The sequence below is a fragment of the Pangasianodon hypophthalmus genome, chromosome 27, assembly GCF_027358585.1.
Source record: "Pangasianodon hypophthalmus isolate fPanHyp1 chromosome 27, fPanHyp1.pri, whole genome shotgun sequence".
Classification (NCBI taxonomy): domain Eukaryota; kingdom Metazoa; phylum Chordata; class Actinopteri; order Siluriformes; family Pangasiidae; genus Pangasianodon; species Pangasianodon hypophthalmus.
Genome location: NC_069736.1, coordinates 8,196,347 through 8,259,291, shown reverse-complemented (window position 1 = coordinate 8,259,291; position 62,945 = coordinate 8,196,347). Strand labels below are relative to the sequence as shown.

Here is a 62,945-nt window from a genome sequence, read left to right as displayed (position 1 = left end):
GTTGGGGAGGGTTGCATCAGGAAGGGCATTCGGTGCCAAATCATATATGCAGACCAAAGATCCGTGGTGGCAACACCTAATGGGAGCAGCCAAAAGAAGAAGAAGAAGAAGAACAGTCTCTTAAATACTTGAGTTGGACATTGTGTTTTGGCATTGCTTTCGACATAAACGCCATGAAGCCACTCATGTGTAAAAAAATGGAAAGAACAGCTACGGTGTGCTACACTGTGGTTAACTCTCCGCTGGACATCACAGGCTAGCGTATCCCAGCTGCTTGGACTGCAGCCTGTGCGTATTACACAGCAGCCTCGCTGGGCAACAGACGTTTGACTGCTGAGTTAAAGTTTAAAGGAAATTTGTGTCAGGCTCACATCCAAAGTTCAGCAGTATTACCCCAACACAGGCCATAGTTTGCATGAGATAATCGACCTTACACTACAATCTGTCTGATATATATGTTTGGATAGATTATTGATTATTCTGTTAGACAGATTAAAGCGCAGCAGAGCTACATGCTCTTGTACACATTCCCATTTCTTTCAGGAAGAAAAGCTCTAAAGGGGTCTAAAGACCTGGCTACACTTATTTTATTTTGTATGCTGGCGTTCTAGTGTTGGTTTTTTATACTCATCCACAACTTCACTAATTGATCAGTCGTATCTAAATTGTGTCATTTTGTAATTAAGATTTTAAAAAGTAAATATTTGACATAGCAAAAGTTATAATCAGCATGTTCTCGTGTCGCATTTTGGGATTCAAACTTGTCTTTATGAAAGAAAAGTAATCATCTTCAGCACTCTGGACAGTTCATGATTAATATCATTCAGATCCTTTATTATTTACCTTTAATAAAAACCACGAATACAATTCAATGAACACTGACAATACATATTATAGCTTAACTTATTATACTAGTGGATAATCGTCATCCTTCATATTTAGTTTATTCTTTCACAATCTTTGCAGCGACATGACTGCATTGGCTTGAATGAACATTCAACATAACGTAGCATATTTACAACCACATGCTATTTTTTTGACCCTTAGCATTTTTTATTCTACTACTTTTACCAAATTAGTCTAGCCTGGCTAGTGTGAGATCAATTCATCTTCTTAAACAAAAGGCTCTGTTAATCCTCACCTTCAGCGAAACCCATTCATTATGGAAGATCAACTCAAGCATTCATATCAGTTAACACATCTTTTGTTTTGTACCGTTCCTTTGTTTTTAAGCTTGTAACATCATGTCTGAATGGAAGAACATGAACAGACAGAAGTGGAATGAAGACTGTGAAGCAATGTTGTGTGCAAAAAAGAAAACATTAAAATGTTTATTCATTTGATTACATGTAAATATAAGGAAATGAAGGGATTTTAATCCATCTGTTTTGAAATGAACTGCGTAAGACTGCTAATTTAAGAATAACTACACAGGTATAAACATTACAGGTATAACTACACTCTCATTTAAAAAAAGGGTACTCGATTGTACTGGTCCTTGTCACTGAGGTGCCCTAAAGTATCCACCTTTTGTACCTTTAAGCACCTAGAAAGGAGTACATTAGTGTATTTTTATAGCTTTACTTTCAAAAGTAATTACAGTCCAGTTACGTACCTTAAATCTCTTCTCGTCAGGTTAAAAATAAACCTTAAAGATGCAAAAGATAAGGGTAAGACAAGGAAAGGTACGGTTTATTACCCTTTTATTTGTGAGTGCATGTTAACATTAGTTTGTTTTAATGATTAACATATTGTCCCTGTTTCATTTCTCTTTAAAGGACTTAAATAAATCTCATTCCCAATGCTTGTCAGATTTCTAAGCTGTTTTCCCACTGAGACAATGTTGACACACCAGATATGGTGTGGCCTAAAACTGCATTTTAAAAAGTCATTAGTATGATGTTCGTGAATGTTATTTTTTTTCCCCTTCAGTGAGAGTTACTGGTTTAGGACAGATAATATGTTTCATTAGAAAAACATCATGTTTTCACTGAACGATATAGCAAACGATAAAAGTGAAAGGATTTTATGAAAATTAAGATTAATCTTGACAGCAAGGCTGTGTTGTAGGAAGTACACGGCTCAACTCCAGGAAACAGGAAGAGACATTAGACACATCATTTTGGGACAAGAGACAAGTAGTTTGACTCCTGTTAACTAGTAGTTCATAGCAATTTCCTTGACACAGCCTGTTTATCATGATTACATCTTAAACGTGAGTCAACAAGCTATTAACAAGATGGTATGAAGGATTGAAGTGACATTTTCCATTTTGCTTACGTCAGATGGATAGATTTGGTCTATATCTGTTCAGCTAAGGGCTGGATTTCTTACACTCTATCAGTATATCAGTATATCAGTGGCATATGCAGATGGGTCTGATCATACTTTATGAACTCCTGTCCAATCCACGGTACTTAGACACTATAGCCTTCACAAAAATGAAAATGACTCACATGACCTGTGATTGGGGAGGAAAATAGACAAGTAAAACATGACAAATTAGACAGTGTGGCCTTTTGACCTTTAACCCCTTTGTTCTACGAGCACGTTTCTAGCCCACGTGCCTCCCTGCTGGCCTCATGCGGCTCAACCAGTAGCTTGTGGGTATTTTATGTATACGCCATAACTGATAAGCCAAAGAAACAAGCCTCTGGGAAGATCAAAGGTTATGTTTGCATGTGTGCGTGTGTGTGCGGGTGTGTGTATGTGTGTGTGTGTGTGTGTCTGTGTTTGCTGTTTTGGATAACACAGCATAGTTATTATCTAAGAAGGAAGCCTCTGTTTTGTTTCCTAAGAAGTGATAAGTGTCATTAACAAGGAAGTGACCAGTCCAGTTTGATTAAACTCGACATTCTTTACTCTCACTGAAGCATAATTCCTCTGGACTAAAAATCATCTTGAACACAACTTCGATATCAAAAGTAAATGCACATGCAAATCTATATCCTAGATTAGAAGTTTATATACGTATGTATACTCTTGTCTTTACAATACCTGTATTTTAAATAATACTACAGTGTAGTTGAATCAGAAGGTGTTGACTACTTTTTTATAACAGCAGCTCTGACAATAGTTCTGGCTATAACCTAAATCAAGTATAAATAAATGTGCTATTGTTAATATGTTATTGTTTCTATAGTAACAGCTGATATACAGGAACTTGTATGGTGGACGTGCCACATAATCTACGCAAAAAAACACTGTTGTAAAAAAGAAAAACATACAATCATTGGTGTGGAGAAATCTTCTGTTAGGAGATGTTTATGTAACATTTATGCAAGGAGTCTCCACTTTCAGTGCTTTGTAACAGACAGTACATTTCCTGAGATAGGAGAGACTCTCAGTCTTTCCGTCTCATTTACATCAAAGTATAGAAGTAAAGAGCCTGGTGAGTGAACAACTGTTTATAGCTGCTATAACGTAAGCAATAACAGGAACTAACTTGTCTCGTGGACTTTCTACAACATTACATATAATTATAAGCTGTTAAACAATTAAACGTGATGTCATTCATTAATAAATTAAACATTTTTATCATTGGCAAATCACTTTGGTAAAAGAGGACTAAAATACTTTAAGCCTTGCTGTTATATATATGAAAATAATCCACTTTTTGTATAACAGCAAGGTTCATTGTCTGTTATTCTTTACATAAAGTTGACTGTACTTGATTTACCAAATTCTCCACCATCCTAACTAACAGCCTAAGGGTTTAATCTGATCTCTACTTTAAACACATTTTGTAAGGGTCAGTAAAATAGTGCTGGTTTAACCATGTAAAAGGAGCCTCCAAACTTCAATCCATGACCAAAAACTGTTTAAAACAAATTTAAGTAAAATGAAAAGCCTATAAAATTTTGTCAAGTTATATTTCAAGGTTCAGGGTTCTTTATTTGTCACATACATTACATACATGTGATGTATTAATGTAGTGAAATGTTTTTCCTTAGTGCCTCGTCCTACAGTGCAACAGTGATACATAATAAAACAGAAAAACAAGGTAAAATACACAAAAGTTGCAGTGTGTGTTGCGAGCACTAACGTAGGCAGCCTTCCTTCCAAGATGGCGCCGCTAAGCAAGGCTGCCTACGTTAGTGCTCACAGCCCACACTGTGGTGTTGTCTATTTCTTAGAAAAAGCTTAATCTTTAACTAAAAAAAAATCACATTGATCATACCAACTGACTGTCCAATAACATCATTAACTGTTACTCAGAAATATTAGTTAACATTGTGTTAGGAGTGGTATATGTTACCATGTGAAAATATATGGTATATGGTGTAATAAACCCTTTTTTATTTAAGTAAATAGTGTGTATACAGGATAGTAAGATATATTTCATCTTCCAAGTATCCAGAAACGACTGATTTCTCAGCTTTTTGAACAATGCACAGCTGTATTTTTGATAAATGATTAAAGAAATACTCCTGCATTTTCCTACTAAATTACTACCTACCACATCTATAGCATAGTACGATTTCCCGGACTGGATTTCAACACGTTTCTCTGTACAGTGTAAAGAACATACAACATCAAACTCACTAAAACTAAGGGCAGGTGTTAAACTCGAAAAACGTTTTTGCTAAATACGTATTGTAGAACTCTGTACCTGTCAAAATGATTTGTTAATTAAACCCTTTACTTTCAAAGATGGAATTACAGTGTAATAACGGTACCTTTCCATATCACTAGGGTGTTACCCTCAAGGGTACACCTTTTGTACTTTTAATGTGTATCTTTTACCTAGAACAATGCATGTAGTGTATATTTACTGTAAAGCATGACTTCAAAAGCTAATTAAAGGTATAAGAATGGACCTTATTGTTCAATCATGCAATCATTTTTAAAATTATGATACACTCCCATGACCATGTAAAAGCCTAAAAGGTGTACAAAAGATGTACTTTTTTAAAAAATGTACCTTTACAGAAAGAAGAACCAGAATTACTGTTACTGTAGTGCTCCAGTGTCGAAAAGTTGGAAAACTCCATAAGAACAAATTAGATAAGACTTTCTAACATGTCTTAAATCCTTTACTGTTAAGAATCTTTGAGGTATAGTTTTGAATTTCTTTGGTATCTATTGCATGTTAGAATATAATTGACAGAATTCAACAACTGCCCTTAGACATGGATTATCACTGAGTTTGGAATAAGGAGGTTATTGGTTCTTTTCTCAGTACAGGGAAATATGTCAAAATTCATGTCCAGGGTACTCACATGTACACTACAGACGCAATACATAGGGATTAGGTTTAAAAAAGCTGGAGTATTCCTTTAAATTGAAACAAGTTGGGGTAATAGACCTAGCTTATGAGAATGAGACAAGGAAAATGGCTACAGCTGGAAAGACATGGAGCACTAACTACACGGTCCTATTGATCATGTGTTTCACTAAAGCCATATCTGAAATGGATACTTTGAAGTGTCAACCTTTGAGTCTTGTAGCTCTGGAGTGTAATCTTGTAGACTGTAAAGCAGCTCTGTAATGTACGTGGATTACTATTCAATTTCAGACAAATTGCACGCATGCCATTCCACAGAGAAGCAAAAGCTTTCGTTCCTATTCATCTGATCTTTTCCATGTGCTCATCATGGCCTGCACATGATTTGTGACTGACTTGGAAGTGCCTTGGCTGAAACCCAACCTGCTGCTTCATACAGGACCACGCTGAGTAGCAGGTGTATATGATAATCATTACATCCATAAATTTACAGTGATGATAATAGATCATGACAACACTGTTAACATCAGTGCATTCCGCTGTAAGATCTCTCTGAAGCTGAGCCAACATCGTTCTGCCAATTTCTAACAAATTCTTGCAATCTGAGAGGGAAAGAGGGTTAAAGTGGAATCTTTATGATTAGTTTTGATAAAAAAGTATCTGGATGAAGGTCTTAGATGCAGGGAATTAATCTCAGAAAGTAGAGAAAAGGTGTTGTTGTTATTATTATTATTATTACTATTATTATTATTATTATTATTATTATTGGTATCTACATCATAATGAACTTCAAGGAATACTCAGGGTTGTTTTTTTTTTCAATCGAATGTCTCTCTGTAGCATATTTGCGAATACCATGGACAAGAATTTCAATGTTTCCCTGTACTGAAAAAAGAACAGAAGACCAGAAACCCAAACTCACTTACTGTAGGTGTAAACTAAATCAAACATGTTCTATAAGAAAGAATAACTGCATTCAAATTTTTATAGAATTTGCCATATGCAGCTGCGTACACAAACATCACTGGATGGCATTGGATTACTTTCATAATTTACACTGATCCTCCTTATCAAATGCTAATAATAAACACCAGTAATTTCATCTCAATCTGTTTTGCGTCATTCTCCATCTTTCCCGGAATAAAACACCGGAAAATCTTATATAACACTGGTTTTAAATGTTAATAATTAATAGCGTTTGCTAAATGAATAAATGTTACTGTATTAATTTCACCCTTGTGATCATAGGAGCAGTGCCCTGAGCCCTAGCCACCCAGAGCATGTACAAGTACAACAGAGAATTGAAGAGAAATGGATGGAGAATGACACAAAATGGGTTGAGATGATGTTATTGGTGTTTAGTATTAGTGTGTCTTTCTACGTTCGATAATGAGGATCAATGTAAATTATGAGAAGATAATCCAGCGCTATCCAATGATGTTTGTGTAGTTTACCTCTGTGTGTTTATTAATACATTAACTTACAAACATGTACTAACTTGTACTAACATGGCAAGGTGGTCATTATTCATGCATGAATTCATAAGAGTTGAGTCATAGTTAAGGTTAGCTCTTCATTAGTTCATGATTAGTACATGATTAGTACATTAGAACTCATCATTAGTTCATATTTAAGTAAGTATTAATTCAGGTATTAGTGCATGATTTTTCATGTACTGTAATTGTAAAGTGTTACTTAAAGGTCTTTATCAATTGTGCTGTAAGTCTGTATAATTTCTTATTTCAGAGATGGACGTACTTCTTCAGTAGTACATTACCAATGTAATGATCATAGATTTTGGTGGGGAAGGACGACAATAATAACAACTTTGGCTACTATCTAGTTAATTTTGGCGTAACCTCCTATTAGGCAGCCGACAACAGCTTGTTTTGAGCCACTTTAGATATACCAACTGTGTATGACACAGCAGGTGCGCTTCCTGTGTAAAGTTGCACACAGAAGAGCTAATATAATTAACTATGGTTGCCAAGTTTCAGCAAAATTTCCAGCCCAACTACATGTCAAAAACAACACAAAATACCTAGCCCAAAAACTTCAGGTATTAGAAAAGCATTTGCATGTATCTGTTCATCATAAATACACTGTCTGCACTTACACTTGGCCTGTGTTTGTGTAAATTTTTTAGATTTAACTTATTTTTTAACCCTTTTATTTTAGTTTTTCCCCTACAGGGAATACATGAACAATAGTGGTGCCAACAACATCAATTTACATTAATAACAAACAGGATGGTATAATACACCTGCTGCAAACATTCTGTATACCTTCAAATAAACATCAAGAGAATAAACCATGCAATGAAATGTAGTTAACTGTATCAATGATACTTCTCATAAAATACACAAATATTAACTTAACACCGCTTATTAGAACTTTACACATCACTGCTTACTTATATAATACCTGAAAAACTTATTAACAGTTACATACATTCCTTTAAACTACTCAACATTATATGGAAAGCTTTCTACACAGCTGAACATAAGTAGTATATTGAATATGCTCTAAATGAAAAATTACAGAAATAACAATACTTAATGTTTATACACAGTTAGCAGCCATTACAAAAATATTAAAAAAAAAAAAAAACATATTACTTATTCTTGACTCCTGCAGATCAAATACCAAGATATTTATTAGCCCTTAAACCTTTCTTGCCAAGTGTGATCTAATTTTTTCCAAATATTATTGAAAGTGCTTAATTTGTCCCTTATTGCAAATCTTATTTCTTCCAGATATAACAAATTTCCCAGCTCTCTTGCCCACTTCCAAAAAGTAGGAACAGATTCTGATATCCATAGTTGTAATACTAGCTTTTTTTGATAATATCATATGAAATAAAATGGTATGTTTTTGAAAATTATTAGAATTTTGCGTCACCACTCGCAGAATTCCCAGGATGGGATCAAGCTCCATCTTAATAGAATACACCTCGGAGAGAAATCTAAATATTTGTTCCCAAAATGCCTGGATCGTATAACATAACCAAAGAGAATGAAACAAAGTGCCTTCTGATGTAACTGAGATTATTTGCTATTAAATTTTTTTAAAAACTTTCCCAGTTTGGCTACCCTTTCATTAACTGTCCTGTCGGCTGCTTCTCCTCTACTAAAAATGTTCAGCGCGAGCATGGGGCAGTGTCATTCCTGCCCCAGTGGGCTTCTATTAGTGCTGGTGCAGTTCCCATTTTGACCACTAGGTGCAATTATAACTCTATGGGGCAGTGAGCATGCTGCTCCATAATTACTCTACATAGGCAAAAAAAAAAAATCAGTGGAACATTGGCTTATATCTGTCAAATAGCAACATTTTTAAAATTGTTGGTACCTCAAAGGAGGTAATTAGCTTTTCAGCAGAATGTAAAATGCATGATGTTATGAATAAGGAGTTTATAAAGATTTTCTGAATAGCTGGTACAATATATATGGTTGGACACTGCCACCACTGTAATTTGTGTTATATATTTTATACATATATTTTATGTATTTTATGTATATTTATATTTTTATATTGATCTGTACAGGGACACATTTTCAAAATAAAATCTTATCTAGTAATGGAAATGTCTAAAGCAGCATAACGTGCTTTTTAATTATTAAAAAAAACTGACTTGAGTCAGTGTACCAACACAAACACTTGACTAACCTAATTAAAGATGGAAAAAAATGTGCACAAATAGTTGTTTTTCAGTTTGAGTACTGGCCATTTTCCTGTGACTAAACCTGGTCAGTATTTTGGGCGAGCTCCTCAGGAAAATCGTTTTTAAAAACGTGGCTTGTGCAGACCTACAGTATAATGACGCACGTGGTGGTTGAGGCCACAGTGAGAGTTGGATACGTGAATACGAGACGCTCAGGCAGGCTGGACACTCCAAGCTTTTTAGTTGTCAAAGGATGTCAGGGCTTTGAATAGTAAATAGCCTCTGACTCAGCTGAAATGGGCTGTGCATTAGAAATTGGAGGGAGAGAAAGAGAGAGAAAGGTGAAGTCTGTATAAGTGCAAGAGCTAATAATTTAATATTATCATGATCATTATTTAATATTATCATTAAATGTTGCCAGAAATCAATTCCCTTCTTTTCTCTCTATATATTGCTGTTCTAATCGTTATTATCTGCTCTGTTTTTTTTTACGCTCTCTCTTTCTCTGTCTCTCTCCCTCTTTAGCATGCCGGTCAGCTTCTCTTCTCTTAAATCCAGTCAGCCCTCTTGGATCAAAGCAGGAGGCCTCAGGCTGACACCCTCAGTGCCCTGTTGCTTTCTTTTTTATGCCCTGTCCTCCTGCTGGCCTCCTTTTTTCACCTCTAATCTGAGTCTTTGCATAAATGAAGCAGACATCCACAAACTGGAGGCATTTTGTGCCTCTGAAGCACAGTGATACATCTATTGCTCTATTAGTTTTGGCACATGGCTTAATATTACTCTCTGTATTACTTTCACTCTATTATATATAAGGCTCTTTTATTCAGCTTCAGAAACATTTTAGACATAAATGTATTGAAATTTCAAATATTCCTACACCTGAAATTCTACAAATTACCAGGACGAAGTGTTTTATCTTTACCTCTTGCTTTTTGTCTCCAATTTTTTTTCTCTCTGTCTATCTCCCGCCCTCTCTCTGGCTGTGATGTGTCTCTGTGTGAGTCTGTCCCCGACCCTGTTGGCCCCTTTCCACTGCTGCTTTCCTTCCTGTGTAGTACAGCCCCAGTGCAGAATGGCAGATAATACATTATCATTTCTTTTCCGCCTGTTATGCCATTGGCTGATAAGAGCGGGCCCCTTTGAACTCATGTACAAGCGACAATTTAAATGCCCTCTCAATTTAAATGCCCTCTCATATTCAGTAATTACTTTATTGTATATATGTATGAAATGTAAATATTTGAAATCATCCTGTCATAGTTACGCCAAAACCGGTACATGACTACGATTCCCATCAGCCACTACACCTCACCAGATCATGGCACATGAATGTTTGCACCTGAGTCACGTTTTGGTTTAATGAGCAGAAGTATTTAAGTCATGTCTTGCACCGCACTCATTGGTTAGCTTTTGTCTTTCGTTGTCATATTGTACTTTCTAATCCAAGCAAGTCTTTTTGCCTTGAGACCATAGCTCACAGTTTGGTGTCTAAGGTTTACGTTTTTGTATTGTTCGTGCTTTATTAAATTAGTAAATCTGCCTCCTCTACAGCTACCTGACACATCATATGCTCATAGTTTTTTTTTTTGTGAACAAAACAAGATTTTACAGCCACCCAATTAGGCTTGCACATTTATCCTAAACACATTCAAGACAGCACATGCATGGACTAGATATTGGAAGTGGAAACAGCTGAAAACAACCAGAATTTAAAGATTTGTTTTTCCATAATCAAATTTAGACACTGAAACATAAACACCACCAAGTAGTGGACAGTCTCACCCTGTCCCCAGGACGAGTCATCTCTTGGCCAGGAGTTAAATAGAACAAAACTGGCCTTAATCTCAGGCTGGGAGGGACAGCATACTCTCTCTCCCCTGTCAATCACAGTGAATGGCCAATCATGAGCATCTGTGAACTCATATGCGGAAGAGGAGAGATAACACATGGCTATGAGTATGTTACGCTGCCCTGTGATGCAGCATGAGCAGCAGTTTGAAAAGATTTGCTTGGCTGGTTTCACATGCCTTTGAGGAAGCATATGTTAGCCTTCACCCTCTCAAGTTGGAAGATGTCATATGATAGGGTTGGGCATGAATTAGCCAAGACCAAATTAGGGAGAAAATAGAGAAAAAAGTGCAGTATGTTATCTCATAGCTCCAGAGTCCCCGGTTTGATCCTGAACTTGGGTTACTGTCTGTGCAGAGTTCCTGTCCGGGTTCTACTGCTTCCTCCAACCCCCAGAAAACATGGCAGTATGCAGACTGGCTGTGCATACAGTATTTATAACCCTTTAATGCATAAATTATTTTATTTTTTTTTTTTAAATTGCGTGTCATATGAATTTTTACTTTTTCTAAGTATCACTTATATTAAAAAAGTAAATGGATTGTCCATGTGTAGAAATACCATGAATAAAAAAAGAGAAAATATTATACCTGAAATTTAAAAAAATATATATTAATAAACAAAATGGTTAACATTCAGGTCTAAAATATTTAATGTTGATGACCAAAATGAAAGAAAATATCATTTTTGAACAAAATATAGCCAAATTCTTTGACATGTACACAATTCACTCAGTTATACTCAGTATGATACTGCTGATTTTGGAAGTAAAAAAAAAATCAATCTTCAATTAAAAAAAATAGTTTAAAAAATAAGCTAAGGCATTTATTGGAGTCTGACTTATAGTACGTTAAATTGCAGTAATGGTCTCAAGTGATTTGGAAATGATTTATGTTATATTTTCCTAAAACAACCCTAAAATGACTGTCCATAAATGTGGACACTATATATGAAAGGCTCCGGATCCACCACCACCCTGAGAAAACTGATAAATGCTTAATGAAAATGAATAAGAGACAAAGTATCTAAATATATAAATAATGACAAATATGGCATCAGGTTTTCTACAAGATTATGAGCAGCACTTTGTGCGGTTCGTAGTTATGTTTTTCAGTCATGATACAGTATATTCAATTACACATTAAGCAAATTTGTCTCATCTTCATCCCATCTGGAACTGGTTCAGCAGTTGAATTGTAAATCATTTCCACAGGGAATGGTGAAACTTTTTAGCAAATGGTTAACTGACCTAGCAAGGTTTTTCTCAAATACCATTCTTGCTATGACCTAAAAGAAGAAAGGTAATATTATCATGGCAGGGTTAAAATTTCTTATTAGTCAGGATGTAAAAAATTTAAAAACAAACTGCAGGACAATTTTATGAACCGGATTACCTCTTAAAAGATGTTTAAATGTATACATGAGACTAAATGGTAACTAAATGCTGTATTTACTGTAGATCTCTGTAGAGATTTGGTTTGTGTGTGTGTGTGTGTGGGTGTGTGTGTGTGTGTGTGTGTGTGTGTGTGTGTGTTAACTTTTGGTAAAAGTACATTTACCAACTTGAACTTGGCCCCATATTTCTATACATCTGGTATGTATAGTATTTTTCATTATTTCTCCTAAATCCAGAAAGAGAGCCTGTTTCCTGCACTTTATGTTTGATTTTACAAACCGTTTTACAAACCAGGAACAATAATTTTAAGGATCTGGTACCCTACTGTCTGAAAATAACAATAAAACTTTGAATGAAAAAAAAAAAGAAAAGCAAATTGCAGTAAGTTAGCGAGCCTGTTAATCTATTTACGATACATATTAGACATGTTTTAAAATTCTAAATGCAAATTTACTAAAAAATGAACTTTTACTGATTAATGATGTCTATTCTAATGATGGTATTTTTTCACACCTTTTAAGCTCAGTGATTTGAGAGAAGCGCAGTGTTTGTGTTGCCATTGTTGAAGTCTTTCGATAATAGACATCCTAAGTGATAAACGTGATATATTAATCCAAAGGAAATTGGAAAAGGGTGTGTAGTTTTATACAAGGAGTGATTTTTGCCGTTTTCTTTAACTGAGGAAAGCGAGCCACTTGTAAACCCAACACACCCCCCCACCCCACACACACACACACACACACACACACACACACACACACACACACACACAAAACCTTAATCTTGTTTCCAAAGAGTTACTTTCAGACACCCCAGTCAGCTCATTAGTTTGCCCATTGTTCCCGAAGCTTCCAGAGTCCATGAGCTGTATAAGAACATATTTCAAGACGAGACGGTCCGGCCGCATGCAGTAGTTATCTCTGTCTACAGCACATGCTCTCAGTTCCTGTTTAAAGACAGCCAGTCTGACCCACTGTACCTTTGCTCCATTCTGTTTCTGATTGCTTTCAGTGGGACAGATAAAAAAATGTGCACACTCTATGTTAGATTAGCTGAATGAATCTGTGTGTAAGGGCTTTACACAGTAAAGCATGTGTGTTCTAAGACTAGACTTCATCTGGGTCTGAAAATTCCACCTACAGAGTTTTGCACTTTATCTGGGATGATCTTTATCAAGTGATCTGATGTTAGTCTTGTGTCTTTTATTGTGAAACGGTCAGAATTCTGCAACATATGATACACGAAATGAGTTAATTGTCCAGTATTGGTCAACAGAGTTACCTATAGTTGATAATGTCAAGGCACTGGTACATTTCTACAAAACAGCACTTAATATTGGGATTTGCAAAAACACAGCAAGGCTTTGTTCAGTGATAATGCGCAAGCAAAGCTCTGCATGTTCCATCCCCTTTCTCTGCGGTGGCCTTGTCAACACGCGCTTCCTGTTTATCATTTTCAAACCTGGGTGTTTTCATAGCCCATAAATTTGAAAAAGTGTCACCTTTCACTTCAAACGCTTTTCTATTTTGACGTGTTTTGGAACAGGATGGAGTTATTCTTACCCTGGGATTGTGGTTTAGACTGGGCACACAGATCAGAGATTATGTTACATTTTAGTTTAGATGCTAAGCCACTCATTTTCAGACCACAAGCACTAGAATGGCTTTGCGAAATGGAACGTTTGCTGGAAGGACTTCGCGTTGACAATGCTTACTGGATATATTCTGCTGATATGGGGTCAAAGCCACTTTCTGTCCTTCTGTTATTGCTTACTTTGTACTGTTTGTCTTTGTCTTTCTCTTTTTTCTCTCCCTTTGTCATTTCAGCACCACAGGAAACCAGTGATGCAGCAAATACAACTAACAGTGCTTCTGTAAGTGGAAATCTAGAAGTATTCATGGCTAAATGTGTATGTGGGTGTCTTTTTCACCTATATTCAATTGTTTGGATTAATACTCTTAACAATAGCAAGTGATTTGTTTATATTGTGGAATATTTCAAATATTTTATGGGGTGAATGCATTCACGTAACAGGGCTGAGTGAATGTCAAGGGACTAAAATGTACATGATTTAATAACTAATAATGGAGTCATGGAAAAGGATGTTTCAAGCATTGATGTTTCAGCAAATTCAGAGATTAATGCAGAGCTACAATAATTTCTGCAGTACTTTGATGTTTATATTTCAAAGTAAAGTGTAGTTATAGCCAAAATGCGGTTTTCTAAGTTAGCTAACTGCTAATAATATAGGTCAATATAGGTTTTATAGTATTATCTATTATGTGACCTAATGCAAGTAAATAATTAAGATAAACTTAGTAATAAATTTATATCACAGTACTGTTGAATTCTCTATTCTGATTTGCCAGTAGGTGTTGATTAATTTTCTATAAGATCAGCTCTGACAGTGGTTCATCTGTAAATTCAAATTACCTTCTAATATGTTATCGTTTCTATAGTAATAATCTAGACAGGGACTTGTATATCTGACACTCTACATAATCTAAGACTAATAATAAACAGAATTTAAAAAAAAATTGTTGTTATTTAACAGAGAAAAACTTATATCAGTGATATGGTGAAGAAGATTTTACTTAATATTTATGGAAGGAGTCTCCAGTGTCAGCACTTTGTAACAGTCAGTAATTTTTTTCCAGTAAGTTCTGCTGTTTCTCTGTAACATGACAAGCTTTATTACATTTATTTTTGTCGTATTAATTTCAAAACAATAAGATAGAGGCTGGTGAGGTAGCAGCTGTTTAGCTGTTATTGTATAAGTGAAGACTATAAATGTAACTATAAATGGTTAAAAGTATAATGTTCTTTATTAATAACTAAATTGTTGGGAAATTGTTTAGGTATAAGAGGAATCAAATACTGTGTGATGTGCTGTTATAGGAATTTTTTATTATTATAAGCCTTATAGAATGTAATATACGCATATGCTTGTGGCATCTGTGTATTTAATTTTTTTTTTACTTCAGCAATTTCATAATAAAAACAAACAATTTCTAATGCAAACTGGCCTAATGGTTCCCATTAACCAGGTTCCCATCTCTACCTAATGACTTCAACAGCTAATTAGACTAATCACTGTTAAGCCAAAACTGTTAAGTTCTCAATCTTTGAAAAGCTGTACACTCACACATACATTCAGAGTGTTATTTTAGTTGCCGTTGTTGGACCCAAGAGGTGTCTGAACTGTGCAGTAGCATTGCAACTCTTATGACCTCTTTCCCTGGCCTCCCACTTCGCTCTTATTTTAGCTTGGAAGTCATGCCGTCTGAGCACAGTGCCAGTGAGTGCTGGACTACTTCCTCATTTCAGAACACAGCATGCTTCCATACAAGAAGAGTCAGCACACATTCACACATTTGTTTGTTGGGTTTTTACATTACTCATACATTAGGCCAAATATCCAGGATCTTTTGGTCTGCTTCGGCATGTCTGGCTGACTCAAGATCACTGCATGCGCTCAACTGATGTTCCAACATCCAAACAGGCAGTAAACACCAAACTACAATTACAGACACACAAGCAGGAATGTCATGGTTGGTGTTTTGTGGTTGAACGGCCATGAATCGAAAGTGACATCTTTCTGCTTTCCTTAAAAAAACATGGTCAGGAAGATTCAAGCCACAAAAACATGAGTGAGATATGTGTCTTTATATGGAACAGTGTGTGAACTAAGCTAACTAGAAATTTGATTTTTTAAAAAAGTCTACATTTTTTGATACTAGCTATCGATATGTACAGTCATGAGAAAAAGAAAGTACACCCTACACAAAGAAAGTACAGTCCTTCTCACTGTAGAATTGTGAATTTGAAATTGTTTGGAGATGGCCTTATAACCCTTCGCAAATTGATGAGCTGCAACAATTTCTTCTCTGAGGTCATGGCTGATGTCCTTTCTTCTTGGCATGACATAGACACACCCCTAAGTGCTCCAGAACACCAAACTACAAAAAATTCTGCTTTTATTGAGGTAGTCACACATCTTGATGATTAACTAATCTTGTACATCTCATTAGTAACACCTGGCTGCTAATTTCTCTCTTAATGATTCTGGAATTCAGAAGGGTGTACTTATTTTTTTTCCAACTGGTTTGTGAATGTTGGTGTAGGAGTAAATTTGGTGTTTTGTGAAATGTGCTGTGGTTTTTTGTTGTCACCTGAGGGTATTTGTTTACAGAAGCTGATGAGAACCACACAATTGTTATTTAGGCCCTGGCAAATGAAAACATAGAATTGAAGAAGGGTGTATTTTCTCTTTCCCATGACTGTAGTAGCATTTTTTATTCCTTTTGAGTGAAATGTGTATTCTTTACAACCACTGAGCTGTTTCATGTTGCCATAAGAAACAAAAACACACTTAAGTCAGCAAAAAAGTGTGAATAACTGGGTCATCTCTACTGGATGAAAGAACCAGACAGCCTAAATATAGCCAGGAGAGACAGAGGGAGAGAGAGATGATATACAGGTAAAGACAGTCCCAGAGAGAGACACCATTTTTTCTATTAATTTAATTATTAATGTTACTTTCCTGAAGTGATTTCCTCATACAGTGACTGCTTTAAAAACCTCAACCAACCCCAAACCTGAGTTCCTTCTTCAGAATTGAGATTCTCACGCTGATTTTCTTTTGGTCTTCCTCTTTTCTCTCCGCAGTAACATAACCTCCAGACAATGCAGTACAATACTGCTTTCTTTAATTAATTATATTCAAAAACAGGCATATCGGTTGTTTTATTTTAAAATATGCATGGTGATGTGCCTTGTCTATCTCATAGGGCTCCTACTGAGTTCCAGAGTTAGTGGAAATAATATTGAGTGCAATTTTTTTTAGAGGGCTCCAATTAGATTTTTTTTTTAATTAAATGTTGGCCGTCTTACTCCCAAGTAGCACAAGTCAAATTATTGACACTTTTGCTAATAAACCTCTTCCAAACTTCCAAACCTCTAACTCTTTGCCAAATAGTGTGTTGTACTTCCTTAACATAATTTGGAACCAGTAAAATCTTTTTCCTCACAGCATTCTAACTAACTATATCCAATATCCAATTAAATATATCCAATATCCAATTAAAATGGGTTGCAATACTAAGTGAAAGCAGTTGAAGTTTGGGTAAATGGTGGAGTACAGTGTAATGTAATGTTAACATAAATTAGCCTGACCCAACAACTTGTGTAAATGTTAATTTAGCCATTTGTAAAACAAAGTTTAACCACATTGTAAGAGGCAAAACTGTGGACATAAGTATTTTCAAGCTACGTTTTAGACATTTCATTTAAGGTGACATTAATAGACTTCTTTACGCTACAGGGGAAACCTGAATAAATTTGCTATACTCTTAGCATTGCTTGCTAAGAGGTTGAAGTTAAATGAGTCTGAAGTAAAAATGAAGTAAAGGAGTGTGTGCTAGTCACCATCTCGAACAGTAGGAAACTTGTACACTTGATGTCTAGTTAGTAATTCATGTTACCCTAGGCACTGACCTGTGTAAAGTACTTCTACTGTACTAACAATTCACTTATTATAAGTGAAAGTGAAAGTAGTGATCAAGAAAATTACTCAAGTAAGACTAAATAAGTCATGTGGTGAAAAATGACTTGAGTAACTACTTTACAAATTGCTGTTTTGCAAGTCTACAGTTGACAACTAATCAGAAAATGTTCTATAGTGAGCTAAGCTGAAGTGAACACCACCTCCATTAACAACAGCATATAGACACTGGTAATGTTAGCCAAATACTGTTGGGGTTTCAGTAGCTTGTTAGGATTTTTATCTTGCTAGCTAGCATTTTAATTCATACATGTTTCTAGCTACATTGTTAGCTGAGTGTTACCTATAGGCTGTAGATGCACTTAGATACAGTATGTTTAACACAACAGACAATCACTATCGAAGACTGAAATGACAATTTAACTTGAATTTAATACAGAGCCTTCATACCATAAAACGTCAAACGATCGCTAAGCTAATGGCTTAACTGTACATGTTTCCGCAGGTTGGACGTTGAGCTGTGTAGTGCTGATGTCTCCACAGGTTTTGGCTCACATAATTTGCAGATCATTATCACACGGTTTCGTTTAAAACATTAAAACTGAAGATACCTGAGAAATCGGGTCAGGGATGCTCATCTGTCTCCACTGTCTCAGACATTGCTGCAGCATTTGGCACCTGAAGTGTAGACCTTCAGCAGGAAGCACGAAATGTAATTATTTAAAAATGTACACATACGACAATCTTCTAGGCTTAAATGCATGATTATTTTTTTACTCTGTAACTGTGCTCAAAAATAAATGTAACAAAGTTGACTATTTCGTTTTTAAAAACTGAAGTAAAAGTAAAGAAGTATGATCTAATTTGACTCCAAAAGTACCGTTAATGTGACCTTTTGCACTCAAGTTCTGTAACAAGAGTACATGTACTTCATTACTTTCCAGATCTGCCTAGGCACAAGTATAGTATACGCCCAAGCATTGGAATTGTGTCACATATTTTCATATTGTGCAGTGTTGATTCTTTTTTATTATATGCTCTCTCAGAAATACCTGTAAAACTCTAGTGTACATTTTTTAAATCTTTTAAAGGAAATGTTATACCAATATTTTTCCCATTCTGGGCTAAAAGAGGGCTTACGGATAGAATCCTTGGTCTTTAATGTTTATGTCATGTTGGAATTACTTTGCCATAAATATCAGTAGAATATAACAAAAGCAAGCTAGCAGTCATCATTTATGTCAGCTAAAGAGCACATACCTCTCCAAAGCCCTTTCTGGAAGGCTGGTGTAATCGGATCATTGTGTTTCTTTATGGTAGAGAGTATTTTTAGGCATTGGGATCTTTGTAATTACACCTCTGTGGCTGTTTGCCTGCATTCTGGTCTATGGCTACCAGAGAGAGAGAGAATGATTGGGTACTGGAATGATAAACAAATCATATACCCTACACATATTCGGTGGGATTGGAAAGTTGACCTCAGCTCAACGTTTCCCACTTCTATAAAACAAAATATGGAAAAATGTCAGAGCAAAACAACTGAGTTGAGGCCAAACGTTTGGCAGGACATTAAACAAAAATATGTGCTCATTTGCTATTTTGTCACTACATTTTTTTTTTCAACTTCAACAGAGCACAAGTCAACCAGCTAACTACAATGTTCATGATTTAAGCTTGTGGGCTCCAGAATTTGGTGAAACCTTTGGTTTGGTGGTTAGAGAAAAGAAGCCCAGTACTGTTTTTAACATGCCCTTGCTGCCCTTGTTGACTTGACCTCACTTCTCTTTGGGGAATCTCTATCACAAACTGTGTTTTTCTTTCCACCCCTTTTCTCCAAATTTTAATCATGGCCAATTCCTACCCATTACAGTGGTTAGTTTTGCCTTATTACAAGTGAAGGTGAAGACTACCATGTGCTCTGTCCAAAAGTATGTTGTAATAACTCCAGGAAATTCATTAACAGAGCTATTGGCCTTAAATATTTTGGTCAAAATCTTGTCAGTTTTGTGGCAGGCCTACGTATTATACAATGCCGTCCAGAATTATTGACACCCTTCATAAAAAATGAGCAAACATAATTGTATAAAATAGACATTACACTCAAATTGTCCACTCATACAATAAGAGAAACTATTTCTCTATGTTCTAATAAAAACATTTTTTTAAAAACATAAATAACAAGTACACTGTATGGTCAAAAGTATGTGGACACCTGACCATCACACCCATACTATGTGGTTCTTCCCCAAACTGTTTCCTGGAAGCACACAATTGTATAGGATGTCTTTGTATTCTGTAGCATTACAATTTCCCTTCAGTGGAACTAAGAGGCCCAAACCTGTTCCAGCATGACAATGACATGACAGTGCACAAAGCGAGCTCCATGAAGACATGGTGTGCCAAGTGGACGAACTTGAGTGGCCTGCACAGAGCCCTGACCTCAACTCCACTGAACAGCTTTGGGATGAATTGAATTGAAATGAATTAAATAAATTGACTGTGCCCCAGCCCTTTTCGCCAAACATCAGTGTCCAACCTCACTAATGCTCTTATGGCCGAATGAGCACAAATCCCCAGAGCCACGCTCTAAAATCAAGTGGAAAGCCTTCCCGGAAGAGTAGAGGTTATTATAACAGCAAAGGAATAAATCTGGAATGGGATGTTCAAAAAGCACCTATGGGCAGGTGTCCACTTTTGGCCATATATTGTAGTTAATAAATAATAAGTATTTTTTTCAAAATATATGTGCAAAAATAAGGAATATTTAAAATAAGTGAAAAACTTGTTAGATATTATGGGAAAAGACTCAGTGTTGTTATTCTCTCCAGGCCAGGCATCACAAAATAATTAATTCGAAGGGTGCCAATAATTTTGAAAGCAGTGGGTTTTTTTTAGGGAAAAAAAAACATTTTAGGTTTGAAAGACATTTCTATTTAAATCAAATGTCCCAATATGCCTGAGCCCCCAGTATCACTTACTACATGTGTTATTCTTTTTATATATTATTTTTAGCTCATTTTCATGAAGGGTGCCAATAATTCTAGAAGGCACTGTATATGGTAGCACACAGTGGCTAGTGTCGCTCTGATCGAGGGTCAGCGACATACCATCCTTCACACCCAGAGAACAGAGACAGATATACTCTCTGAGATTCGAAACCACAGATAGATATGGCATCGTCGGGATTCAAAATCGTGATCACCATCTTGAGGGTGGTTCAGTTACGTTATTAGCTCGAGTGACGTTTATTAAATGAGCACTTGCAGGGTTGAGGTATTGAACTGAGACGACCGGACTTGAGTAGAACCTGTCCGGAAGGCACTGCTAGAATGGTATACTGTATGGTATAACGTGGTATAGTCAATATGCAAATTTCAACATGAATATCCCTAAAGATGTTTAAATGTACTGAATTTTTACACTTATTGAAAAGCTTTTTTGAAAAAAAAAAGATTAAATCTAGAACCCAAAAGGACTTGTAGTATGTTTCATTGTTAAAACTCTTAAAGGTTTTATGTAGAATGCCACAACTGAGGGTTTTCCTTTCACCGAAGGTTCCAAATAGGATCATTAACCATTAACCATTTTGACAATTTTATCTTTATACTACTGTCCTACTGTTCCTTTCTTTGCTTTTTCCACTGCTTGTTATAATTACTCACAAGAGCAGTTATTGATTTGAAAAAAAAAAAGAAAAGCACAGATAGTCTATAACGTTTCCAACAAACGAATACAATTTCTACCTAATAACTGAAAAAAGTGAAGACTTTCTCACAGGAGACCCATAGCCTCCAGGGCTTCCATAACGAATGTTGGCCTATGACCATATGTTGTCAATGACGTTTACAAATTACATTTTCTGAGGGAAGACAAATTATATTTATGGCATTTGGCAGACACCCTTATCCAGAGCGACTTACATTTATCTCATTTAGACAACAGAGCAGTTAAGGGTTAAGGGCCTTGCTCAAGGGCCCATCGCTGGCAGATTGGCAGTGCTGGGATTTGAATTTACTACCTTCTGAGCAGTAGCCCAACAGCATAACCACTGAGCTACCACTGTTATGCATTGGTGTCTGTAACATTATGTTGTTTGTTCTTTCACACCCTTGTTTTGGTAGTTATTGCTATTAGTTAGTCTAATATTCTTGGCAGCACCCAGCTCAGAGAACACAGCAGACCCTGGGTAAGTTGCTCATTGGGCCTGTGGTCCATCACAGGACACGTTGTGGGCTCCCGAGTGACCCAACACAAAAGCGTTTGTCCGATCATTGGGATATATCACGAGTTAGAATGTCGATGATGATTCAGCCATGCTTGGCCCGAAGTCTACAGAGCAAAATTGACCACGATCTGTGGGTGAGAGGGACAGCATTACACTCTCACCCCGGGTCAACCTCAGCAACACTAGACAATCGTGGATCTGTATGAGCTCATGTATGTAGAAGAGGGCGAACAGCCCTTTCGGCGTGTTACGTTACCCCGTGATGCAGCATGAGCAGCGGTTTGAAAAGATGCCATGGCTGGCTTCTTGGAGGAGGCACACGTTAGCCTTCACCCTCCCTGGTTAGTAGCTGTCGTATGATAGGGGAGAGCTGGCTGGTGGGTGGGAAATTGACCAAACTGGGGAGAAAAGGGGGGGGGGGGGGGGGGGGGGGGGTAGATTGGATGACACTGGTGTGACATGATGTTATCTTTGACTCTGAGCTTTGTCTTGAAAAACAAATTAGCTCAGTTGTTAAAAACAGTTATTATCAGCTGAGAATCATCTCCAGACTTCGCTTTCCTTTCACGATCTGGAAAAAGTCAGTCATGCTTTTATCACATCACGCCTTGATTATTGTAATTCGTTATATATTGGTCTTCCTCAAACGTCTTTGGCACGGCTGCAGATGGTTCAGAATGCGGCGGCTAGACTGTTAACCGGCACCAAAAAACTGCGATCCTATTTCACTAGTTTTAGCGTCCCTTCATTGGCTTCCTGTATTTTTTAGAATTCAGTTTAAGATTTTACTTATTGTTTTCAAAGCTCTGAATGGACAAGCCCCATCTTATGTTTCTGATCTTATTCATTTGCATTCAATGCCCAGGTCCCTCAGGTCGGCTAATAAAGCTCTATTACGTGTGCCTCGGTCTCGACTTAAATCGAAAGGGGACAGAGCCTTTGCAGTCGCTGCTCCACATCTGTGGAATCAGTTGCCACCTGACATCAGGAGTGCCTCTTCTCTTACTATTTTCAAGTCTAGACTTCAGACACATTTGTATTCTCTTGCTTTTCTGGGCTTTTAATTTATTGTGTACTGTTGTTGTTGATTTTATTGTTTTATTATTATTGTTGTTGTTTTTTATTCTATTTTAGAATTTGTTGTATTGGTTTTGTTCAGCACTTTGGTCAGTGTAATGCTGAATCTAAATGTGCTTTATAAATAAAACTTACTTACTAACTTACTTACTTACATAAAGACTTGATCAGGTTATCCTTCTTCTACAGTTTAAAATGAAGCTCTTCAAGGGCAAGTATTTTAAACTATTTGGTTCAAGTGCATAGTGTAGTGCTACTGAGTTGAGTATCTAAAACCGTTGCGCGCTTCATACCTTAGGGCAAAATGAAGAAGGAAAAGTTAGTATTTTTCTGTTGATTTTGTTGATTTTGCCCTATTTGTGTGGATTAGCTCTTCTTTCAGGATATACCTGTTAAACTAATTTTACTATTTTGTAGATAAACTGTAAAATAGAAGTAGCCTATTTCCTGTTTCCTACCCAGAGATCACAGGGTTGCAAACATTTGTACTCATTATTATTGTACGAATATGTTAAATAATCAATGGAAAATATTTGATAAACCTGGGGGGATCCTATTACATGTAAATAATCAAATAGTAAAATACTAATAATCACATACTTATTTGTAGTATACACATTTAATGTGTACATACTGTATGTTCATACTGTTACAGTAGTTATAAGAGTTGTGTTGTGTTTATTGTCTTGTACTTTGTTGTCCATTGCACTGATACATTTCTAATTTTGCATTACATGTTGTCAGTGTGTTACACTGTTGTCACTTCTGTAGTGTCACCCCAAGCCCTTGGAGAACACTTTTTCTTCTTCTGTATGATTGTATACTTGAAAGAGGGATTTATGTTTAGTGAATGTAAAATTTGGAGCTTAACTTTCCAAAAAGATAGCGCAGAAATATATATTCATTATTTTATCCTGTTCATATATCACAGAAAAATCCAGTTTTTTTATCCTGCCACCATCTGAATGTTGTGTCGAGCCAAAATGAATCATCCTGGTGGGAAAGCCTCGGTTGAAATCTTGCTTAGAGCCTACAAAAGGCTAGAGCCAACCCTGATGACGGCTCTAAATGTTGCATGCTGAACTGGTTTATTTCTGTCTGCACATTCTGATTAGGTGGATCCTAACATGTTAGTTCTACACTTAATTAACAAAGGTGAAAATGTCTAATCAACACAGCAGGTCTGGAAGCAGTGCCAGAGAAAAGTAACACATATGTCAAGTGCCGCTGCGCAATAAATAACGCTCCATACATTATTACACACTTAACGGACTGGGGTGTGAACCATATTTAATTTAGGAGCATTGCAACTTAGGATGAATGTGGGAACCTCAAGCATGATCCCAGTCTTGCCTTATTCATTGTAGAATTGGCTAAATGTTTTAAAAATATCCAATATGAGACTGGTTGTATTTTTGTACACAATTCTCAAGCCATATTTAAATGAAAATATAGGTGTCAGATGATACACCCTCACTCTCTTTACTCCCCTGTGGCCTTCTAACCCACATACAAGCCCAAGCTCCGGCTGTATATATAGATCTTGAAGTTGGCATTGGCACGATTCCACCTTTGCCCTTTGTGGTGTAAATAGACGAGCAGCATGATGTCATAGCCCTCCGTGTGTGTCTGCGGCCTCTCTGTTGGCAACGGGTGATGTCACGTCCCACCAGAGCTGAGGGCAGATAAGGGAGGGAGTGTCTCCTTCCTCCCTTAGAGAGAGGACACTGATAACAATGCTATCATGGAGGCCTGTCTGATCATCATTTGGCCAAATATGGGCTATAATAGTGGAAAAATTACAATAAAGTATTGTAATCCCAGATGAAATACAGGTGAACAAACAGGGACAGGCTTTATTTTTATTTTTATTTTTATTTATTCTACCAAGATGGCGCCGCGGATGGCTGCCTCAGTGTGTTGGTGTGTTTTGTTTTGTCTTGTTTTGTTTTGTTTACCTTATTGATATTATTTTTATTTCTTGTATTTTAATGTTATTATTAAGCACCAGTACACCAAGACAAATTCCTTGTACATGTAAACCCACCGTACTTGGCAGTAAAGGTGATTCTGATTTATAATTTGAATTATTTTATTCATTAAGCAAGGAAACCTGAGACCTGAGACCAGTGTCTTATTAATGAATGGACTCTGCAAATTGACAATAAAACAATTCCATAAGGAAATGATGCTAATACAACAAAATATAGTATATCAGAATATCAGAATGGAAAAAGTGTTTTAAAAAAAAAAGCATAGCAAAGGCATAAAAAGAGGTATGCAACACGCATAAAAGTCAAAAACATTCATGAAATACTAAATAAGCCTAAATAAAACTAATACAGCTATTTAAATGTACATAAACAAATCAAAATACAACAAACTAAAGTACAGAAATCATTCTTTAAAAAGCAATGCTTCTGTCTAAACACATTATTTAAAAAATAACTTAAAGAAATGCTTCAGTGTTGTTCAACTTAATCTGTTGTATGTGGAGTGGAGTGTAAGAATTTCAATTTCAAGAATTTCAACATATGTCCTGAAAAATTTTACTTAAAAAAAAAAAAAAATCGAATTTATGTCAACTTCTTTATAATGGAAACCTAAGGACAGTTGCTAAACATTTAAACAAAATTTTTGATGATGGTTTTCACAAATTTTCAGCCAAAGTTATTTAGAAATTGAGCTCCACATCTGTATGATTTATCTTTCAGAGCTGGACTAGTTTTTCAGAGGGAAGAATTCTGGTTATATGTCTAATAGCTCATGGATACCACAAAACATTTGAAAAAGTGCAAAAAAAAACCCAAAAAAACAGAATTTTACTGTATTGTTGGAAAGTTGGATAAAACTTTTTAAGAATAGCTTTGAGTATGACTTTCTCTCATGTCTTTTACACCCCAAGGTCTTTATTATTAAAGTGTATTGGTTGTAGTTTTGAGGTTGCGTTATATGGTGGTATAGTTTAACCATTTCTTGAAAGAATTCAAGAATAAAGTGATTTTGGAGTAAACAGGTTTCCGGTCTTTTCTCAGTAGAGGGAAACACTATACAATATACACTACAGATGCAGTACATGCAGCAAGTATTCAATTATGTCGTTAGGGAAAGTGCTCGAATGTTTCTTAAAATAAACTTGTCTGGCGGATTAGTGTTGCATGGTGGTGCAGCGGGTAGTGTTGCCACCTCACAACTCCAGTTCCATCCAGAGCTCGGGTTACTGTCTGAGCAGAGTTTCACATGTTCTCCTGTGTCCATCTGGCTTTCCTCAGGGGTTCTCCGGTTTCCACCTACCTCCTAAAACATGCATGTAGGTGGATTGGCTACATTACATTGCCTCTAGGTGTGAATGTGTGCCCTGTGAGGGACTGGCATCCCATCCAGGGTGTATTTCTGCCTCATGCCCAGTGTTCCTTACTGAAGCTGAATGAATGAATAAATGAATCAATGTTAGCCTTCTAAGTTTATGGACATTAACGTTTATGAGAATTGTTGAAGTGTATATTTCATGCCTAAAAATCCTTATTCGTGCCTTTTTACTATTTTATAAAATATCTACGTGATACTAAGACACAGTAATCTCTAACAACCAGGCAGTGGGCTTTCTTTTTCTGTATGTAATAGAACTTGTGTTATGATGGCAGTTATAATGGATACAAGGTCTCAAGGGGTTAAAAAGTAAGCTACCTTAAACCTTTAAACTTTTGGTGATATTGTTATGTAATGTTATACCACAGTGTTGTGCTGTCAGCTCTCAAATCTGATTGGTCAGAAAGTGTTGACCAATCAGAATCTAGCATCTCTGGCAGTAAACCCACTGTAATTCAAATCATAGGTTTATATTAATGTGCTTCTTCTAATTAAGCAATATCACACAAATAAGAATGTGGTTATACTGAATATCACAGCCATGCAGATATTCGGTATAACCGCACAATTGCGAGTGCGATATCGCACGACAGTTCTATAAACAAGAAATTAATATCAAGTAAATGACATTTCAGATGCAATATAGCCAAATGTTCTGTTTATTTTTGCTCCGTTAGTGGAAATAGATCCTGAAGATGCCACACTCGCTTTATAGGACTTCAGCTAGCTGGCTAGCTAGTCCTTTCTTCCTGTTCATCTTCATCTTCAGCTTTCATATTTTAAGCCAAAAGTAACATTTCTGAAAGGTAGTTTTTGCCATGTCCCCTGATGATGTCGCTAACACTACTGTAGTAAACGTTTCAAACTAGGAAGTGGAATTTTACTTGGTGAACACAGAAGAGTGGAGTGATACACACAGTGAAACGTCCCAGTGCGTGTATAGGAAATATTAGTGGACTGTTGTATAATATGTTGTAGTTTCTATAGTCACAAGAACTTGGATGCTCGACATAGACAGATTAAAATCGTGTGTAATTGTTGATATGGTGAAATTTTCTGTGCTATTGAACATTTTTGGAAGGAGTCTTCAGTGTCAGTGCTTTGTAACAGTCAGTGGTAAAGCTGTAACCTAAAGTCTTCAAGACAGAGGGGTTTGAAGTTTCTCAGTAACATGACCAGCTGCATTTTTATGTCTTAAAACTTCACAAAAGAGAATGAAAAGAGAGGCTGATGAGGGAATGACCGTTTATAACTGCAATAACATTGGCGATAAAGGGCGCTAACTTGTTTCATGGATGTTTCACAACATTAAATGTAGCTGTAAATGGATAAAAAGTACAACTTGTCATTCTTCAGGGTGATAACGGCCATCTGCTTCATTTCAGGCCCCATCATACCATCCAGTTGTTGACTATTTTCCTGTAACAGCATGCCTGATCATTTTTATTCCTTACGTACAGAAAAACATTAAGTGCAAATTATTCACAGGGAGTGCAAAATATCACAGGAAGCCATCAAGCACATCATAACAATTAATTAAATTAGAGTGACAGCACAGCATATATGAACATGCACAACAGAAAATATACAAATACACACCTATAGAATGAGTCATTCTTTGTAGATGAAGTATAGGAAAGGCATATACTTTATATTTAAAGCATATGGGTGTATGAGCATATTTTTGGGCATGTAGTTGCATATGTTCTCCTGAGTGCATGCTTACGTGTGTGTGCTTGTGCATCAACGTGGAATGCACACTATTCCTATGTAAACATTCACCATGTCCTCTCTTCCCTCCCTTGGCTCTGCACGCTCTTTTCATTGATCGGCGCTCTGAATTTATTAGCCATTGTGACAGCTTCCTGCCCGGTCCAGGAGGGAAACGCATAATCGTGCAGATAAAGTCCTCAGACAGCGCAGAGGCGCACAATGCCCATTGTGTCCTGATTACAGGTCAAATTCTTAGCCGAGTGGAATGTCGTCCAGGAATCTTTTACATGCGTGTGCATGAGTGTGTTTGCAGGCAATGGCACATAGTTATCCCCTTACTCATAGATGCTCATGGTGCTTGGGTGAGAACATTCTGGGCATGTTGTCAGAATAACAGTGCAGGAGAAGAAATGATGGAGATGGAGAGGAGAGGTGGAAGTGCGTACACAAACAAACGAGTGACTTTGGGTGGGTGACCTTGACCTTTTGTCAATCTCAAGTGTGAATGCCATGTTTTAAAGACTAGAACAATGGACTGATGGGTTACATAAAGAAGAAAACATACAATGTTATTCAGGCGAACAAAACAGCGAAGGAATGTGTTTCCGGACTAAGTCAAAAACAATGCTACATGTCTCACTTGATACGGGTTAGGCCTGAGAGTTAATCCTAAACCTTAGTAATGACTTTTCAGTCCTCTGTAGAGATAGCTTTAGGTGTTGTGTTGCATGTGATGACAAGCTGACCCTGAAAAGCTGTCAGTTAGATGCATTTTGGGAGGAGAGCTAGCTCCAGGCTGGGTTTGGTGACTAACAGATTGCATTGAGTACTACATCGGATCTTTCTATCTAAAGGGTACAGATTTGGGTGCAGGGGTACCACTGGTTCCAGGATACAGACAAACACACATTCATATCCATAGGGTTTCTACAACAAAAGAAATTATAAATTATAAAAAGCCAGGTTACTAGGTCAGTTCCATTTCAAAGAATGACATTTTGAGAAGAAATTGACTGCAGATGCATAAGAACTCACACAGGCTGAAATTAACCTTATGCAAGAGGCTCCTTATATCAGTGGTTCTCAAAGAGTCTGAGATTTTTAAAGAATTATTTAGTTGAATAAACTAAATTGAAGGAAATCACAACACATTATTATCAAATTGTTGAGTTATCTTTTGATTGGTCATATGAATTGAATGGATTTAACTCTTATGCTTTGTTTGGGTCAGAATGAACCATTTAAAATTTCTACTTAGTGGAACCATACTACTTTTTTTTCAGTGTGAAACTTTATTTCCTTGGCTCATTTTCTCAATTGAGCAAAAAAAAAATTACTTTTGGTGCACCTGCTGTACCCCTTTGATATTTTTAGGCCATTTTGACCAAAGAAGTGGTGAAATATCAATTGACACCAACTGCTTTTTACAAAAATAAAACAAATAGGTGAATTTACTCTGTGTCACATTACCTCTATGACGTATTCACATCTACTATATCTGCTGGGAGGAGCGTCCCCAGGCATGAAAACTGGTTTTGTGTGTATTTACTGTTCCCCAAAAGATGTTCCCCATAGATGTATTCAAGGTTAGCCATTTTAAATATTATTATTTGTCTCAGTTGCATAAAGTCAATATGACCATGAACAGTACAAATATAACAGCAACTAAAACACAAGGGTTAATCCAAACCTGAATGATGCAAAGCCAAGCAGCCTGATAAATTAGGTTGACTTGGACCTGTGTTCTGTCACTGTAAAGTTCAGGAATAGAAAGCTCTACGTCTCTAATAAATATTCAGAATATCATTTTGTTTTACACATTTTAAATAATATTCATGAAATAAATCTGTACTGAGGCAGTGGAATTTATTTTACAGTTAAAGGGCTACAAAAACATTTGAGAATCCCTCCCTTATACTTCACAACCTCATTTTTGATTCAATACACTGCCATTTTTCCTACTCAGTACTATCATTTCAGGTAACTGCATAATGCGCAAAGTCTTATCACTAACCTGAGAACAGATTTTTAATTGACTTTATCCGGTAAGTTAATGAGCTGGATTGTCCAGACCTCCGACAGAGGAACGTTAAAAAGCCATTAAGACATAAATGAAATGCGTGAAATACATCAGCATGTACATTGTTTTAAAATAAGAATATTCCAACATTTTCTTTGTTAATTCTGAATGACTGAATGAAGTGTCAACTTCAGGCTTTGTACAGTCCAAATGTCTGTGTTCAGTTTGCTGCCGCCCTTAAAGTGACATTGAGCTGTCATCTAGTGGTGCAATTTTGCCATTGCAGAGATTTTCCCATTCAACAAATGTAATTCGAGGAATTTAGTGGTAAAGTGATAAAAATGGAAATTTGTTTGTTTGCGTGTTTGTTTAAAGCTTGCAGATTCATTTTTCAGTCTGTGTGCAGGGGAGTGCTGATCATCAGATGCATGATACGTATTATAGTGTGATACTCGGCACACAGGAATCAGGTTTCGGCCAAGAAAGTGTTGCTATAATGAATCTGACTCAGTTGTTGAGCTCTCTGTGTACAAGTAAAAGCCAAGGACACTGCATTGTACTTGGAAGGAGGGAGGAGAAAATGTATTGGAAAGTTCCCCTAAAGGCAGTGCAACCTGGAAGGAAGCATAAAGACATCTGCCTTCTCAGGCGCCTTCTTTTGCATAAGTGTGTTTGTGCGTGAATTCCTCTCAGGCAACACGTCGCCATAATTCACCCGACCAGAGTTCATTCATTCATCTTCATAAAGCACATTTTCCTGATCAGGGTCACGGTGGATCTGAAGCCCATCCCAGGAATGCACCCTAGATGGATGTGACACCACTCCATTGCAGGATACCATACACATATATTCACACTTGGGTGCAATTTAATGCAGCCAATCCACCTCCTGTCATGTTTTTGGGAGGTTGGAGGAAACCCACGCAGACACAGGATGTACATGCAAAACACTATATAGACAGTAACCTGAACTCAGGATCAAACCAGAGACCCTGGAGCTGTAAGGCAACATTGAAACCTGCTGCAACACTATACCACAAATAAGCCTGTGTCTCAGAAATGATATGGAGCAGAGCTAACAGCTAGGACACTAATGACACAATATTGAAGTGCACAAGGTTGCATTTTCTATCTAAGTTCCATACCTGGTTAATAATTTTTGAGTTTTAAAAATGTAGGTGTTAATTACAGAGCACAGGACAGTCACAGAAGTGTTATTTAAAATATTTAATAAAATGTTTATCCTTAATTCAGTATAAAGTAAAGTGGATAATAAAATAAAGTCTGAGAACCCTGTTAGTTGTAACAGCTTGTGGGATTAAAGATACTCCTACAGTATACCCATAGACGTACCCATAGACATAGAAAGTACCATTTAACATAACTGTACGTAACTGCACAGCTGTGCATTAAAAAAGACAATAATAAAAGTGTTATTAAAATATGTAAAAAAGGAAATAACTGTGCAATATTTACAGAGCAGTGCCTATGAACTCCAGTGGTTCAGATTTTTCTCCAGGAGTATCAATGTGCAATTGAGTGTCCGCTCCTACATCAGGTTGACTCTGCGATGGTTTCAGATAGGTCTGGAGTTTCTCCTGGAAGACACACACACACACACACACACACACACACAGAATAAGCATAAACTGTCTCTGGATGTCATATATGACAATAGCAGTATTTTATATTAAAGTAATACAATATTGTAGGAGTGTGGATGAGGGGCAGGGTCGATGTGCTGGCCTTCACACTCCTGATTGTAGACATGTGAGCCAGATGGAAATAAGTTCCCTCATCAATGAATTTAAATCTGATCATATGTATTTATGGTGTATCAGTTTATTTCTCTATTATGTTTGGTGTCATGATGGTACAGTGGGTAGCGTTGCCGTTTTACAGCTCCAGCGTCTCTGGATCCATCCTGAGCATGGGTTACTGTCTGTGTGGAGTTTTACATGTGCTCTACATGTCCGTATGGTTTTCTCTGGGTTCTCCGGTTTCTATCCATCTCCCAAAAACATGCTTAGGTGGATTAGCTATACGAAATTGCCCCTAGGAGTGAATGTGTGTGATAGTATGAGTTTGGATGGTGCCCCCATGATGGGCTAGCATCCCATCTAGAGTGTATTCCTGCCTCATGCTCAGCGCTCCTGTGATAGACTCCAGATCCACTGCCACCCTGACTAGGATAAAGCATTTACTGACGATGAATGAATGAATAATTTTATGAAATAACACACTCATTTGGATGTTGCATGTCCTACTTCCGTTGTTGGTCATACAGTAGCAGAAGGAGAGCTTAATTTGCATAAAACAGAAAAGCCTTTTTCCTCCTACAGTATTTTTTTGCTCTGACTCAAAGACAATGAAAATTGATAGTATTAATAAATTATATAGTATTTAAATAAAAATTCATGTCCATTCATGTCCATGAAGCACTACATCCAGAGTTGCAATGGCATATAAGCAAAAAAAAAAAAAAGTGGCACAGCTACAAGGATGATTTTTTATATATAATTATCTGTCAATGATATTTAAATGGAATGAATTTCTCTTTTAAAATAAAAGACTGAAATTAAAGACTTGTCTTAGATGATTGATTACATTTACAAGAGTTGGTATCTGGGGCAAATACAATGTTAGCATTTTTTCCATTTGTAAGAGACTTTCTCGGTACTTCTGTATAAAAGTCATTCAGGAAGGGTTATGTAAGGGATTCAGGAAGTCACTAGATGTTACCAAATAATTCCCATGGCTGTGGATGTATCATGTCTGAGATTAGAGGAAGACATACTCGGTAACTTAGCCAGAGAACCTGCATGCTAAATTAACTAGCTAGCTAGCTAACTAGGCTAATGTTAATGATGAATAAAACAGTTTTGATTGTTACGGTATACTGTATCATAACAGGTTCAGATAGCATTTAATAAATTGCTGAGAATGTCACGCAGATCGAGACTCAGATACTGAAATCTCACTCTTGTCTATCTTTGACTAGTTTACTAGTACTTAACTAGCTGACTAGCTGTTTGCAGTGGAAGGTGAATGGCATATTCATGTAAATTCAAAGACTCTGGCATTTTATTAGGGTAGAGTTGTATTTTAAAAATTCTAAAACAATTTATTGTTCTACTTTAATCAAGTTTAATCTTGTTATTGTTGAATAATAATAATAATAATAATAATAATAATAACACATTCTGTAGGAATGTCCTATAGTTTTTATTACACACTGTGAAGCACTTTGAGCTTCTTTTTAAATGTATAAGCTGCTATATGAGTAAGATTATTATTATTATTTTTATTATTATTATTATTATTATTATTATTATTATTATTACTAGTAGTAGTAGTAGTAGTATAAAGGCTTTTTTTTGCCATTTTAAAAGCCCCTTTAGTCTTTGTCTCATCTACCGTATGTCTTAACATGCATTCATACGTTGGCATTATTCACAATAAAATTAAAAGTTGTTGTTAAAGGCTACATTCTGTAACAGAGAAAGTGTCTTCAGCAATATGTTTCATTTTCTATATAACATCTACCTGCACAAAAGCCTCACTACACATCTCACTACAATTTTTTCTGTAAAAACCCAGGTAAAAAACAAAAAACAAAATGTAAGTGTGTGTGTGTTTGTGTGTGTGTGCATGCATGTGCATGTAAAAACACCAAATCAGTTATCCTTCCTATTAATCTAGAGCTGGGTGGGATGAATATTAAAAAAAAAAAAAAAAGAAGAAGAATGAAAGGGCACATCCATAAACAGCATGCAGATCAGCTTGCAGCCAATTGTCAGAAACAGGAACACCTCTTCTCCTCCTGCTGGCCTGATAAAAAAGAGCCTCCAGAGAGAGAAAGAGAGGAAAAAAGAAGAGCTGGATAATCTCTACAGAGAGACAGATGAGAACAATGTTCTCTTTCAGTGGTTCCATACCAACATTTCTTATTGGCTCTCTATTTCTGTCCCTTCATTCATCTTTCAAGCACATCTCTTAATGTAATGAAGCAGTTAGAGTACACCTAGCTCATCGCTCTTCACAGCTGAAAAAAGGAGGCATGATTATTTTTGTGTCTTCTGACATGGTGTGTAAAAAAAAAAAAAAAAATGACTAAAGGAACAAAATGTCCTTGGTTCTTGTTGCACTTGTAAGGAGTCTGCTGCCTGAATGCACTTTTAAGCTTCTTTTTTCTAGAAGTTGGTGCCCAGAATGCAAATATTTAATACTCAAGTACATTACATGTTCTCTGTATATGCATGGGTTTGTTCCTGGTTCTCTGGTTTCTTCCTACTCTTCAAAAACATACGAGTAGGTCGATAGATAACACTAATTTGCCCCTAGGTGTGAATGCGTGTGTGCTTGGTGTCCTGTATTGGACTGGTGTCTCATTCAGCGTATATATTCCCTTCTCAGGCTCCAGATTCACTGTGACCCTGACCAGAATAAAGAAGTCACTGAAGATTAATGCAAAAGATGCGAAAAGACAGAAAAAGAGAGGCTGATAAGGATATACCTGTTTATAGCTGCTATAACATAAGTGATACCAGCAACTAACTTGTTTCATAGACATTCCACAACTGGGAGTTTGCTGCAGTATATGAGGAGTAAAACACTTTGGGATGTGCAATTATTTGAAAATAATCAACTTCATGGTGGTAAGAGTAATTCTACTTTGTGTTGGGTTGCATCACACCACACCTTCATTGACTGTTTTATATAACAACATGCCTCTTCATGTTTTATTCCTTACTAAACATTTGCTGTTATTTTGTGTTTTGGCCACTAGAGGCCCTCATTATTCCCTCATGTTGTGTTCCCTCTGTCTGTGATTAGTATTATTGCTGTCACCTGTGTCTCATTTCCTTGTGTGTATTTAAGTTGCCCTGGGGTTTTTTTTTTTTTTTTTTTTTTAATAAAAAGTCGTACTAAGGCCAGTTTCCTGGGTCTTGTGTAAGATACTTTGTTGTTCTTCCCTGTTGGATTTTTGAAACCTTTTTTCATTTTTACCTTTGCCTTATAGATTTTTTTCTGTTGGATGATTCCTTTGAGGAGATATTTTCCTTTGTGGATTTTTATATTGGATTATTTCTTGGATTTATTGACTGAACTTTGGGATTAACCTTTGCATCTTGTTTTTTTGCCTTTTTCCTGTCTTTACTTTTTTTTATTTGATTTTCATTAAACTTTTCAGAATGTTCACAGTGTATGAGTTCGTCTTTGCAACTGTGTTCGCTACCTTTCCTGTGGCTCATGGATGGAGCGTCTGGCTCTCATGCTGCTGAGCTGAATTTGAGTCCTGGCCTTGACTGGATTTCATCAAAAAATCTTTCACATTTGTTCACACCATGTTGATCACTGCACAGCTGTGTCACTACACTCTTTCATTCTTGCTCTGAAGTGAATAGAACTGGCACCCCATGCAAAAAACCCATATACACTCTGTCATACAATCTGGTATTACCTTTCGTCAGCATCTCAGCAGCTTTCCTGTCCTCTTTGATATAGAGGGCAGTCAGGAGGAAGAAAAGGCCTCCAAGAACACCGATGAAAGGGCAGAACATGATGCTGTACTCCAGACTGCGGAAGCTCCAGTCGAGAGAGTCCGGTCTAAGCGTACTTAGAACATCTGAGATCTGGATGGAGAAAAATCACAGACATTGGTGTGTATTTTATTATATGTATACATTTCTCCTGTTAGGCCTTTCTGATTTGATCTTATACATTTGCAGTATGTACTTACTTTGCCAATGAGGTATGGGCTTCCTGCATCGCCAAGTAGGTGACATGTTAAAATCTGTAAAGCCTCAGCTGTGGCTCTTCGGGTTGGTATAACGACATACTAAAATATAAAGAAAAGGCAAAGTTTTATTAGAGTTTTAGCCAACACCGCAATTTTGTATGCATTATGAAGCAACACTTACAAGTAGGATGTCAGCTAGAATGGCCCAGTTCAGAGAAAGTAGGATTTCTCCAATACCAATAAAAGTCTGAAAGAGAAAATATGAAAGAAAAAATGCTGGTTGGAGCTGATGTACTGCAAGGGATTGAAAAACTGTGTGATTATATAAATACAATTCCCTAAAACATTTTATGTGCATCCAGTTCAGAGAAGGTGCATTAGTTTCAGCCTTGGACACATTTTTTTTTTTTTTTTTTTTTTTTGTACACTTTTCTGGTCACTAGCTTTAGAATCTTGAAGGTTAAAATTTGATTGGATCTCCGCATTCCATATGCCCGTTTCCAACAGGAAAAAGAACTTTTGAATATTTTGAACATCGAAATACAACAAGCTTTTTGAAGGAAGACACGGTCACTGGGTTGAAAAAACCATTGTAACCTCTACTGAATATATGTACCAAGCTCTCTCTCTCTCTCTCTCAGATCCAGCATGCAAGACAATATAGGCAAACTACTTGGGCCCCAGTAGCCATCTGTGGGGCCCCTACCAAATCCAGAGTTATGACTTTTGTCAAAATTTGTCCATTAACATGTATGCATCTAGAGCGGAATCAACTGAAAGAAAAGAGAGGGAGAAAATATAAAATGTAATGTTTTGTGATGGCATGAGTACCATTATCCCATTTGTTTTCAAAAAACCATCGAGAGTTGTGTGTAACATTGTAACTTCATCTGTAATGTGTCAAACTACTGATTTTATGCAATTTTCAAGTTTTCTTGTAATTGTTGCTGTTATTTAGCCTCTAATTTGACAGCAAACCAGCTAGCAAGCTAACTATATAACTTATAGCTGAATAATTATATACTGTAACACTTTAAACAATGAAGACATTTATTTTTCTGCCATTGTTTCAAAAGAACAATTAAAATGAAAAATGTATATCTGTAAAAATCTAGATCTTAAATATTGCTTTATAGAAGCCTTTGTCACATATACATTACAGAATAAAGTGAAATTCTGTCTTTGCCTATTCAGGAAGCTGGGCTCAGCCATTGCTCAAGGGCTCAACGGTGGCAGTTTGACAATACTAGGGCTTGAACCCCTGACCTTTTTAATCAGCAACCTACAGCCTTAACCCCTGAGTCACCACTGTTTGTGTATTTATGTCCATAACTATAAAATGGTGATGTTTAGCCAACTAACCTGCAAACCTACAAAAATGCTAACATTCACTAAAGATACTTTATTTTAAGATGCCTCATATCTTTCTTAGGGCCTTCCAAATGCTAGAGCCAGCCCTGATCCCAGTTAAGAAATCAGCAATGTTCGAAGTAGGCACAAAAGCTGATCAGGTCTAAGGTTACATACATATGTGGCAGGAATGCTGATGGATGCTAGGACCATGGCAATGAACAAGCAGGGAGAAGAACTGAGCATTCCCACGGCGCAGATGAGTGGGTCAGCATTGGCCACTCTGTCTTTCAGCTTCTTAGATATTAAGGAGCCGACGAAAACACCCACAATACCCGTCACCACCGTGATTGCCCCGAAGACGAAACTGTGCCAAGAGAGAAACAACAGAATAGAGGAATAAAACTGAGTGACTATTGATTTGTATATAAAATATTTTATAGAAAATCTAATATTCTGTAAACTGTTGAAGTCAAATCAAACCAAATTAAATAGAAAGCAGTCATATTAAGTAGAAATTCTAAAAAGTCTGACTTTACAACTTAAATGGTTTTTCATAATTTCATCATAACATGCATATTGAATGAAAGTTAATTTTAAGTGTGTGTGTGTGTGTGTGTGTGTGTGTGTGTATATATACATACACACACACACACACACACACGTTTGTGTATACTCTACTCATTGTCTTCAATTCTTAATGACAAACAATTATTGATCCATTTAGTACAATCCTCTATGCTTTACATGTTATACCACAGTGCTGCTGAATTCTTGATTCTGATTGGTCAAAGGGTATTGATTTATTAACAGCAGCTATGACAATAGTACCAGCTGCAAGGAAATAACCTAAGATTAACAATAAACCAATTTTATAAACCTGTTGTTCTATAACCAAAAAAATATAATCAGTGATATGGGGACGCTATCAGTAAGGAGATGTTTATCATTTTTGGAAGGCGTCTGCAGAGTCAGCACTCTGTAACAGCTTTTGAAAGCTGGTCCTTTTCCACCACAGGGAAGTCTTTAAGGACAGGTGACTTAATTTGTAAACGTTTCTTAACAACAAAAAGAAAGAGAGACGCTGCTGAGTGAGCAGCTCTTCATAATGTAAGTGATATCAAGGACTAACTTGTTTGTGGATGTTCCACAACATTAAATGTAGCTATAAATGGATAAAAAAGTATGACCTGTCATTCTTTAGCAAAAGGATTGTGATCATGGCAAATGGCTGTGGTATAAGGGGAATAAAACACTTCAGGATGTGCTGTTATAGGAAAATAACCACTTGAGGGTGGTAACAGTAAGTTGTGCTGCATCTCACCACCCCGTCATTGATTACTTTCCTATAACCGCAGGCCCCACCATGGTTTATTCTTTACTTGCTGCCACCTTTCATTATATTAGTGAAGAATTATTTAATATTATCTGGTAAAAATAAACAGCATGAAAACTCCATTAACTTTACCTTAAGATGATGGTAGTGGACTCAATCATATTACTTTTTGTCCCACTGAGGTTTCTGAGTCTGTTTCTTATTGTACATACTTACACTACATTCAAAGGAACTGGTTCTGCTTTAGAAGATGGAGGTCTTGATGCGACCATGTATGTACCTGTCTGACGGGTCACATGGTTCTTTAGCGCATGCAGGAGTGATGCCCTGGATGACTCGAGCACGAGACATAAAGGTGGGCGTCCAGAAAGCCAAAGCACCCGTGACGAAAGCCATGGCAGTCACCCCTAGAGTGGACCACACAAAGCTCCGGCTAGGAAAAAAAAAAAAACAACAACAACCGCACATTCATAACTGGTGATTATGGACCAGCTGGGAACTTTTAACCATAACCTTTATGCTTTCATTTGTCTTGTTAGTTTTACCCACTTCCTGAATAGATACTTGATGTCCTCTAGGTAAGACGTGCGCTCTATGCATGCTTCTCCATGGGTTTCGGAGGCTCCTCGTGGAGGGTTGGGGGTCAGGAACATGAGAAGGATCACCCCCGGTACCCCTAGAATTGGGTTCAGCTGCGACAAAACACACAGAACCTCATTCAATGCCTTACACTAGAGGTGTGTTAGACGCTACTCTAATGCTGATCCCAATTTTTAGTTTCTTACTATGTTTAAGCTGGTAGACGAAGCTGTCACTAAATCAGAAAAATGCATAACTTGGTTTAGCTAACTTAACAGTAGCTTGCTACTGATGTTGGTATGTAAATAAAGAGACAAACATACAATATTATAATTCTAGAAGGAAAATTATTTTTTACCCTCAGGGCCCAACGCCAGTCTCCTGTAGCAGTAGCAATCGTGGCTCCCAGAATGTACCCAAGACCACTTCAGTTTAGAAACAATTTGAACAAAAGGTGAAATAGCATCAGTATGTTTTTTTAATTAATCTATTTATACTCAGACTGAAATTTCTTTTATTTAGTGCTGAAAAACTAGTGGGACTGTATATGTTGTAGTCTTTGCCTCTGATTGTTCAGTAAGTGTTCTTTCTGATGTGCCAGTGCCAGCTGTAATTCAAATCCCAAGTTGTTTTAATACGTTAATATCTTTTATACTAACAACACCGGAACTTGTATGGAGGAATTGTTGATATGGTGAGGTTTTCAGTAATGAGAGATTGGAAGGTGTCTCCAGTGTCAGCGCTTTGTAACAGTCAAAGGTAAAACTTGAAATTTTCCAACACAGGAAAATCAGAGTGCATTGCATTTTGTGGTTTTTCTTTAAAATGGCAACCTACATATTTTGCCTTATTAACTTCAATTGAGAGAAAAAAGCTGCTATAACATAAGCAATAAGGCAAACTAACTTGTTTCATGGACATTCCACAACATTAAGTGTAACTATAAATGGAAAAAAACGTATGACGTTGTCCTGTAAGTTACGGAAATGTTATCATTGACAATTTGCTGTGATATAAGAGGAGTAAAATACTTTAGGACATGAAGTTATAGGAAAAGAATCAACTTTGGGTTGGTGAGAGTAACACTGTTTCACGTTGGGCAGCATCACACTACCCAGCTGATTATTTTGCTATAACAACACACACTATCATGTTTTATTCCTCACACAGGACCACCTGATACAGAACACGACTACAATAATGTACACTTCTTAAAACTCTTTCTGAAAGGAAAACACTATTGTAGAGTTACATGTAGAACTTTTAAGAGTTCCTCCAGAAAGATCATCTTATAAATGGAAAACAATGATTATGACTACGATTATAGAAAATTATGATTAATAGGCAGTCTGATACACAATAGAACAGTGTCCTGACACCAAATTTTATTTCTTTTTGGCAAAATTCAATAGCCATTTCCCAGTCTTTGGGCAAAATGGGTTTAGGTACTTCATTACAGCCTAAAAAATAGTATATTTGTATTTTGCACATGACAGGGCTTGCACTAAGATTCGAGCCTAAAACTGTTGCATTAACATCTCTTATGTAAATCAGATATTTTATTTCAATCATGGATATATAATTTGCATATATGTATATATAAAACCCTCACCTTCCAACAGGGATGAAGATATAGAAGAAGGAGATCATGATGGTTCTTTGGGAGCCTGTGAACAGGTCTCCAATAATAGTCGGAGCTATGGTGCAGTAACTGGCCTCTCCAGTGCCAACCAAAGCTCGCATGAGGACCAGCACCCAGAAGTACTACAGGACATAAGGGATAGACTGGTGTGATGAGTGAGCTATGAGCAATGAAACACTCTTTGTCATAAGTCATCTGTAGTGCAAGGAATGTGGGTTAAAATGTTGCACAACACTTGGCAGCGTATGGCAACACTTAAGAAAGCTTAGTTAAGTACAACTGTACCTCTGCCGTGATGAAAGAGCTGCCCAGTGTTGTGACAATCCATATGATCATCCCACCCACCATGATCAGCTTCCTGTTATAACGGTCTCCAAGGTAACCGAAGACTGGAGCCAGCAGCATGAAGCTGCAGATAAAAACTGTAAATGGATGAGCGTTTTGCCAAAGAATGCCATGTATTTCATGTAATTAGATCCCTGAGTTATTCATTTACAGCGCCAAGCTGTAAACAGTCAGATATCATGTGACTGCCAGTTTCAGAATCACTTCCTTTACCTTTGGATCTGTGCTTAATTTAAATGTCAAGCCACTCATATAAAACACATGGTCCATAATGCATCAAAGCACTGAACATATACAGTATGTATACTTTACTGCATTATATAGTGACAATATACTAAAAAATTATATAATTAAATTGGGACAAAAAACTTGCAATAAAATGTGTTACATTTTGAATTTTTGAAGTATGTTTTAAAACAATATTATTAGTACAACAGGCGTATAGTTATTAATGAGTGTGTTTTACTTGAAAGTGAACCATTCTTGCAAAAGAGATTCTAAATAGTACCAAATACTTTCAGCGTATATACAGTACTGTGCAAAGAAATGCTGTAGAGCAAATGTAGAGCCTTCAAAAATAATGAAATTAAATGTTTCTACATAATATATATAAGCCTTATGAACTTATACAGTAGGCATGAAATTTAAGGTATACAGTACTGTGCAAAAGTCTTAGGCACATGCAACGATGCCTTCAAAAATAATGAAATTAAATGTTTCTACATTAAAAAAATACTATAAAGAGCAGTAAACAGTAAGAAATGAAACAAAGTTGATATTTGATGGTGAAAAAAACAATAGTCTCAGGTGCAATGTGTGCAGTTTTATAAGGAAATGAGCTGGAAGTGTTACTGAGCATCTTGCAGAACCAGCCACAGTTCTTCTGGAGACTTTGACTGTCACACTTTCTTCTCATTTTTGCAGTAAAACCCAGCAGCCTTCATTATGTTTTTTTGTATGAAAAGTGTCTCTTATGTAATATGCTGCTTTCTTTACTGACATAGAAACCTTTTTCTATAACATTTAATTTACTGCTGGAAAACTAATGTTTGGAATCTAAAATGTTTTTGTACTGAATCAATAATGTAGAAATCGTAAAATAAAAATCTATAACAAAGTTTGTGCTAAAAAAAAATAGAGTTCCTAGGACATTTGCACAGTACTGTATATATATATATATATATATATATATATATATATATATATATATATATATATATATATATATATACACACATTTGCTGATATTTACTGGAATCCATTCTTCCATCTACCTGTCCCATGTTTTCTGTGCTATTGGCTGCCACACAACTCCAAGGCATAATAGATCCAACAGTTGGAAAAGTATTCTTTTCATCAAACGCTGCTCTTTTTTTCAACAACATACCTTTGTTGATTGGGGCCAAAGAGTTCCATTATTACTTCTCCAGTCCACAGCACTTGTTTACCAAATGCCTCTGGCTTAGCTAGATGTTTTTTGCATACTTCAGACATTCAGTTTTGTGTACGGTCATAGTTAAGGATTTTGTTTGGAAACTCATCCATGTGGATGATGTTTGTGCAAATTATACTGCAGAATAGAACAGTACACCACCAACCCTGTGTCGGCTAAACCTTCCTGCAGGTCGTTAGTATCAGATGGGGGTTTGTTTTGCCTTTCTGCCCAGCATACCAGCATTCTAACTGACTTCTTGGTCTTCCAGATCTTGTCTTGATTTCTACAGTTCCGCTTAACTGCCATTTCTTTTAAGACATTTCATACAGTGGAACCTGTGAGCTGGAAGCACTTTGATATGTTTTTATATCCTTCCTCTTCTTCAGAAGCATCGATTAGACTCATTTTCAAATCCTCAGTCAGATTGTTGAGTGTTAGCACAAGGTTTGAAGAGTCAGAGAATTTATTATGCTCTGGAATTGTTATTCCTAATGCCAATCCTTGACCTGCTTGACGAGTCCTAATGAGTTGATTAAGGCCTAAGGAGAACTTTTGCACATGCCACATTTACTATTTTTATTTTTCTATTTTTTTAAGGTCATCAGATATAAAGTAAAAGTCCATTACCATTTGCAGGAAAATGTTTTAATATAGTTTGCTGTAGTGGTTGTGTTTTCTTTTTTTTTTTTGTTTAACACCCACACACACCCAAAAACACCCAAAAACACCCACGCACACACTGGGCCTCTTTAAAACAGACTATCATTCATTCACACATTCATTCATTTGCGAAGTCCATGCTCAGTTTTGTCATTGTGCACCTGACTAAACCAAGCCGTTGTTTTGACTGTTTCTCTGGTTTGACCTGATCTGTTTATCGTCATTTGCCTTTGCTCTGCCTAGTTAACCCTGTTTGCTGATCACCTGACTTTTGCCTGTTTGACCTTGAACCTGACATACATTTTTTGGAATTGTTTTCCTGTGCGTCATTAAAACATTTCTTTACCTGCAACTGCATCTGTCTTCTCCTCCATTATCTGACAGGTGCCAATACTTTTGCATATAACGGTATGGTATGCACTGAATGGACAATAATATTTTTATAGACATGCAAATTAGTTTCCAAATTCATTTTCTTGAAATCTAATTTCTCTAATTAATCTAATAATATTTCGGGAGTAATGATTTCTTTCCCGTCACAGAACTGATTTTAATCAGATTTGAACTGTAGTATCAAATGAGTAAATAATCATACTTGTTTGGTGCAATGATGCATATTTGAGAATCTACAGAAATTTCATCCACCATCTGGAAAATCAGTATTATATTCATTCATTTCTCTACAAAATATCTGTTGTCTGTTCAGTGCATAACTTCCTGTTCAATCTAGTGGACAGAATGTATTGTCTTTTCACATTTGTTGATTAAACTGAAAGCCTTATATTATTTTTGGAGGCAAAGTGCAACAAGGCATTAATTGGTCTTGCATAAAAATAATGCATTTTGTTGCACAGAATTTATTCTGGGCATAAAAATGACCATGTTACACACTGCACTCAAAAAAACCTATTATAGTAAACCATCTGACAGCTTCATGTCAGCATTTCAAATATATCTGACTGTGGAAGCTAACAGGACTATGCGGTTTTTGCAAGCTCAGACTCTACACTCAACATCAAACGTAGCCACATCATACTCCACAAGCAGCTGCATACTGTTGTGTAGAAATGAGTGTGCAGGTTATGAGAAGGCATATGGCGACTACGCATTGTGTAGGAGTTAACAGGAAGTGGTCTTGAAGTGATAGATCTAACATCAGATATCACACCACACTCTTAACATGATATGGTCTTAAAGGCACAGATAGAAATTATTGAAAGTAGATATTCAGTTTGACTGGATATGTAAAGCTGATACCTGTCTGTAGTAGTCCAGATGTGCTGTCACTGATGCCAAAGTATTTCTGGAGGCTAGACAGAACTCCTGAAATCCAAAACAGAATGTGTGTTAGATGTAAAGCACAATGGTTCGGAAGGTTTCCGGCTCCTTCGAACTCTCCTAAGACTTAGGAGTTGAGCTGCGTCATTTACCTGCGATCGTGTAGCGATCCATGTAGTTCAGCAGGTTGACGTAGCACAGCACAGCCACGGCGACGTAAGATCTCCGGCGAGAGGGCATCGTGTTGTTTATATTAGTGATGAGAGGTTGGTTCTCTTCCGACTCGCTGGCTATGGAGCTATAGCGGTGGATCCCATTCGTGGATGATCTTAAACTCATCTTTTCTTTAGGCCCAAATGAGGTTTCATGTGTTTCTTCCTCCATTCTGAAGAACAGTTCTCACAGGTCTGCTGGAGCGGAGAAGTTTAAAAAGCTTAAATTCAGTTTTAAATGTGGTAAACAGTATTTTAGGGGAATTCCTCCTTCTGAGCACTAATGGGACGGAAAGAGTCATGCCTTGTCCATTCTTCTCTGCTGACAGCCGCACTGCAGCTTATTACCTTTGTGGAATGGAGTTATTCATATAGTCATCTTCAGTAAGTGTTTTATCCAATCAGGATCCTGCAGAGCCTATCCCAGGAACACTGGCAGTGAGGTGGGAATACACCCTGGATAGGATACTAGTCTTTCACAGGGCACCATGCACACACATTCACACCTAGGGGTAATTTAGAGTTGCCAACGCTATCCACTGTACCATAAACCACTGCTGCTAAACTTCAAGGTGAAAAACAAAAAAATCAACACTGCAAAATATGATATCAAGTATTTATCCCATCGACTAAAGTGGAAATTCTATAATATTTATCTAAGATTTCAATTTCCACTACTTATATTTCTACAAACTTCAGGAAATGTTCAGGTTTAACTGAAATGTGGTTTCATTTCCCATGTATCTCAATCCCACAATGTTGTACAGTAGAAGTATCTTATGGGCAGAAAAAAAAACTCATTTTGGGCAAAACCTGATTTATTTATTTATTTATTTTTGCCAGAATACATCAGAGCATCATCGCATGGATTTTCCCAGACCACCACACATTTTTTATGATATTATTAAACCTATTTCTAGACATTTAAACTAAATTCAACGTCAAATAAACAACATTTTCAGTTAAGAGTGTTTGTGCTATTTTAGTCTTTTTCACTATCATGACGCACTGCACTAGCAAAAGAGTTGAGTAATAAAAATAGGCAAATTTCTCCATTTATCTATCATTGCTAGTTCCTCAATAATTTGAAGTGAGTCTGTCGGTTGAACCAGAGAAGTCAGGAACTGAATACAAAAATGCCAAGTCTTGGGGTAACAGAAAATTCATAATGTCCATTTGGGGTCATTTGCTCATAAAAGTTTAGGAATCCCTGCTGTAGGCACATTTAATAATCCAATGGTAAATCATGTGACCTATATGGTTTGCTTTTTTCAGTATTCATTTAAAACCGTTTGGAGCTGCTGATTGTGATCCAGACATATTCATGTTCTTGAGTATCACAAAACCACTAACAATACCCCAGCTGTGTGCCCAACTTTGCCCACAAACACACCTCACAACACAGTGTAATTGTTTCACTACAGCTCGACACAGAACACAGCCAGCGTTTCAGTTTTTGAGATAGTGAAAGCAAGACTGTCAGCTCGGGATCACATCACACCATTACCAGTAAGTCATATGACCTGCCCAAGTGATCCATCAACCCTCTGTAACAGAGTAATTGAATGCTAATGCATCTTATACAGGTATTTAAAATTCTTAAGCATAAACTGGCTACATAAATACACTGACCTGAGTGCAGTCCTGACATCTTGTACATTTCAGTGCATGTATTTTTGCATCCTATGGTCTCTTCTTTTAGAGGCTCTGTGCTGTTGAGTTGTGTCAAGGTTGTGTGTGATATCCCTGCAATTTCAATAAACTACCTGATTATAAAGTTAGAGCTGAGCCCTGCCCCCATGTCTCCTCCCTCTGGTCACACGCCTGAAAACAGTTCCTTCTTGTGATGCAATATACACTAGAAGCCAGTTGCATTTTTTTTTTGTTTCCTCTTCTTGGTATTCTCAGCCCTACACTCCCCAGACCCGTCACACAGCTATCAGCAAAACTCTGAGGAAATGTGATCTTTTTTCTCAAATGAAGCATATGGCTTAGTTCAAGATACTATTTCTTGTATAACTTAACTCTGCACTGTGAGGCATTTGCATTGACAGACATGCTGAACAGACATTCAGTGTATTTTATTGTGTTGTCCAGTTCTCCTGAGCTTTCCACGTTGCTGGCTGGAGATCGATATCAAAGCAGATCAGAGCACAAAACCTTTGCCCACTGAGCCAGTAGTTAAAAGATTAATCAAACTAGAGCAATAGGAAAACAAAGCTCACCTCAAATTTTTAAAGACACTGCACCACTTTCTGTGTGTCCAGGATCTAACTCTATTATCTAACAACAAACTAAACAAATGCTTCATATTCAATGCAAAGCTGATGGGAACTTTCGTTTGAAACAAACCAGAAACTGCCTTGTCATGTTCCGTAACAGAGGTGTGGACACTTGAAAAAAAAAAAAAAGCCAATGTTCTGTATTATAGTTCCCTTTTATGTAAGCATAGACATAGAGAATTCTTATGATTTGTAAATTAGCCATAAAAACCCCTAATGCTCCCCTAATACTGCGAGTAAGCCACGGAAATGCAATCACACCTCATCAGGAACAGTTATAGGCTCTGTGATGATATTAAGGCTCTGATTCTTATCATGCTATAGCAGTTGATTTAAGTGAGGAAAAATATCTTTATTTGAACTCTGTTGTTTTTGTCTGTAAACTTTGGTGGTGTGATTAGATGTTGCATTATTTCAGTACTGTAGTCTATTTAAAAACTTACAGTTTGTATAATTAAGCAAATACTGATAATTATAGTACAGTAACTTACTTGTAGATAGAGCAATAGCTTAATATAGAAACCTGGCAAATTAAAAAGAAATCAGGTGAAAGATGGGTGAAAATTGCACGCTTTCATTCAATGCAAATCATTATTGTTCTAATGATACCGACACTGACCTCTTGTTGACATTTTTATTACCACATATGTCAGCAATCTCACCACTATGGCCTGGTTTATATGTTATACAATGCAAGGGTTTCACATACACACAGCCGCATACGTGTCTGCCAGTGGATTTGGACATAACGTGAGCGGGTCAACTTGGGGGTAGAAAATTTACTACTAAATGAAAGTCTTGCTTTTCCAGAGCCATTCCTGGGAGCACTGGGTGTAAGGCAGGAATGCACACTGGATGGGACACCAGTTCATCTCATGGACACCATGCACACACATTCACATCTAGTGGTAATTTAGCATAGCTGATCCACTTATTTGTTTTTGGGAGGTGGGAGGAAAACAGAGAACCAGGAGGCTCAGGGAGAACATGAGGGAGAAACTCTACACAATCAGTAACCTGAGCTCAGGATCGTACCAGGGATCCTGGTCCTGTGAGGTGACAAAGCTGTACCACCACCATGCTGCTATATCACTATGCTGCCCTTTAGTTCTTTCATTTTGTTTTTATTTTTCTTCCTCCCAGTAGACGAATTCAAGTTATGCGAAATATGACGGAGGATGCGACCTGCGCACAACGCCCTCACATGTTTGCAGCTATGCAGGCACAGAAGTGTGTAAGAATAACATTCATTACACTTTAAGTTAGCCCCACTTTGTCGTATTGTAGTTATCTTTATTATTACCAATTACCACAAACTCCTACTATAGGTCCCTGGAAGACTAGTGGTTAGGCCTTGGTGCTCTCACCGCCACACCCCGGGTTCGATTCCCAGACAGGGAACCACCCCCAGCCATTCCCAATTGGGGAGGGTTGCGTCAGGAAGGGCATCTGACATAAAACCTGCACCAAATCAAACATGTGGACCAATGATCCGCTGTGGCGACCCCTAATGGGAACAGCTGAAAGAACAACAACAGCCACAAACTCCTACTATGACAGGACTTTAAATATTGTCCATGTTCCATAACTAGACGTTTTACTGTGTAACATCATTTTTGTCTTTGTCTTTGTTTCATCATGTGCTTCTTTCTGTCTGTTGTTCTGACTCTACCTTCTCTTAATTTGTGGTATGACACATTGTATGAGAGAAAAGAGGGGAACTTCTTCTCCTCATCATTCTTCTCCTAATGCCCAGAGGTTCCTTCTCTTTTTTTATAAGCTACAGCCTATGGTTTGATTATTGCTGATCAACAGATTTCTGTTTCAGTAATAAACCGCATTAATAATTTCAGAGAAGAAGATCAATAAATTGACTTATAAATCAGGATTTAAGGGTGCTGACTGAGTCTAGAAATGTGACTTATCACTATTAGGGGGAATTCTTCATGTCTTACAATATGGAAAATATCTATTTTCAGTTTTAAAATATGGCAGGATTTTATACGCAGTAGAAAAGCAGATTCCACTGATTACATATTTATTACATATTACATATACAGATTACATATTTATTTATTTATTTATACTCAAGGTCAGGAATCTTTGTCATTAAATAGTATACATTTTGTATATTTAAATTTTATGCATAATATGAAATTTTAATTATAGAATTATAATTGCTTTTGTTTCTTCGTCAAAGAAATTATTATTATTTTTTAATTTGCTGAATTTGACAAATTGTGTAACTATTAATATATTGCATTTCCCAATCCTGGGAAATGCAATATATTAAATACCAAGTAAACACAGTGGGTGATTTTTTCAAATGAATTCAGAGTTCAAATGAAATTTTTTAGGACATATTATAACGTGTGTTGTGCCTGTTTCAGAGGCAAGAGGCTTGAATTTGAAGTCTCCACCTAGTGGGCAAGCATCTTAACTTCCTAATAAAACACAGTGATATGAAACCTACCTCTTGGTTTTTGTTCTGTTTTAATAAAAAAAAAGGCCTTTAAATCTCTCCATATTATGTTATGTATTATTAATAACCTTATTTCCTAAAACACAGCATTAATGCTGTGTTAATGTTAGTTAATGTTTAGACACTGTGTAAGATGAAGCAGTGATTCATGCTGAAATATTGATTATTTTAATTGGCTCTCTATCAGCTGATGCTATATCATTGATATCATTTTGATGTCTGATCTCTCAGAACACACTGTATCTCATATCTCATGCATTTTTTTCCTAACCTTAATAAAGCCACATAGTTTTATTTGCTGGTTTGTAGGTGTTGAAGCAGACTTGTGTTTTTCTGAATATTTAAGTAGTCTTTCAGTAACTTTTAACCTCAAAACTATTCAGAAATCTTCACTACAAAAAAAAAAAAAAGGTTTAACCTTTTACCCAGTACATTTTCAAACCCTACATGACTACCTTTCTCTGTAATTATATATTTGTGAAGTTCTAAGGTGACTTTTTAGCCTCAGGCAGCTTCGTGGAGTTGATCTAAATTACTAAGAAAAGTAAACTTTAACTGATGTGACAGCAAGAATGAGATTTAATACTCAGCATTGTAATCTATCTGCTGCTTCAACACAAGGCAGTTTGTGTTGTGAGAGCTAGCTATTGTTGGTAGCATTCAGGTGTAGCCTCAGAGTTTATCATTATGCTAGGTAACATTTGAGAGATTTGGAATTAAGCTGCTGTTAGTTAGCCTTAGGTAATGTTTACACACTTGAAACCTGATAAAATCAGTGTGTGATCTGAGTCAGATATCATTTGTGAAACTTTCTTGTAGTTTACTTTCATACTTTTATACTTTTCATGATTAAATTGAGTGAAGAATTTGAAGAGTATTTATTTAGATGATTAAATGCACTTTGACTTGAGTTAAGAATTTGGGTCCTTTTAGCATCTCTGATGTTAATCTGATGTAATATTTATGTAATATTTAATATTATATTTCCTTACATAAATTAACAAGTTAAATCTGGACATTGGTTGCTTTTTCTTATCATAAAAAACGACACACTAATATCCATTTGAATTAGTTCGAGATTATTATTATTATTATTATTATTATTATTATTATTATTATTATTATTGATTTATTTAATGTTTGCTTAGCGCATGCGCAAACGCGAAGCCCATAAGTGCCCTCGAGCTCTCTCTTTTCTCGTGGCTTCACCGGGGATACTGCGCATGCGCGCACCGGATCAGAATGTTGAGCAAAACGGACTAGAAGAGACGGCCAGACAGCGACGAGTATTTAAAGCCTGCGCTTCTTTTCCTTAGTTTAGTTTGAACGCGTATTATAGTCATAGTACAACAGAGATAACGATGACGGAGCCCCAGTCAGCGCTGTTACTCAGGAGACAGTTGGCAGGTAAATACAACAATGACTGCTGGCGAGTGAAATGGAAGTGGCTAAGCTAAAAGCTAGCTGCCAACCGGTAGCGTGTTAGCTAAGTTAGCTAATCGACTTCTTCGCTCGTGCTTCAGTTCCAAGCCTCTTTGTTTTGCTAAACACTTTAAATTAATACTTAGCAGTTGTACGTAGTGTCGCTTTGGTGTCAGTAGATACTTGTTGTGTTCATTTCGAGTTTGAAGGTTTATAAATGTTAAAGATTCGGGACGTTTTTACAGAATTTCTGGCCTGTTCAGCCGGCCGGCAGCATTGCTAAATGCTAACTAGCTTGCTAGCATGACTGCTTACGTATTGACGTCTGTGAAGCCACGTCTAGCTAGCAGGCTTTCCTTTTTCTTCATTCCTTCTCGCTTATTATATTGCCTCTTATTACTGAAACTGAAATACGAGTATTATTTTTACAGCATGGTGACTGATTGCAGGGTTTGTTCTCGTTGGTATACCAGTGTTTATTAGGCGACATGTTGTGTGCACGGCTGCTGCAGCAGGGTAATCAAATCCCTTTGTTTTTTTCCTCAGCTAGCAGGCTAAAGCTAGCAGGCTAAAGTTAGCAGACTCGGTTAGCCAGCTTTTAGCCAAGGGGTCAGACAGCAACAGCAGCAATCCGATCACACATCAGACGCGTTTGTAAGGGGGATTAACACGCAGGCGCTGATCTGTGGTGGTGTTGGTGTTATTTAAAGTCGTATATATGTGTTTTGCTTTCTCTCTGCTCTTTTGTCCACCGCTAGCAGTGATCAGGACTCTCTCAGCCTGATGCCTGACTGACAGCTCACTGCTTTGCTTTGGGGGTCCCATGATGTGCACATCAGGGTTAGCAACATACCATAATTTCAACACTACATTGATCTCAGTGACTGATAACAGAGTGACACTATGACAGAAAAACAGCACTTGTCATTGTGACATGTTTACAACAAATGCAAAATGGTTTATACCGTTTTGTGTTTCTGTGTTAAGCGCATAATAAATGTTAATAAATGACATTTACAGCATTTAGCAGGTGCCCTTATCTGTAGAGTGTTTTCTAATCTCTGTCAAAAACTTCCTCATGCTAATGTAAATAGGTCAGGGTCTAAGAATACTAGAGAGGGGTTACTACAGCCATTAAAAAAAAAAACCCTGCAGAATTTATTACCTCCTGTATGTTTTAGCGATGTTATTGGCACTGAAATGGAAATTGTTGGAAAATTAAATTCATAGGTTTTGGCGTGTATTTGAAACACATTCTCAAATTGATGATAAATAAAGCTGAAGACAATTTGAGTCCGATTTACACTAAATAGCGTACATACTCGACAGCAGACAAAACTCTAAAACTGAACTGACTGCATACACAAACCAGATTCTCCCAACTGTTTTTACCCTTACAGTGATTTGGCTCGAAAGACTAAGTGTTGTGCAATGTTTGCTATGAAACACCATACCCCCGCCCTTTAGAATCAGCATAGAACACCCCCTCCAAACACACACACACACACGCTTGTACATAAGCAGCGAGAACATTTGTTTCGTGCCAAATGTTCACAGCTGAGAGCAAACACCTCCAAGCCTATCCTGGCACCATGCCAAAGATCCTCCCCATCCAAGGGCTGTAAAGAGATCCTCCGGACCCTGGCTGGATGGCTCGATTCGTCCTCTTTCCAGCCGGAGCAGATTGACAGATTGGAATCAATCATGTTATGACTGCTTTCTCGTAGCACCAGCATAGTGAACTTACTGAACCCCGCTTATGCCCCTGAGCGCTCAGCTGCACCGGGGAGAAACAAAGAGTTTGCGCACACCACATGATTTTAGCCCTGATTTCCCAGGGCTAATTTTGGGGCTCTGCGGGTACTCGCTGCATGCTCATGTGGTGTTAACAGTTCAGCCATGCTATTTTCTCAGTCTGCAAGCGATCACTGAGGCTCTGCTGAATTGTGTAGCGCAAAACCCTCAGCAAGTAGTTGCGAGTTCAGCGATGAGAATCAGCCAATGAGAGTTCGAGAGAAAATCTAATTCATCTTCTGTAATGTGCAGCAGATCCCTGAATCCAGTTTGTCATCTATCTATTTGTGTGGGAGGATGAGGGCAAAATGTAAGCACAGTAGTATTGCTTTTATAAGAAATTATTTGGCCTGGTTGATTCCTGTGCATGCGTGCACCAGATCTTGATTCCTTGACTCGATTCTTTCTTGGGCAAAGTGTCAAAAACTTTTTTTGCAATTTACCTCCAGTCGGGACTGTAAATAAATGTAGAGAGTTATCTCATTATAAACTGCTTATTATAAAATTATATAAACTACGCATGTATATTCTGGTGAACAGCAGCCCTGATAAACAACGCACCTTTTTCATTAACTTTACTTTAGAAACCCATTTGTGTTTTGAGAGGGAAGACTTTTGCTGATTTATCTGTTTGGCAGCACGGACAATGGAAGCTAAGGTACATCAGAGAAAGATGTTGTGTTGCTTTGCTCTGATGTCAGACAACAGGTTATTAAGATTTGTGTAGGCTACAAAATAGGAGAAAAGGAAGCATATTATGAAATATAACGCTATTTTTGTCGATCTTAAAGCCGCAGACACCATGTTTAAATCGTGCAAATTAATAGCCGTCGCAGTATTTGGAATCCATCCGTGATTCCCGATACTATCGTCCCAAGCATAATGGATGGAAAATGCAAAATAGATGCAATAAGTTTAGTAGTTTGTGGAAATGTTGCACTGAAATTTGCTGTCTGCTCATCTCTGTCCAAGAACTGTCATGTGACTCTGAAATATTTTAAATATAAGTCAAATAATACCCTATAATGTTGCACCTCTTTTGCCAAACTTCACTCTATTTTGCTTCATAGTTGAGATTTAGGAGGAAGCTACGATTACACATAAACAGCTTCTCTGTATCTCGCCGCAGATGAATTTTGCACAAGTCTAAAGCACCACTTACGTGACCCTTGGGTGATGCGAATGCATCACGTGAAGAAATACTAGTAATACTATGAAGAAATAAGTTTTACTAGCATGAAACATGGCTGAGCTGAGTTTGGTATTGTGGTCATTCCTGCAATCTGTGAAAAGATAGCTAATTTCTGAATGTGGTTTGTACACTGTTTTTGTTGTTTAGAGGTCAGCTTTAGCTTGTTACATGCCCTGTGTAATAGTCTTACCCTGGCATTCACTGACAAGTCAGTTAAAGGCCAATGAGCTTTTACCTGCAGGTCATTTCCTGGAAATAAGATTGGATTTATACATGTACCTTGTTGTCCTTGGGATGGTAAAACAAAACCCAATTCAAATTGTTAAACTGACCAGACAACTTATTTGAAGGTTTTTTTTTTAAATATATATATATTTAAACCACCACTCATGTTTCTTCTAGGTGGTTCTGCTTTGTGTAATCGGGTCAGAATGCTCATATGATTCATTTGCTTATAAAAGCCGACACCACAGGCAGCCAGTTATTTCATCAACATGTTCTGTGTTCCTTCAGTCCTTGGTGATTGTTTTGCTGTGCTTCGTAAGCAGATCACATGCAAAAGGCCGTGCCAGGCCGGTCCTCATAACTCACACGGACAATCGGGCACCGCATGTGCTCTTAGATTTACACTCCGTGGCTCCAGCCCTGTGCCGTTTAAACCTGAGCGTGGCCACAAACAGGAACCTGAGCTCCTTTCTTACTGATCTGAAATCAGGTCTGCAGTTTCCATCAGTGGCTATGTTTAGGACAAGGACGGGGGGAGGGTGGTCCACCTTCCTTTCTGGAGCGTCAGAGCAGTGCTGTTTCCAGGCGTTCTTTTACCTGTAGGGAAAATAATTTATTTTTACAAGGGATTCTAATTTTTTTAATTGTCTCATTGAGGTTGTTTTAGGGTTTTTATGGTTTTTCCCTTTTAATCTGAACAGGCTGAAAGTATTAAACTTCAATCCTATCAGTGTGCTTTAGTAATTTAAAAAAAATTCTCCCATGTTCTCGTTAATGATCACAGTTTCTGTATATGTATCAATGTATAATATGATGTCGCTTCAACTTCTAATGAACCATAATTATTATCCAATATTTTTGATACCTTTATTTCCCTGTTGAACAAACAGCAAATCCAAACTTAATTTCACGTTTATGTTGTCCTTTAAATCCATTTTTTTAATGCGGAAAAAGTGATTAAAGTATGCTGTTTGGCAAAACACTCCAGGATTGAAGAAACACTGCGTTCTCGTTAATATAAATAAACTAACATTTTAGTTTTATATATTTATAGGATGTTTTGTGCTTTGAGAACGAATCTCATCTGCTGTTATTATATGCTGAAAGAGAGAGTAACTGAGGAAAGGCAGCACATTGAGCAAAAAAAATATATATATATCATCGTTGTGTAGTGCTGCTTAGCCAAAAATAGATTGTTTCGTTTTTCGTCTAGTCAGCAATGCCATGTCCTTCTGTGCAATTGCTAGCTTGTCGTGCATAATAAAGTTATGGACACGCTAAGAATGACAGCAGAGGTAGCAATGTGTTTATTACAGTAACGGATTACACAGCCAGAAGGTTTTCAGTGCAGTCCCTGATGAGAGCTGCTGGAGTAAGGAAGCTGTTCAGGTTAAAAAAAAAAAAAAAAAAAAAAATTAACAGGTAGAAGAGAACGTATTTTAATCGGTATCTTGAAAAAGTCAGCAGTGAGGTAACTGTTTGGTCATACACCGTGACTCTTGCTGTGATACTGTGATATGGCCATACTCGTAGCCTTCAGTGCAATAAATTCAATAAATTTTGACAACATTTCTGTAACACTTCATCACCTGAATTTGATTTCTGACCCTTAAACGACAGCGACAGATATGAGAGTAGACGAGTGTCAGTGAAATTGGGATGATGCAAATGATATTCAGGTGACGGGTGACTTCGCATTGTGTGTTTGTTGTATTGCACAAAGTGTGAATACAATGGAAAATCTGGTGTTTTTTTTTTTTTTTAATTGTGTGTGTGAGTCATTTGCATCATGTTCTGTTTATACCTTAACAACAATTTCAACTGGTATACTGGATCAACCATCAGAAGTCTTTTCTTACTGCTCAGTGTCGGGTTTAAAGTTTACTCACAGCATAAAATAGTGCCACCATTTACTCAGTTCCAGCCTGAAACACAAGCACATTTCTCCATCATTAATAACTATCTTTGTCTCTCTTGCAGAATTGAATAAAAATCCAGTGGAAGGCTTCTCTGCAGGACTGATAGATGATAATGACCTCTACAGATGGGAAGTGCTAATAATTGGTCCTCCTGATACACTCTAGTAAGTGCAGTCCGTCTCCTGGGTTTACTACACCTGCCCTAACAGGAGCGTGGAGTAGTGAGTTTATGGGATCAGACAGAATGCAATATTGAGTAACTTTTCTGACATTTATCAAAGGTTAGAGCCCTGGTATGGAGTCAGCTGTGAAGTTTGTGTGCTGGTTTTCCCACACCCAGTTCAAGGATAATTCTGTCCAAAGCAAATATACACTCAATTGTCATGCTTGTTGACAATCAGATATCATTTTGTTTGGCAAAAAAGTTGAACAAGTCGAACAGCTATTTGAGATGCTTGCTAACACACTCCACTGGGATTTATTTACAAGAACTAGGAAATGAATATAATGTGAATGAGCATGCTAGCTAGGAGTGTGGAAAAGTAGGCATACAAACACACACAAAAACCACTGAATCTAAATGAAGGTATAAAAGTATAAAATAAAACCTTTGTAATCGGACTGAAGTTTAAATATGAGGTTTAATAATTCCTAAAATGTTAAATAGCACATCTGTATTACATCTGGGTTTAATGTGGTTACATCTCACTGAATAGCCTTTGATGTGATTTGTATTCTGCTGCTGGTTTTCTTTTAATAAAACTTTTAATAAAACTCCTCTGTGTTAATTTTTTTTTAAATTAAAAATCTTTATTAGATGCAACAGTAGACATTACACAACAAGAGACTTGTGTGTGAAGCTCATGCTGTAGAATATGTGATGTAGGTGATAATGGTTGTTGTTTTTCCTGCATTCTTGCACTTTCTAAACACACATTTTGTGTCTACAGTGAAGGTGGAGTGTTCAAAGCCCATCTCACATTTCCCAAAGACTATCCTCTCAGGCCTCCCAAAATGAAATTCATCACAGAAATATGGCATCCAAACGGTAAAAGTTTTAGTTCCTTCTAAAAATTGAAATTCACTGATGAGCTATTTATGGCTTGTAATGATTTTTTCCTCTGTGTATATATAATCTGTTAATACTGGGACTTCTCAAGAGAATAGATAGGGATATTCCATGCATCAGTAACACAGTGATTTGTTTCTTGTCAAATATTAAAACCTCAGTAGCTATGTCATTAAAAACAGATGTGGCAGATTTTGGAAAAAAATAAAATAAATAGTGTTAGTTTAGTGGTATATCTTTGAATGAATGTGATTGACACCTGGTGTTTACATGCATCCTGGGAGATCCGATTGTAAGTGGACAGTGTTAAATACAGGTGTAAACATGGTATCTGATCATTCAAACCACATTTGTAGGTGGTCTGAGATGTATATGACCACATAACATCTGTAGTGTGAACACAAAAACGTCTCAATGTGCCTTTGCTCAATCAGCGCAAGACTAGAGCTCTTCCCCGCTAGGCCAAAGGCTAAAGGAGATGCTATAACAGCAGAGATGAAAGCAGCTGCTTTTCATAGCTTCTTTCATCGTCTTCTCTCATTCATTTCTAACTTTAGTTAGCAGACCACGCGTTTAAACAGCCCATACAGGTACATGAGAGGATTCACTGGACATTTTTTACCTGAAAATGAATGCAGCAGAGGATGGGTGTAATGAATGTGCACAGCACCCTTCCTCCCACGGAAACGAAAGGATGAAATCCAATCACAAGTGGTCACTAGAGATGCATTCATAATGCTGCGTATAAACGGCTATGCTTCTCGGCTGTCCGCTTGTGATCAGATCACTCGAGACAGATGTTAAGACCAGGTGTGAAGCGGGCCTTCGACATAGCCAGCCACACAGTTCATTATACAGCAAAACAGCCTGCACAATGTGATCTAGCTTCCTCTCCAGAGTTCACGCTTTCTAATTTCCTCTTCTTGGTCTTGTTTCCAGTTGACAAGAACGGTGATGTTTGTATTTCTATTTTGCACGAGCCGGGGGAGGACAAGTACGGCTACGAAAAGCCAGAGGAGCGCTGGCTTCCCATTCACACAGTGGAGACCATCATGATTAGTGTCATCTCTATGCTAGCTGATCCTAATGGAGACTCCCCTGCCAACGTGGATGCAGCAGTAAGTCTCCCTTCAAGAAGTTTAGAAACACTATTACATTTCAGAAAGTCTGATGGCAGTGAGCTGATGGTTAGTATCGGATTGCAATGAAGAAAATCTATCCACTTTCAGCTTTACTAAAGAAGACCGTTTTTTAATATTTCAGAAAGAGTGGAGGGAAGACCGACATGGTGAATTCAAGAGAAAAGTTGCCCGTTGTGTACGAAAGAGCCAAGAGACAGCCTTTGACTGATATTCATCCAGCAGCTTGTAGCGTCACTATTTTCAGGGTAAGTGTTGGACTTTACCCATGTGCTTTTATAGCCAAGATCCCGTGACTTGTTTATTTTGGTTTATCAAGCTAGTCTTGCTAAGCTATATATTCACCAGTGAGGAAAAAAATAAAGGTTGCCAGAGCATGATGCAGGAAGAAAAAGATTCCTGCCTTTAATCTAGTGCACTGAGCCTTAGTCCTAAGCCAAATAAACAAAACCTGAAGTGTGGGGCCCGGTTATTCAGAAGTTGTTAGTCACTTTGTGTTTGTGTGGTGTTGGCGCTAAGCTTTTGTGTCATGGGTAACCTGTTTGAACAGGTTCAGGGGAGCACAGTTGGGACTCCATGCACAAAGAGTTAGTGCAGAAAGCATGCCTTTTTTTTTTTTTTTTTTTTTATAAATTCAGGCCCTGAGTGGTAACCTAAAGTTTAATGTAGCCTAGTAATGCTGATTGAGACTGTTTCAATTCCAATAAAACTGTCTTGCATTTGATTTCATTTGAAAATTAATTAAAGTTTTTAATAATGTTTGTTTATTTGCCCACATTAATGTTGCTTGTGGCTAATCTTTAGGTCGTATGTAACTTGGGAACAACATGAAACTCTTCCAACAAAGTTAGGCCAAGTTTATTCACTGTATATGCTCACTACAATGTGCATAACTTAACAGAGCCGCAGGACTCTGCAGTTTTATGGTAATACTTGTAGAGAATCAGCTACTTGTACACAGATGACAAATTAATTTTAACATTTTGCTGGCGTGGTTTGAGTCCCCTTAGAGCAGGGATTCCCAAACGATCCCAAATGGACATTAAGAATTTAAGCCTTAAGCCTGTTTTTTTTTTTTTTTTTTTTCTTTTTCTTTTTTTAAAAAATATATACATTTTATTTCCAGATGTGTAATGTGGGAATACTGTAACATTTGTTAGTAACATACATACATGTAACGCAAGTGACTGTGGTTTTTATTCACCCCGGGTGGTGTGATAAGACCTGACACAAAGTAAAGGAGCCTGGTTTATACTCGATGCATGACACTCACTGTTATCTTTATGTGTTATGTACATCCGGAAGATTTAAAAGTGACCTTCATTAGATGGAACGAGCCAAACCATCCCTGTCCGTCAGGTTTCCAAGTCCAAGTGTGAAATATTGCATGATTTCACACTAATGAGCTCTGTCTCTCTTAAAACTTTCTGCTGCCAGCGTGGTTATTGTTTTGGGCTGCATCTCAAAACTAACTCGGACATTGTAGGCAATAGTTTTTACTAAACTATTCACTATTCTCTCACACACTCTTCACCCTCCTGCCGTCTGGCAAACGGTACCGAAGCATTTGGGCCCTCACGACCAGGCTGTGCAACAGTTTCTTCCCCCAAGCCATCAGACTCCTCAATACTCAGAAACTGGACTGAAAGAACACACACACACACACACACACACACACACAGCTGTACATCCTCTTTGCAATTTTTTACACATCCCCGCATTGCATTATGCTGCTACAAATAAGCTGCAACTTCTTATGTTTACACCTATTTCAGCAACTTATATTGTACTGTTTTTTTTTTTTTTTTTTTTTTTTTTGCACTATTGTCACTGGATTCACTTTGTAATAGAACTGTGTACTGGTCGGCGCTGCACTGGGACTTACTGTGTCCGTTGTCTCTCAGTAGTCATTGTACTGTCTTGTGCTGTCTGCACGTGTTTGCACTTGTGCACTTTATGTATAAATTTATGTAGTCCCTTGTAGTTCTGCGTTGTTCTGTGTTTGTCCTATGTAGCACCTTGGTCCTAGTTATGTACTAACTGGCTGTATATGGTTGAAATGACAAACTCCACTTGACTTGACTTGACTAATGTGGAAAACACAGAAGGCTGGTATGCAAAACAGACTTTTCAGTAGGCTTGAAGACTACAGGAAAGGTTTTTAAATTTCAAACACTAACTGTAGTAGGAAGGCCTATTGGGTAATAGGTGATTTGTAATAGGAAAATAACTGCAAATTAATGCAGCGTTTTTCTGACTAATCACCTGAATCCTGTTATGAAACATTTCTATCCTGATGCGAGTGGTCTCTTCCAGCATGACTCACGGAAGGGCTCAGGGAATGGTTTGATGAGAATCAAAATGATAGAAATCGTATTCTATGGCCTAAGCACTCACCAAATCTCAACCTTATTCAAGACATATGGGAGAATAAGGCCCAGTGCTGTAACACAATCATCAAAACCCCAATTGAGGGAATGTATTTTGGAAAGATGGTGCTTATTCCTCTCCCTGTGGCCTATCCCCTTACTAATGCACTTTATGCTGGGTTTTTTTTTTTTTGGTCTGTCTGTATTTGCTCACTGAGTAAAAGTATACCAAATATGATCCATTTCCTCCTCCCAGCAACACATGGTTCATTTTCAAAAAAAAGCTTTTAGGACATTTAGATAGATTTGTATTATGTGAGTAAAAATTGAAATGGGATCTTTATTGTTAAAATTGTTTGTGTCAAGTTCCCTTATTATGCATTTGCAATGTAATAATATAGAAATAGCACTGACTTCTGTTGGATTTAGCGTTTAATTATTATATTTCTGTCGTTACCAGGTATCCAGTCGAGAAACAACATGGCACTGTTTTCCTGCACTCTACCACCCTATTGCCGGATTCTTCTTGATTGAGCGTTGGCAGAAACAAGCTGGCATCAATAGGCTGCAATAGAACAATAACGGCTCCTACAGATACGGACGGAACGTGCCAAGCAAATGCCAACATCCAAAAAAAGAGAGAAAAACCATAACATAAGATGATTACACATTTTTACGCAAGTTTATGAACTGATACAACATTCAGGAAAGAAATTGTAAAGACCTGTAAATAGCACAGACATAAAAACCGGATAATATATAAGACTCCTCGTATCCATCCAGTGAAACACTTAGTACCAAATAAATAAATAGCGCTTTCTGTAGGTAGAATTCGAGTCCTGTAAAAAAAAAAAAAGAAAAAGAAAAAAAAAAAATCTTAAACAGAATGGTTAATTTCCCCTTTCCTTCCCCCAGCAGCTTCTCATGTAGTGCTCATCAGTTCTTTTACAGGTCATGTCGAGGGAGATGCGTAGCAATGAAAAGGGCCTTTCCCCCATCTCGTAGATTTTCATTGTCTATGAGCCTCACACTGACAAACTAGAAACAAACAAGCCAGAAAGGTGTTTTTTCTTTATTGGCATGTAGTATTTGAGGGAGGGTTTGATGGGAGGGCGGGTTGTTGGCGCTACTGATGTTCAGCATGTCATGTCAGGGGTTGGACGCTCACTTAGGGACACTTGAACTAAACGTAATTGATGTAAAGCATGGGAAAAGATGATTTCTGAAACAATCAATGAGCAATTGGATTGGTTTTAACTTTAGGGGTGGGGGTGGGACTGGGGTGACACTGGGGGCGTGTCCCTGCTTTGGCTGTAGAAAAGTTCTACTAAACAGGTCTGCACCTGTGCTTGGTTCTGCGGTGAGTTTTCAGCGATGGGACAGCTGACGAGGAAACCCATCAGATGTGATAACCTGCATGTTTAAGCTCATAGGTTTTAATTTGTCCTTTTTGTTTTTGTTTTTGTTTTGTTTTTTTTTTTGTTTTCAAAAGTGCCTCCGATTGCTTGGCTTGTTGCACCTCCTGCATTGGATCCGGAGCTAAAAACGGGAGATGTCGAAGTCTCTCTGCGCTCTTTCAGGCTCGTGTCGATGTGTGATTTTTCTTTTTTAATCCTTTGTACCAGCAGTAACGGATTATTAAAGATAATTTGGTGTAGCAATAATGGCCCCTTTGCCCAGCTGTGTGTGTGTAGTGTGTCCTATTTCCCCGACGTGTGAAGATTCAATATTCGGATAAAATTTAGAAACAGGTAAACATTTATGCATAAACTTTTGCCCATCATCTGAGAGAATTCCTTTGCAGAGCTTTGTTTTTCTTTTGTGCGTTGTCTTTGATAGGATTCGGTAAGCATGCTTTAACGGTAGGTTTCTCACAAACAGTTTCTTGGATTTTGTTCAGAAGGGGGGTGTATGTGTGTGTGAGCGTGTGTATCCGAATGTTACAGAGTAAGAATATGTTTCACCATCCCACTTCTCCCCACAATCCTTTATTCTCCGTTTAATTTTATTATGGCTCTGACAGACTACTGCAGTTCTCTTGCCTAATGTACAAAGACAAAATACTGATGTATATTTTTCATGTTATGGAAGTTGTCTCCTTCTCTAGTGAATTCTTCTAAAATATAATTTTTTTCCAATACTTGTGGTATTCCTGTATCTGTCTCGTTAATTGTGTTGCCTTTCGAGTACGGCTTCATATTAGGACTCGACAAATATCACCAGAAAATGAGAATGAGTCGGTCAGTAGTGGTAGAGATTATGGAGGAACTGGTTCAGAGTTTAAAGTGTTCCCTGAATCATATTTATATATATATTGCATGTTAAGAATATGAGCATTACTTTAGCTATTAAATATAGAAATCCAATGTGTATATTTCTCCAAAAACAAATCTAATGACTATGAGTAAGCAGACTATCCTACACTATATGTGT

The 62,945-nt window shown here is 37.2% G+C and overlaps 2 protein-coding genes across 3 annotated transcripts; one reads left to right on the top strand and one right to left on the bottom strand.

Moving 5' to 3' along the window:
• Positions 1–24,632: 24,632 nt before the first annotated feature.
• Positions 24,633–46,407, bottom strand: spns3 (SPNS lysolipid transporter 3, sphingosine-1-phosphate (putative)). 2 transcript variants are annotated; one of them, XM_026921472.3, is made up of 13 exons: positions 46,252–46,407; positions 44,560–44,817; positions 44,387–44,452; positions 40,975–41,111; positions 40,660–40,811; positions 39,406–39,472; positions 39,018–39,160; positions 38,749–38,901; positions 37,310–37,499; positions 35,964–36,029; positions 35,783–35,881; positions 35,504–35,675; positions 24,633–31,637 (listed from the first exon to the last, which is right to left on the bottom strand). In XM_026921472.3, exons 2-13 carry the CDS (start codon positions 44,789–44,791, stop codon positions 31,594–31,596), a joined length of 1,521 nt encoding a protein of 506 aa, XP_026777273.1. In that variant the 5' UTR covers positions 44,792–44,817; positions 46,252–46,407; the 3' UTR covers positions 24,633–31,593. The 2 variants fall into 2 exon arrangements, with proteins under 2 accessions (XP_026777273.1, XP_026777272.1); XM_026921471.3 differs by having other exon boundaries at positions 24,634–31,637; positions 44,560–44,814; positions 46,252–46,403.
• Positions 46,408–50,582: 4,175 nt separating this feature from the next.
• ube2g1a (ubiquitin-conjugating enzyme E2G 1a (UBC7 homolog, yeast)) lies at positions 50,583–62,652 on the top strand. Its single transcript, XM_026922370.3, has 6 exons — positions 50,583–50,790; positions 55,997–56,099; positions 56,886–56,983; positions 57,944–58,122; positions 58,268–58,391; positions 60,973–62,652. Exons 1-5 carry the CDS (start codon positions 50,745–50,747, stop codon positions 58,352–58,354), a joined length of 513 nt encoding a protein of 170 aa, XP_026778171.1. The 5' UTR covers positions 50,583–50,744; the 3' UTR covers positions 58,355–58,391; positions 60,973–62,652.
• The last annotated feature ends 293 nt before the right edge of the window (positions 62,653–62,945 follow it).

Bases quoted from the DNA above. Each gene is read 5' to 3' on its own strand.
- spns3 (XM_026921472.3), bottom strand. From the start codon at position 44,791: ATGGAGGAAGAAACACATGAAACCTCATTTGGGCCTAAAGAAAAGATG. The intron at 44,453-44,559 runs GTAAATGACGCA...TTTGGATTTCAG, and splicing joins GGATCGCTACACGATCGCAG to GAGTTCTGTCTAGCCTCCAG. The intron at 39,473-40,659 runs GTGAGGGTTTTA...TCTAAACTGAAG, and splicing joins ATCTTCATCCCTGTTGGAAG to TGGTCTTGGGTACATTCTGG.
- ube2g1a (XM_026922370.3), top strand. From the start codon at position 50,745: ATGACGGAGCCCCAGTCAGCGCTGTTACTCAGGAGACAGTTGGCAG. The intron at 56,984-57,943 runs GTAAAAGTTTTA...TCTTGTTTCCAG, and splicing joins AGAAATATGGCATCCAAACG to TTGACAAGAACGGTGATGTT. The intron at 58,123-58,267 runs GTAAGTCTCCCT...TTAATATTTCAG, and splicing joins CTGCCAACGTGGATGCAGCA to AAAGAGTGGAGGGAAGACCG.